At 35.6% G+C, this 60948-nt stretch overlaps 9 protein-coding genes, 1 long non-coding RNA gene, 1 other non-coding gene and 1 pseudogene across 15 annotated transcripts in view; 9 read left to right on the forward strand and 3 right to left on the reverse strand.

Annotated features, from left to right (window-relative positions):
* The window catches only part of LOC148924223 (protein DESIGUAL 2-like), a 1937-nt gene extending 667 nt beyond the window's left edge, over window positions 1-1270 (forward strand). Inside the window, exon 3 of the mRNA XM_089059523.1 lies at window positions 1-1270. This exon is cut by the window's left edge and continues 79 nt beyond it. Coding sequence (XP_088915649.1) covers window positions 1-165 — 165 coding nt within the window. The 3' untranslated portion in view covers window positions 166-1270.
* Window positions 744-2023, reverse strand: LOC125189984 (oxygen-evolving enhancer protein 3-2, chloroplastic-like). The gene is made up of 3 exons (XM_089059522.1): window positions 1700-2023; window positions 1062-1357; window positions 744-980 (listed from the first exon to the last, which is right to left on the reverse strand). The coding sequence occupies exons 1-3, from the start codon at window positions 1977-1979 to the stop codon at window positions 882-884; spliced, it is 675 nt and encodes a 224-aa protein (XP_088915648.1). The 5' UTR covers window positions 1980-2023; the 3' UTR covers window positions 744-881.
* Window positions 2024-4856: 2833 nt separating this feature from the next.
* TRNAH-GUG (transfer RNA histidin (anticodon GUG)) lies at window positions 4857-4928 on the forward strand. Its single transcript has one exon. It is a non-coding gene; the product is annotated as a tRNA-His (tRNA).
* Window positions 4929-8543: 3615 nt separating this feature from the next.
* On the forward strand, window positions 8544-11992 carry LOC125190751 (uncharacterized). Of its 2 annotated transcripts, none has more exons than XM_048088137.2 (6): window positions 8544-8726; window positions 8830-8963; window positions 9081-9281; window positions 9571-9670; window positions 11201-11408; window positions 11476-11992. In XM_048088137.2, the coding sequence occupies exons 2-6, from the start codon at window positions 8943-8945 to the stop codon at window positions 11561-11563; spliced, it is 618 nt and encodes a 205-aa protein (XP_047944094.1). In that variant the 5' UTR covers window positions 8544-8726; window positions 8830-8942; the 3' UTR covers window positions 11564-11992. The 2 variants fall into 2 exon arrangements, with proteins under 2 accessions (XP_047944094.1, XP_047944095.1); XM_048088138.2 differs by having other exon boundaries at window positions 8546-8726; window positions 9084-9281.
* A 6460-nt stretch (window positions 11993-18452) lies between these two features.
* Window positions 18453-20665, reverse strand: LOC125186067 (gibberellin 2-beta-dioxygenase 8-like). Its single transcript, XM_048082383.2, has 4 exons — window positions 20421-20665; window positions 19532-19992; window positions 19138-19459; window positions 18453-18890 (listed from the first exon to the last, which is right to left on the reverse strand). Exons 1-4 carry the CDS (start codon window positions 20526-20528, stop codon window positions 18648-18650), a joined length of 1134 nt encoding a protein of 377 aa, XP_047938340.1. The 5' UTR covers window positions 20529-20665; the 3' UTR covers window positions 18453-18647.
* Window positions 20666-27922: 7257 nt separating this feature from the next.
* On the forward strand, window positions 27923-30809 carry LOC125187290 (chaperone protein dnaJ 50-like). 3 transcript variants are annotated; one of them, XM_048083850.2, is made up of 7 exons: window positions 27925-28271; window positions 29028-29078; window positions 29221-29258; window positions 29416-29528; window positions 29767-29884; window positions 30091-30178; window positions 30474-30809. In XM_048083850.2, the coding sequence occupies exons 4-7, from the start codon at window positions 29425-29427 to the stop codon at window positions 30575-30577; spliced, it is 414 nt and encodes a 137-aa protein (XP_047939807.1). In that variant the 5' UTR covers window positions 27925-28271; window positions 29028-29078; window positions 29221-29258; window positions 29416-29424; the 3' UTR covers window positions 30578-30809. The 3 variants fall into 3 exon arrangements, with proteins under 3 accessions (XP_047939806.1, XP_047939807.1, XP_088915096.1); XM_048083849.2 differs by lacking the exon at window positions 29221-29258 and having other exon boundaries at window positions 27923-28271; window positions 29028-29047; XM_089058970.1 differs by having other exon boundaries at window positions 27925-29078.
* A 286-nt stretch (window positions 30810-31095) lies between these two features.
* Window positions 31096-37127, forward strand: TDP1 (tyrosyl-DNA phosphodiesterase-like protein). Its single transcript, XM_048082826.2, has 16 exons — window positions 31096-31254; window positions 31344-31526; window positions 31730-32011; window positions 32089-32253; window positions 32430-32490; window positions 33008-33084; window positions 33161-33418; window positions 34129-34218; window positions 34882-35016; window positions 35161-35310; window positions 35810-35913; window positions 36037-36090; window positions 36199-36289; window positions 36483-36560; window positions 36642-36789; window positions 36862-37127. The coding sequence occupies exons 1-16, from the start codon at window positions 31237-31239 to the stop codon at window positions 36957-36959; spliced, it is 1992 nt and encodes a 663-aa protein (XP_047938783.1). The 5' UTR covers window positions 31096-31236; the 3' UTR covers window positions 36960-37127.
* Window positions 37128-40011: 2884 nt separating this feature from the next.
* LOC125190915 (protein translation factor SUI1 homolog 2-like) lies at window positions 40012-42272 on the forward strand. Of its 2 annotated transcripts, none has more exons than XM_048088336.2 (5): window positions 40012-40214; window positions 41208-41284; window positions 41379-41584; window positions 41658-41711; window positions 41803-42272. In XM_048088336.2, exons 2-5 carry the CDS (start codon window positions 41248-41250, stop codon window positions 41845-41847), a joined length of 342 nt encoding a protein of 113 aa, XP_047944293.1. In that variant the 5' UTR covers window positions 40012-40214; window positions 41208-41247; the 3' UTR covers window positions 41848-42272. The 2 variants fall into 2 exon arrangements, with proteins under 2 accessions (XP_047944293.1, XP_047944294.1); XM_048088337.2 differs by lacking the exon at window positions 40012-40214 and adding an exon at window positions 40904-41019.
* A 1861-nt stretch (window positions 42273-44133) lies between these two features.
* LOC125188752 (thiamine thiazole synthase 2, chloroplastic-like) lies at window positions 44134-45465 on the forward strand. The gene is made up of 2 exons (XM_048085790.2): window positions 44134-45097; window positions 45190-45465. Exons 1-2 carry the CDS (start codon window positions 44213-44215, stop codon window positions 45340-45342), a joined length of 1038 nt encoding a protein of 345 aa, XP_047941747.1. The 5' UTR covers window positions 44134-44212; the 3' UTR covers window positions 45343-45465.
* Window positions 45466-48273: 2808 nt separating this feature from the next.
* LOC125186978 (uncharacterized) lies at window positions 48274-49898 on the forward strand. Its single transcript, XR_007170545.2, has 2 exons — window positions 48274-48437; window positions 48995-49898. It is a non-coding gene; the product is annotated as an uncharacterized LOC125186978 (long non-coding RNA).
* A 776-nt stretch (window positions 49899-50674) lies between these two features.
* Window positions 50675-51784, forward strand: LOC125189983 (putative dolichyl-diphosphooligosaccharide--protein glycosyltransferase subunit 3B pseudogene; annotated as a pseudogene).
* A 639-nt stretch (window positions 51785-52423) lies between these two features.
* On the reverse strand, window positions 52424-53075 carry LOC125186681 (non-specific lipid-transfer protein 1-like). The gene is made up of 2 exons (XM_048083096.2): window positions 52679-53075; window positions 52424-52581 (listed from the first exon to the last, which is right to left on the reverse strand). The coding sequence occupies exons 1-2, from the start codon at window positions 53017-53019 to the stop codon at window positions 52575-52577; spliced, it is 348 nt and encodes a 115-aa protein (XP_047939053.1). The 5' UTR covers window positions 53020-53075; the 3' UTR covers window positions 52424-52574.
* Between the last annotated feature and the right edge of the window lie 7873 nt (window positions 53076-60948).

The following is a 60948-nucleotide window of genomic DNA, read 5'->3' on the forward strand; positions in this document are numbered from 1 at the left end:
AGCCATCAACGGCAGCTGTCGATTGGAGGGATCTTGTGTTTTATTCATGGACTGTTTGTGGTTGCCTATTATGTATCTGCAGCTGCTGTTCTTCATGATGAACGGAATCCGCATCAACAACACAAACCAGATCAGCAACAGCAACAGCAACCACTTCCTGCCTGATTTTCACATCTTCCACATTCCTTGCTCGGCCATAATGTTTTCCACTAGTCTAGTTGAATTTTCGACTTGTCAATCTTTCGATTGTTTCTCAAAGTGCACCTCAGCTCTCTTATAATTTATGACTCTTTGTTTTTCTATCAGAATATGCCATTTGTTGATCTTACATATCTATTCTTTATATGTATATATATAGGCCGATCATGAATAGTTTACAAGGTATGCAGCCGGATACGATGTCAGTGGTGGCAAAGGAAAGAAATGTACATATAACAATATCTCATATCGCTGTAAAAAGAGAATTGAAATCACTATATAAGTCTAATGATTCACTCCTACCGATTGGTTTTAAGATGGAAACCAATAGATTTCTATCAGTTCGTTTGAACTTTTTATCAGTTAACTTGCACTTACTCTGTTTCAATTTGGTTATTCAAATGAGATTTTCACACTGACAAGGATTATCAATTTGGTTATTCAATGTCATCACAGGAAACGTTTCTAATATAGTAAACATATCCATGATTGTTCGTTTGATGCAATTACTTGTTGGAAGTAGCTATATGTTTCATTTACCGGAATGTCAGAAACCAGATATATATTCAAATGGACAAGTATTTGATGGAAATAGAAAGAAAATGATGGAAAATTCATACAAGCAGCATCCCACTGACTAAAAACATGCATATGCTTACAACATATTACACCGCAGGTTAAATTTAACCAAGCTTTGCGAGGACGTCATTCAGTGTAGATACAGCGATGGCATAGTACTTCTCGGCCTCGGAGGAGCTCTTGATCTTTGCAGCATAGTCCAGCTGATAAACAAAAACATATAACGGTCATTAAATAGGAGTAATGATTAAAAGGCAAAGGAGATAAGATAAGCAAGAACTAACGTTGCTGATATCCTGGAAGAGCTTGCCAGTGAGCTCCTTGAGAGATTGCTTCTCTTCCTTGGACTTGGCAGCAATGATAGTGTTGAGGTCATAACGCAGGTACTCTGCCTTAGAACGAAGGTCGTTCTGCACGTATGGCCAAGCCTTCTTGTCGATCAACGACTTCACTCCAACGATTTCTTTCGCAGATTCCTTAGCTCTTGCTGCTGCCTCAACTGGCGGCAATGGCTGAAGGAAGAACCTGTTCTTCAATGGCAAATCAAAATCTCTTGCTTGGTCCGAGTTCAATGTTCCAGCTGCCACAACACTTCATTCTCTCAGTTTCTAACCATTATTGATTAATCTTCATACTTTTAACTAATTTTCAATACTTATGGGGGCCTAGACTTAAAACATTTCTAGCATGCGGAAAAAGAAGTAAAATTAGTACTCCGCTGTTCCATGTTAATAGAGATATTTTACTATTTTGTGAAGTTCAAAGGCATTTCTATTTTTGGCAAAAAAAATCATCTCTCTTGCTTTATTCATTGTCCATTTAATACATCATTCTTAATCTCTGTGTCGAAAAGAAATGTCTCAATTAGGAATGGCGGGAGTAATAACGATGAAATTGAACAAGAAGTGGGATGGATACTTACGCAGGCCACCGGAGGGAGGTGGTGGTGGGCCGATCTTGATGGGCTTGGCGGCTTCGGCTAGCACGGCTTGAACGAAGGAGCCGGAGACAATCCCAGTGGCAACGAGACCCAACATGGCGCGGCGGCTAGTCTCGGTTTCGGCTTGCTGAGCGCGGATGCTGAATCCGGTTCTGGCGGCGGCGGCGGTCCTGGTGGTGGTGCGGTTGGATTGAAGGCTGCCTTCGAGGACCGCCTGGGAAGAGCCGCGTAAGCCAGCCATTGAAGCCATAGCTTGAGCCATAATTCGTCAAACTCAAAACTGTATTTTCAAGTGTGTTAAATTAAAGGAAATGTAGGATCTGTGATTGTGAGCGTGTGATGAGGAAGCGCCTTATCTGAGTCTGGATATGCTATCAGCCAATCAATGTGCAATATCGTGACATGTATGATAGCGTTCTCTTCTACCCACTACAATTGTGACACGTACACCTCAATGATTTTTGTCACCAATTTTTCCACTCCCTCCATCCATTGAAGATGACCCACTTTCCTTTTTAGTTTGTCCCAACTAAGATGATTCATTACTTAAAATAGAAACACATTTATCTCTACTTTATTCCCTCTCTCTTACTTTACTCTCTCCTCTTAACACACAAAATACAATTGCATAAAATCCCGTGCCGCCCAAGGAAGGGGTCATCTTCCTTGGGACGGAGGGAGTATTATTTTTTTTAATTGAAATCTTGAATCCCGCGTAGAGTAGAATTATGCTGTTATTATGGAGTAGTAATATAGTTTCGTTTTGCTCATGACACCCTAATTTACCGGGATTAAATATTAGCTGGATTATAAAAAGCAATTGTTAAATTCTTTAAATTTTATCCACATCGACTTGGTGATGGTGATGATCCAATCTAATGTGGATAACCCTCCCCGAGACCTTTTAAGGAGTAAGTGGCTCATTTCTAATATGGTATCGGAGCGGGCCCAAGTCGATGATGGATTATATCTCTTTATCTCTTCTCTTGCCTATCCACGTGATGAAAGTCCGATGTGTCATTCTGGCCCACACGTGCCATTCACTCATGGAAACAACTGGATCGGCTTACTACTAGCAATATCATATCTCTTGATTGTTCCACTACTTGTTGAAATTTAATATACTACGGTGGTGTTTGGTTTGAAATTTAATATACTGCGGTGGTGTATGGTTTGCAAGATTAAATAATAGCAAGATACTCCCTCTGTCTCATTAGAAATGAAACGTTTTCCTTTTTAGGTTGTCCCAATAAAAATGAAACGTTTCCTAAAATAGAAACAACACTCTCTCTACTTTTTCATCTCTCTTACTTTACTCTCTCTTCATTAACTCACAAAACACCACTGCATAAAATCCTGTGCCGAAAAGCAAATGTTGCATATTTATTGGGACGGAGGGAGTATAATCTAGGATAAGCCAGTACTCAATCTCACACTAAAAAAATATGTTTGGTTTGGAATGTAAATTTTAATACTCCTTAAAACATGTTTAGTTTGAAATATTATATAGTGCCAAGATAATATATATTTAATATGATACCGTTCTAATACTTCTCCCAATTATTGAATCTAATATTTTAGATTTCTGTATGAATTTACTCCAAATAAACAAAAATATGTTAAATTCCATTTTCAAATAATGATATGGGACGTTATTATTTTAATGTTTCACTATTAAATTATCAAAACTTCAAAAACAAATTTTTATGATTCTATCAAATCCATAATCATTCTTATGCTTCAATAATAACATGAAGTCTTATTATAATTGTCATTTTTTGTAAAATTAGGCATAATGCATAATATATTAATATATGATAAAAATACACATTTTAATAAAATAATACTCTTTCCGTTCCATAGTAATAGAGTCATTTTACTGGTATGTTCCATAGTAATAGAGTCATTTCATTTTTTAGTAAAAGTCAACATATTTTTCCGCACATATTTTACTCTCTCTTACTTTTTTCTCTCTTCATTTCTCTATCTTTTTCATTTTCCACTTTATTCTCACTTTACTTAATTCACCTAACACAATTTTTCTTAATCTCTGTGCTGAAAAGAAACGTCTTCATTACTATGGAACGGAAGAAGTATAAGAAAATTATGAACATACCGATTTACAAATATTATAGGAAATAGGTTTAATAATCACATTCCACCTATTGACAAAATTAAATAAAAAATTACAAATCAATAACTACTTTGTACAAACTATAGACAAAATTAAATAAAAAATTGCAAATCGATACCTACACACTGCACAAACTATTGACAAAATTAAATAAAAAAATTAATTTTAAATAACACAAAATGAAAATTGGAAAAAATAACAAATAAAAATGAAATCGAAGAAAGACAATTGGCACATCTTTTTTTTTTAGTCTCTCCCTCCCTCCCTCCCAAATCTGATCGTCTTTTTACTCTCTCTTCCCAAATCAGATTCTCTCTTCTCAAACTCAGCCAGTCTTGTAAAATGGAGGATATTGATAATAAATTGCTGAATTAGTAAGGGTAAAGATGGAAAGTTAAGTAATTATACATGCTGATTAATTTAGTCAGTGAGGGTAAGCCCAAATAACTAATCCTATGACTATTCATCATGGACTTAATCCATATTGAGTCACAGATATAACATGACCGGAATATGTGATTAATCTAATTTTGAGATTTAGTTTTGGGCAATTGAACTGGGGCTATTAGTACTCCCTTAATCCTATTAAATATGCAATATTTGTTTTTTGGTATGAGATTTTATGTAGTGTTGTTTTGTGAGTTAATAAAGAGAGAGTAAAGTAAGAGAGAGGAAAAAGTACAGAGAACGTTGTTTCTATTTTAATAAACGTTTACAGAAAAGAAAAATGTTTCATTTCTAATGGGACAGAGAGAGTATTTTTTAGTACTCCACTACTGCAATAGCAAGTGGCAAATTCATGCTACTCATTTCTATTTCAACACAACCACCATTTCTGCGCAATATTTCTATCGCTAAGGCATATCAATAGAATGTTGTCTGTCTCTCTAAATACAAAGTAGAATTCATGTGGTTCGGGAGTATCATCTAAAATGTTATACCTAAGTATGAACTGCGGAAATACATATTATGTTAATAAAATATTTGCTATTTCAAAAGCATCAAGTGGCTGTAGTTTAGTGGTAAGAATTCCACGTTGTGGCCGTGGAGACCTGGGCTCGAATCCCAGCAGCCACAATTTAAGATTTTGCGTTTTAGGAGTATCATTTTGAGCCAATGATGGAAAACAGGATAAGTAAGGTAATAGACTAACATGGACATAATACGATCACATGACAGGATACTATAGATCAACTGATTACGCCCGTGTATATTGCGATATCATGCAAATCAAGTAGTAATTAATAAGAAAATAAAAAAATGTATTCATGTGCCTTTCAACCAATTTGCAAGCATTTAATTGTAGTTCAAATTTCATGAACTCATATGACATCCGAGGAAAACAGTGAATAAATGTTTTTTAACTTATGAAACGGAACACTATTCAAGATTTAAGACTCTTAGAAGCAAAGCAACTAGTTGGCTAGAATAATGAAGCACCTATCTAATTTGTGGAAAGAGCAAGTCGTCCATGGACCACCATACACAAAGGAAATGATGTATCCACCTAGCCTAAATAGATATATACACTAATAATACACACAATTCCTTAATTAGGTTTACTTCGGTCTAAACATTTTATTTACCCCAAATTTGGACTCGACACCACATCGTATACGACACACACAACACAGTGTGTAATGCTTATATTTAAAAAGAAAAGAAAAGAAATTTGTGGATGCGGTGCGGACGTCGCAAATCATTGTCAACTCTAATTAATTATAAAAGAGGCTATTCAATTTCTATTGTACAATATTTATTCCTTCCTCTGTCCAGCTTTAGCAGTACCATTAACTTTTCTGCCCTTTTTTTTGTAAAAATGATAAAAAATAGTTAAAGAGGAGAAATGATAAATTAAGAGAGAGAATAATATACAGAAGAGTCTTATCTAAATTATTGTCTCTCTTACTTTACCATTTCTCCAATTTAACTATTTTTTTTATCATTTTTACAAAAAGTGGTCAGAAAAGTCAATGGGACTGTTAAAGCGGGACGGAGGAAGTAATTTATAGTAACTAGAATTTATTAGCACGAGATAAGAATTTGTAATGGGGATTAATCATGTTGGACGTGCCATCCGGCGTCTGCACGCAAGTTCGATCGGTGCTTAAAGATAAATTATCTAGATGTCGTCTAAATATTTATTTAAATTAATTACTAAAAAAAATATTAATATTGCACTTTTATATTCAGAGACCTAAATCACAATACACTTAGGTGGCGTTCGATTGTCATGACTAATAATTATGAGACTATCCATCTAGGATTAAGTTGTGGGATTATTTTAGTTGGAGGTGGGAGGCTATGACTAATTATCATAGACTATCCATCTAGGATTAAGTTGAAGGAGTTAATCTTATGAACCAAACATGATACATATTTAATCATGAGATTTAGTCTTGTCAACCGAACACCCCTTTAGTATAAAAATAAATAGTTTGAAACTGTTTTAATGTAAAATTAATAAACTAATATTGAAATTTATAAAACAATTCAAGTGGCACAATCAATAGTGGATCCTCATAATTAATACTGTAATAATGTAGAATTTTCCAAAAAAAAGTAAATTAATTTTAATGAAGAGAATAAAATGATAAACTGTGAGCATTTTTGGGACCACGGAGGATAGTACTCTACTAATCAATGGTTTAACTTCCATCACGGGCTAATTATCGATGTTGTGAAGTTGGACGTCTATTTGATGCATAAAAGGGTTTTGGATTTTCAATAACGTACTAATTTTTTCAACAAAAATTGATTTATTCTTCAAACGCTTCTTATCTCAGCTCCTCCTTCAATCGCGCTGACGTGTTGAAATTTGGTGATTCGGTGGAGAAGTACTTTAGTTAAACTTAATTCTACGATTTCTACCCCTTGTGGGGGTTTATATTTTTGCTTTTTTTGAAATGAAAAAAATCTAACTTATTAAAATGCTAAATAGAAGTTAATTACTGCTTCCTCCGTTTGCGAATAGGAGCTTCATTTTTTTCTGGCATGTGTTTTAAGAAAATGTTAAAAAAAGTGGGAGATAAAAATAATTAATGGAATATGAATCTCACACATATATATTAGTACTAGTTTTAAATAAGATAAAAAAAATTAGTGGAATATGAATCTCACACATATATATTAGTACTAGTTTTAAATAAAATGTGAGTATAATGAGTTAGTGGAATATGAGATCAATATAATATTTATATAGTAAAAGTGAACCTAAACTCTTATTCGCGAAAAGAGGGAGTAATATTCAACCCATGAGAAAATACCCGAAGATCATGTGCTTAACTAAAAATATATTTCGAACTTCTTGTTTGAATATAACCTTATTTTCCTGTCACGAAACAAAGGATCTTTCATTATATTATATTTTTATTTATTTAATTTATAAAATAGTCCCGTGTATTCTGCATATTCACTAAGGAATCCCTGGTAAAATAAATAATAAATTAATATTTTATAGTTTTTCTTTCGAAATTTATTTATTGAAAACAAATTCACCAACTTTGAATTTTTTTTATTTTTTTTGAAAAATCAAACCTAATGTGGAAGATTATAAATTATATGGCAAAATGGCGAGCACCAGGCAATGCTCGTCTTCTTTTCTTTGTAAAGTGCGAAGTTTTGGCAGGATTTCTCTTGCAAAAAATGAACAGCGACTAGTGTACTCGCAAAATGTCGATGACAAGACTGTTCTTACCTCTCTTTAGGAAGCTCATATGTGTTGACAAATCTTTGGCACCAAAGATTGGAACCATTTTTTTGCGAGTTGAATCCTGACTCGTTGATAGTTAGCACCTACAAGGGGTAGAAAATCGTAGAATTAAGTTTAGCACCTCCAAAGTGGTCGTCAATTTACAACTTCACAAGCACATGTAATTGTAGATGGGAAGGCACATCTTGTGCTGGAGACCCGATTCTCGTTAAATTGGATTTGTTTAGTGACGTAATAAGGTTCAAATCAAAATATCAGGTCAACGCCATTCTTCTAGATCTAATTAGTTAGTGGTAAGTGATCACAGGATTCATGAGAAATATTTTTAACTATACTTTGTTGATAAGAAATGATATATAGCATATTATTTCTTTAATAATGTTGTGTGTAGTTACATACATGGATAATATTTAATGTAGTAGGTACTACAAATACTGAATGACTATATAAATGGAGCAAATGAGCAATGCTCGATTATATTAAATCCTCGTGATCATTTACTTACTAAGTTTTTATTTTGTGAATCTAGATGTTTAGGCTTTTAACGTGGAGACATTTTGGTAAAAAAAAAAAACTCACGTTATTATATATTAGTATTATACTTGCATATGGTATATACTCCATTATATTCAGCCCAATAAAATCAAATTATATTCTCCATTATCCAAACTTGAAACCAGTTAAAATGAGCAGAAATATGATTTCCATGTATAATTATATTATGTTTCCATTTTGTATAAAATTATAGCCATATACCGTATTAATATATCCTTTCACCATAAACAACAATATCATATCAATTAAAACATCCATATATATCCAAAAGTATCACTTCCCCAAAATTCTGTATTTACTCGTCACGATTCATTCTCTAACATTTGGCATTTGGTAAAAGTAATTAAAAAGACGAGTCTCAAATTTATCAATAGAATTCCTCAATAATAACCGGTAACATGAATAGCGTCACTAAATCGCCCACGCCTTCCTCCCCCAATAAAAACGGAAAAGTAGCATGAATTCATTGCCTAACCTTTTCTCCCTTGTTAAATTAATCACCCCCATTTTCTTCTCTTCTTCTTCTGCAATCATCTCTGCATTATTACAAATAACAAAACAAGAAACACTCTTACATTCTTGAATACGAATCAACAAAAGCTGCTCAGGTGTGAACATGTTAAACTGCTGTGTTTCTTTCTTATTTTGAGTGAAGAATAAATACTGTTTTTGTTTCTCACCATTCACGAGAGTTGTCTTGCTGCAAGACAGAGCAAAAATTTGACTAAAGAGGTGTCTGTCTCTGTTGGTGGTGAGTTGAAATCATTTCCTGATTAGTACGCAACGTCCTTTGATTAACTTTTCCAATTCGGTGGCCATAGAAAATGACTGAAATTCCAAAGCTGGTAAACGCTTTTTTCTTATTTTTATTTACAGTCTCATTCAACTTGCGAGTTCCGCCGAATTTCATTTCATTTCATTCTATAAATTTGACAAATTTAATTTTATTGGTTTGTTTTTAGCAGGATATGGGGTCTGATCTTCTTGTTACAAACTGCCTCGCCGGAGAATTCGGAGAGAATCAGATAATCTCCGTCGCTGATCACGTGAATGGCCTGCACCACTCCACCACCAAATCTGATAGCTTCGTGGTAGATATGGAAAGGTTTTCTCATCTCATAGAAAAAGAAAAAATTGCCAATTCTGCAAATTCAAGAATCACAGTAAGTTCCTCCTTATTTGTATTAAAAAACAAAGTTCCAACCTTTTTTATATTTTTGTCGCATCCCATCGCAAATTTTCAAATTCAGAGGAGTTAAGTTTGGATGAGAGGTTTATTCCAAAAAGTCGTGCTTTATTATACTCAAAATCGTCGTGTTTTCTCCTTTTCAGCCCAAAGTAGTTGCCTTTTCCCTAAACTCTCTCGTTTACGGCATTTTACAAGCAATTTGTAATTTAATAAATCAAATTATTTTTTTCTTTCTAATATTATCATGCTTGTTGTACAAAAAGTTGCAGAGAAACCTTTCAAGGAAAGGATCGATGAGACCCGCAGAGAGGAAAGTGAGTAGCAACGAGAGAGATGTTAGTATGATTGCAACTTCACCAAGAGGTACTTAAATTTAATCATTAAAAATAAAATTTCTCTTTTCCCTCTCCTTTCTTTACTTCGCCAACAAGATATTTTAGTTGAGAATGGGATATTTAGAGTGCCAAACACAAGCAAAATTAGGCCACAATTTAGAGTCAACTACCGGTGTATTGGATGATTGCTTGGGGCAGCATAACATAGATACTAATCACAAATTAATTAATGCTTAATTAACCCGTGATCGTGCTAGATTATGCGCCAGTTATATGTCATAAACAAACCGAATCAATTAGGCCTTAAACAATCTCGGAAAATAGCTGTATCGTTGCTGTCGCGATCGCGGTCTGGTTTGTCTATATACAATGAGCTTTTAGTAGTTGATTAATTTTATTTAAGTACTAGGATTAGTTGCAATTAGACAGCCTCCCCTACACCTACAGCAGGGCTAGTGTTAAATCTATTTTGAATACAGCTTCTCTTATTTTAATACTATGAAATGCGGAAATTCACTTCATTTAATACTCCATATACTATGTGATAAAGGTGTAGTTACATCTCTAGAAGTCTTCTGCTCCAGCTGTAAACGAAATGGAACATATTTTACATCTCCGTGATCTCCGTAACTGAAATGAGCTCATAAGAATTATTTTCGTTATAGATGATAATATAAAATACTATTCCCTTTGTCCGTCATTTATAGTCTCATTTTGACTCAGTAGTAAAGAAAAATGGAAAATTGAGTTAGTGGAATGTGGACACTGTAGTGAGTTAGTTGAATAGTGACTCTACATACCTAAATTAAAAAAAAAAAAGCAATGAGACTTTAAATCATGGACATCCCAAAATGTCAAAATGAGACTGTAAATCGAGGACAACTCTGTGTTTGTGTAATGTGATTTCATAATTTTCGCTATGGATGCGAATTATACGATTAAATTATTGTTTGACACTTTTCCCGATGTATTTATTTGTTAGATATTCATTCCGTTTGCCACGGGTTTTAACTCTGGCACATATTTTAAGAAATTATTTTACTTTATAAAGAAAATAAGAAAAAAAATTAGTGGAATATAACGTTTTTATGCTAAAAATGGAAAAAGATAAATGTATTTTAATGACCCACAATCCGAAATTGCAAAACTTGTCAGGTTTTGGCAAACAAATGGAGTACATTTTTTCAAACTTTCCACCATACACATTAATTCCATTGTGCTAGAGATGCCGCCACCGAGAGCACTGGTTACGGTTCCAACGTAACTAGCCCGTCAACACATTTTCGTCCAGTTTCTAGTTCAAATCGACAATATTTAGCCAATTTTGACTGTTTTTTATAAGTTATTTTTCGATTTTTCATACAATGTTTTATAGCCGATAAGTCGGTTTAAATTGGATTGCCAAGACAGCTATAGGCTGAACCGACAATCCCGGTTTAACCATGCATACATCCCTACATGATGGGGCATCGCACGCCTTAGAGTGTGGGCATATTAGTAGGTGTCATGCTTGTCGAGTAGACATATTCTATAACCTTTCTTGCTTCTAAAACTCCAGCTACTCTCACGCTTGAAAAGCAAGCCGTAGTGGTGGCGGGGCCCCACGACCACTCCCTTACTACTACGCCCCAGCTCCATCATCAGATCACCATCACCAACGGATGCATAACCGCAGCTGCTGAAACTACCAAGAGATTCGGCTTCCGCCGCTCATCTCAAACTTGGACCATCAATCCTAGAAGAATACTTTTCTTCTTCGCAACCATGTAAGTTCTTAATTTCCTCTTCATTTTTATTTATTAATATCCTAATGATATGCAAATTGTGTTGCAGATCATGCATGGGAACCATTCTACTTATCTATTTCACCTTATCAATGGGCAAACTCAACGGCGATGGCATCGACAACTCTCTTAATTAAATAACCTTGTACATGTGGGTTGTGATGCAGAACAAAAAGAAGAAAGAAAGAATTACTACAACTTTTTGCAGAAAGGGACGACAGTAATCAAATTCAGAGGATTTCATCACCTTTTTTGTGAGAGTTACCAACCAAATATATATAAAGTGTGGGCAACAACAAGACAGGGATGGAGGAATGCATAGAAAAACATATGATGTGTATACCCTTTTTATGTTAGTTTAGCATATTTTTGAACAAATGTAGTGGAGCAGAACAAAAAAAAATTGCCTTCTTTGTAACTTTTTTCCCTTTCTTCTCATCTCTCCACCTCTTTCGTTAGTGCGATTTTATGTAACAACCAGTGGAGTGTTAGACACGACACTTTATGCAAGTAGTACAATATAATCACAATAGCTGTTCATTATGATTTTGCTCACAGATACATAATGATCTTTCAAACTCCTCTCTGTTTTTATTTGTTTTTTTGAAAAAAAAATGAAACATAAAAGGTGTTCACTAAAGATAACACTAGGCAAAGAGTGATGCACAATTTAGGTTGCTGGTATGAGTATCAGATTCCTAAAATCAAGAGAAGCCTGACCTGCTTCACTACATGACAAGATTCCAAATTCACCAAAACATTGGATTAAAGGCGAGCATTCGGCCATTCGTCAAACGATCATATTAGTAACAAATAGAGAAATATAGACAAACTAACAATTATTTTGGAGAACAATTAATCACTTTCCCCCTCATTCTCTTTGGTTAAGGTCTTAAGGAGGGTTGGATTGCCAGAGATGGTATATGGGGCGGTAAAATATAAGTGGAAAACTAAGTTGACTAACAAACAATGTACATTAAGGTCATTTTTTAAGGTCAGATATGTTGATCGATAGTAAATTAAACAATCCTCTATTTTTATAGAGATTGGAAAAGTAGCATTATGTTAATAAGCTGCTACGTATAAGATGAATAATTATTGGATCAATTTTTAAGTTACCAAATGCATTTGCAACTTGCAAGGTCTTTTAAGAAGACTAATAGGTTAATGGCATGGGCCATTACTGATATGTTTTTTTTTTTAGTTATTGGGCTTGCCTATTAATGGTTTGGTTGCTTGCAAAATACCGGCCCAATTATTATGATAGACTCAAGCTCATATTCCACAAAAATATGGAAGCCCAATTAGTAGGATAGACTCAAGCTCAAGCTCATGAAATCAATTTGGAAATGTTGAAGGAATATGAATATAGGCAAATAATTAAATTAGATGAAATAATTATTGTTGAGGAATTTAGAAGTATTTGTTAATGTAATGAGGTATGTGCTAGTTAAATTTTTGATGTTGAAAAGATATAATTAAATTAGATAAATACTTAGATGATATATACTCCATGTTTACAGCATACATCTTAATATTTCAATTTCGAGTCCGATTATAAATCAACTAAGAATTTATGTTGCTTGTGAGAAAGAATTTTTCATAAAATAATAATGATATCATTTTTTTGAAAATAGTTACTACTATCTCCGTCCCTCATAGGCTCATAATGATATCATTAGTGGTTAAATTTTGTTGCTATACACGGAATTGAGACTCTTGATGAATAGTTTAGAATGTTGGACAAAATCTGCTAACGGATGACTATTCGCAAAAATATTTGTTACAAATATTAGTTGTATTATTAGGTCATAGCTTGATATTAATATAGAAACAAATGAAGCAAAGAATATAAAGCAAAAGAAATAATCATAATAAATATGTTGAGAGGGAAGGCGAGAGAGAAAATACTAAGTTCTTTCAACTATATTACAATAAAGTTTAGTCCTTTAGAGATGTATGAGAATATTTTTAAAGAATAGAAACCGAGTATTATGGTAAAACTGAAGGACTTTGGTCTAATTTTATTTTCTCACTCTAAGTTAGTCAATTTTCATTTCAAATTTTTACCATTTGCAAACACTACTTTCTCATTTATAATAGTCATTCAAATTGCAAAATTTATTAAATTCCAGTTAATTTCATGATGTTTTAAAAACATAATACTACTGTAAATTTAAGACGGTTTAATTTTTTCTCAATTATTACACCAGTATACAAAAACGATCAGGTGGCGAAGCGGCACCAACCAATCCGGACGGCACTGGCGGATCCAGGTGGGGTCACGCAGGGTCGGCCGACCCCACCGGAGGTCCACGGTCCACCGAACACTGCCGGAAAACATCATGTTCGACCTTTGACCTGGTGCAGTTCCGTCTTCGACCCTACAACAGCTTCAACTCTTCCCGAAGCCTTCCGCCGTTGCCAAAAAATAAGAGGAGAAAGGAACAATACTAATAAGAATAGAGGAAGAGATAAGGGGAGGGATTGCAGTAATTTGATGTTGGAAGGATGAAAAAGATGATTGAAATATTTGGGCCTATCTTATTCTTATATGTTGGGACACGAAAATGTCTGTAGTTAGTATTAACTTAATAGGTTGGCTCATTTTGTGGATTAACTAAGCATAATTATTTTTATAATTTTCGTTTCATCAACTACAATTTCATTATATTTTTTGTTTACTCATTTTATGGAACTATTATTAAAATATTTGGTACTGAGAATTTTAATGGCTATTGTATATACAAATATTCAGTGACTACTTAAAATATAATACTTTTTAAATAGTTATTTATATACTTCTTATACTCACTCAATCGATCATAAGCGAGCCATTTCTTTTAGGCATATGATTTAATGAATTAATTTTTAAAGAGTTAAATTGGAGATAGTAAAGTATGAGATAGAGAAAAGTAGATGAGTGTAAAGAATAAAGTACTCCCTCCGTCCCACATTTGTAATAACATTTAGTTATGACACGAGTTTTAAGGAATTAGTGGAGTGTGTAATTAATGAAGTGAGAGGTGGAGTGTGTAATAAATGAAATGAGATGGTGGAGTGAGATGATGGAGTGTGTAATAAATGAAATGAGTTGGTTGAAGGTGGGTCCCTCTTTGACTTTTTGGTTTTTTATTTTTATTTTGATTTATTTTAATGTAGATAATGACATTTGAGTGTAATTTTATTAAATTGGAGATAGTAAAGTATGAGATAGAGAAAAGTAGATGAGTGTAAAGAATAAAGTACTCCCTCCGTCCCACATTTGTAATAACATTTAGTTATGACACGAGTTTTAAGGAATTAGTGGAGTGTGTAATTAATGAAGTGAGAGGTGGAGTGTGTAATAAATGAAATGAGATGGTGGAGTGAGATGATGGAGTGTGTAATAAATGAAATGAGTTGGTTGAAGGTGGGTCCCTCTTTGACTTTTTGGTTTTTTATTTTTATTTTGATTTATTTTAATGTAGATAATGACATTTGGGTGTAATTTTATTGAATAATGGGGTAAAATTTTGTGTGCAAATATTGTAAATTCTAAATGTTACTTCAAATGTGGGACAGACTTTTATGGCAAAATGTTACTACAAATCTGGGACGGAGGGAGTATTTGACAAAACAAAGTAAGAGGGAAGATTTTTTGCTTTAAGGGAATGACTCACTTATGGTGGGACATCCCAAAAATGAATGTAACGTAACTCATTTATAACGTAGGGAGTATTTATTATTATTATATTCGACTTCACGGATTCCATGTTCTGGATCCGCCATGGCCGGACGGGTGGACCTCTCTGATCCGATAGGATTCTTTGGATAAATTTTGACTATTTTGCAAAACGACCATGATGCATAGTCTTACTCGATCAGATAGGACTCTCTAGAATAAATAATTGCTTAGTGCTTGGTTCTTTGCCAATAAAGCTCTTTTTATATGTTATATGTATACATTCTCAATAAATTTATTAAATTAACCAATTGATAGGTATTTAATTAAAAACATATAATTCAAATTATTAAGCTCGACAAATTTGCAAAACAATCAATTAATAAAACAATACTCCTACTACTTACAAACCTACGAGGCTCTATCAATTTTCACAGGCATGATTTTGCATTATTTTTTCCTCTTCTTGGCTTTAACATCATCTATGCTTAGAATCTTCACATTTACACACTGCACCTTACATATAGAAAATTGGACATTCAATTAAGAGTTAAGGACAAAAATGGTCGACAAAAATGGTCTCTAACATATGACTATTTTATGAATTTGGTCCATAACATTACCTTTTTGATTATTTGGTCTCCCACATATTAACTCTGACCCAAATTGGTCCCAAATTGACGGGACCGTCAATAATAGACGGAGCAGCGGCACCGCCGCCGGCTGAAAACCGCCGTTGCTGTCATAGGGCCGCCGCGGCCGCCGCCGCGCCGACTTCGTAAAACAAGTTTCTAGGTTAGAAACTTGTTTCATCCGCCCCCAAATCAGAGCTCCTCAAGGAGGTGAAGTCCACAACCGTCGTCCTCCCTCTGTCATCGCCGCTCCGACGCCACGCCGGCGGTACTCCGATGGTTCAGGCCTCCGTCGGCTGAGGTGCATCTCCAATTCGAAGAGATCTTCCCCCAAATCGACCAAATCGGAAATCCCCAAATTTCAAACTCTTCATATCCGCTGACTTCGCCACCGGTCACCACCAAAGGTCGTTGCTCACCCTCACCGGACATCACCGTCGCTTAGCCGCTGCCGCTGCTCCGTCTATCATTGAAGGTCCCATCAATTTGGGACCAATTCGGGTCAGAGTTAATATGTGGGGGACCAAATAATCAAAAAGGTAATGTTAGGGACCAAATTCGTAAAACACCCATATGTTAGGAATCATATTTGGCCTTAAGAGCATTAGCAATGGAGGGCCGATGGGAAGGCCTTCCCCATCGGCCTCCATCGCCCCACCATAGTGGAAAAGGGGCCGCCGTGCGCCCCCTCTCTCTCTCCCCCATATGGCCGATATATCGGCCCTAGCCGATGAGAAGGGCCCTCCGATCGGCCCTCCATTGTGTAGGAAGGGCCGCCGGTCGGCCCTTTGATCTTATTTTTTTTTAATTTTTTGTGCTGAAAAAGAATGAGAGAGAGGAAGAAACAAGGAGGAAGAAGAAGAAGAAAGCGGTGGAAACATGGAGGAAGAAGAAGAAGAAGAAAGCGGCGGTTGTGTGAGGAGGATTAACCCTAATAATTTATATTTAAACTATAAATTTGTGGGCCAATAAATTTGTTAAATAGATAGACTATAAATGAATGGGCCAATAATTTTATTAAATGAATGGACTATATTTGGGATGGGCTAATTTAGGTTTTCATTTAGTTAATTAATAAGTTGTCGATATGAGATAAATTAAAATTTATTTCATGTACTATAATATTTTTACATTTTAATTTAATTAAGTTAATAATATATTAAATATATAAGTGCTAAAAAATTAAAACAAAATAAATGATGATATAGAAATGAGAAGGCCTATGAGAGGATCCTTTCATTATGGGAAGATAGGCCCTCTCAAAAATTGATGATGTGGAAATAATAAAAAAAGAAGGACCTATGGAGGGCCTTCTCTAACTCTTCAATTAATTCAAACACGTTTACACGCTGTATCTTCTTTTTGAGTTATTTCAAAACAACCACGTGTCAGTTTCTTTTTGCTTCACAAGGGGAGAGCGCCTCAATAAGACAAAAGTCGTGGTGAAATTTGTAGTAGTACTTCTTTTAACGCTACATTCAATTTGGACTAATCTTTAATAGTAAAAAATTCACAATGATATCTATTTTGGGTATTTTTATAACTTTTAAATTTTACAATCAAAATAATTTTGTGTATTTAAATGTCAACACCTCATTTGTTTATTAAGTAGGAGTACCTTGTTTTATTTATTTGTGTATTTATGTACGAATCAAAGTCTAGCTAGCAAATATCTCTCTTTTTTTTTTTAATTAAAAAGGATATCCACCGGCAGGCCCAATGACTATTACCCATATTTTTTAAAAATTGTTCTCCACAATACTTCATAACATCACCAGTATTGGAATTGAATATTGATCTATTATCTTTAAGAATTTAAAATTAACCGCAGCAAATTAATATTTTTTTCTTGAAAGAATCTTTTTTTACATGTGATATTCTTCGTGATTTTTTTTGTACAATAGGTCAAATATATTTCGTCTCGCTGTTACAATAATTTCTCAAATCTTATAATTTCAATGAGACATGAATTGAACAAGATTAACTAAAATGATAAAAATTATTAGAAACCTTATATAGAAAATCCTAAAATTTAAAAGCCTCTAAATAGTAGTACTCCGGCTGTTCTTTGTTAATTGTTTCATTTTTAATTTGAAGTTCCAAGATAACTAAGTCATTTCTATTTTTGACAAAAAATAATACTCTTTCCTTATTTTATTTCTTTTTCAATTTACTTTATTTTATCTTTTATGCTTCCATTTAACACACTAAAGAGTGGGTACAAATTAATTGTACTCAATTTTATTTTATTTTTACTACTATTATCATGCATTAGTATTTATGAATTCTAGGATTTTATGTATCCCTCTACAAATCCAGCCCTTATTCTTCTTTGATGGTTTTCCCTTTTTGGTTCCTTTTTTTTGGCATTTACATAGCCCATTCTTTTGTTTGAGAAAGAAAATACCTTAGCAAATAAAGAGAAATAGAGTAGGAAGATAATCAAGAATCAAGATACCAAGTGAGACACAGCTAGGCAAAAATCAAGAATCAAGAGTCATAGCCACTCGTCGTTATATTCGTGTGTTATGTTCACTCCTCCGAATTCAAATGCTAAATCTGCCAATGTTAATCTAGCTTAGTCCTAAAAGTGAATGGTCCTCAATGTTACTAGTTCCGTTTCTGAAAAAGAAAATGATTTTAGTTTATGCCTATTGATGAAAATTTTGAGGCCACAGTGGCGGTTTCGGGACCTAAATTAGGGCACAAAATGATTACTAAGGAGCAACATTAGTATATAATTAAGTACCTGTACTTGGTTTAAATAGATATATCACAGTCACTACATCCAAAACGAATGGCCCGAACCCTCATTTAGAGGTTCAACAAACCTTAATATCCGATATTTTGTTAATTAATCTAATTAACTATTTAATGATCAGCCGCATATATGTTTATTACTAATTATATATGCATAATCTGTAATTAATGAGTGGGTAAGAGGAACCTCGGAAGCCCTATTTTCTGGCCAACGTTCTTAACATCCAACTCGATCTGCTTCTTGTATTCTCCGAAGCTAAAAGTCCGGTAAGCAGCTCCTCCAACTCCGCCACTCTCAATAACCGTCTCGGTTGGCGGACATAAGAAATAAGCCGTGGAGAATCTCTCCTTCACCGGATTCGCTACTACGCGATGCTCCACGCTCTTGTACAAGTTGTTGCTCCATGCCTAATCAAATCCACCAACATATTTAAATAAAACTGATCATATTACTCTCTATATCCCCAAAAAATAGTCCAGTTTTGTCATTGTTTTTCCTTTCAATTTTAATAGATCTCATTTTCCATTAACAATACTTCAATTATTTTTTTTATTTTTTTTCTCTTTCTTCTAATTTACCAATTTCGCTTTAAAATTACATTCACAAATTCTCTTTTCCACGAATATGTTATACTCTATGTTTAAACCGTAGTACCTGAAACAGATCCCCGATGTTAATGATGAGGGCATCTGGATTGGGTCTAACGGCAATCCATTTTCCGTCTTTAACGAGCTGCAGCCCTCCGACGTTGTCTTGGTGTAGTACAGTGAGGAAGGAAGTGTCGGTGTGCGGCATCAAGCCCATCATGTGACTGTAGTTTGGGCAAGGCGGGTATCTGTTCAACCGGAGGTAGCAGCTCTCCGGGAGGCACGCTTCTCGGAAAAGATCCGTCTCACGTCCCATTTCCTCCGCCAGTACCTCCGCCAACTCTCTCGCCACTTCACAAATCGCAAACACAAATTCCTCCATGCTTGACCTATATACCAAGAAAAATTAGGTTTGCCCTTATCCAATTGATCACGTTTGTTGAAAAGATAGAAAGAAAAACCTGAGGCGGATAGTGTTGTGGGAGCAGTGCGAATCCAGTATATCGCTCAACCGGACATGAAAGGCCTCGGACCAGGAGAGCTGCTTGAGAGAAGTAGGCAAAGGCGTGCCCCATCGATAAGTTCCATCGGATAATTTTAGATCTTTGTAGGCTTTCTTCTCTTGGAACGGCTTTCTCATCAGCTTCACTTGCTCGCTTCTCATATTCTCCAGCACGTCGCGAGAAGCTCCGTGGTTGATGACCTGGAAGAAACCCCATTCCTGGGAAGCTCGAGCAATGAGCCTCTTGCATTCCTGTCTCTCCGCCTCTCCCACGCCTAATTGCTGCATATCGATTAAGGGAAGCTCGCACTCCTCCACAGTCGATAAACTTTTTTGCACATTTTTGGGCGCCTTCTCCAGTAGATGCTTGTAGGCTATCTCGAAAGGTGGATCAGCTGATTCGCTCATTCTCATATCCGCCTGAAATTCCTTGATTATAGATATTAATGATTCTAACAGTTTAGTTAAAAGCTCGAATTGGGGATAAGATTATACTATTCGCGGCTTAGTTGATCCCCTCCAACCAATAGGTCGAGCAACAACCGAAGCAGTGTATAGCCAAGGAACAAATTATCCCCTCAATTTTATCACAATTTCATATTTATTTTAATAATTACCAATGTCCCCTTCTATAAAATTCCGTAGCTCCACCCTAGAGGTCGGGGATTTGAGACATCATGTGTGTGTGGGAATGTAACTGAAAAAAACTGGAATTGCAGAGTTCATGAAGGACTTTAATTTCGGCATAATGTTGGTTTCAGGTGATAATTAGCTAGCGTTATACTCATGTGAAAGAGTAGATAAACAAGTTTAAACTACAAATGTGTAATTAAATAATGGTTCCTTACTTGTTTAGGGAAGCAATCTGAGTTGCAAAGAGGCACCAAAGCAGTGGCTGAACAAGTAGCCTTGAGAAGGCTTGTCAGGGGCTCTTGCACTAGAATTTGGCTCTCCATTTTCTAGGGCGCCAAATATATGTATATGATGAGAAACATGAAAACAACAAAAGTCAATTTTGGACAACAAACACTTTCGATGTACTCTCACCCTTATCAACTTGACATGGGGATTTATTTCCATCACCAACGACTTAAATATATCTATCTATAAGCTGAATAAGAAAATTAATGATGGTCTACTGTTGGGAGGATATATAGCAAGTTGTCAAGGAAAACTTGGGAAAACTAGGGAAAACTAGTCATAACTTTTATAGGAGAGGCTGAGAGCCAACAAAAAATAAAAATTAAATAAAGAATAAGAATGAGGAGGACAGAGAATCTATGTTAATGAGAGGAACACGCGGCTCATAACATAATCACTAATTTAGTTAACTAGCATTTTCAATTTATAAGTATCAAACACAACTAGCTAGTAGAATGGGGGTCCCAAAATCTTCTTAAAAGATCTTAGGATACACCAACTTCATATTTTGAAGCACAATTATTTATCAAGTCGATATATGGAGAAAAACATTAGCTAAATTAACAAGGTTGCGACTTATATTTAGAACACAAATTAGCTTGTATATTTGCACATTGTAGTCATACGCTTGAGATATTTAGAGAAAGTCCAATGATTCTTTTCACATGATAATCATATAACATAGTTTCTTTTTGGTTAGTTTTTTTTGGATAGAGATTTTTGGCGTAACTACTGGAATCTACGGTCAATATGCGGACGATAATTAGCAGCGGTTGAAAAAGATAAATCAATTGAAAATATAGAGGATAGGATGTCACTTTCATAGAGAAATATCTGAAAACTTGTGTTAAGAATGAGTGACCACCTACGATCAACCAATGGGTGAAGGTGTTTCTTAATTCATTAATGCTGGAAAGTCAATTGTCCATTCATTCTTGGAAAAAATAAAAAAATATACTTCCTCCGTCCCGCCATATACGAGACATTTTTTTTCCATGAGATTTAAGAAACTGATGTTTAGATAGTAAATGGAGAGAATAAAATAAAATAACATAATTATGTTGGTAATATATTTTATCAAAAAAGATTATGGCTTGTTTTAGGTAGAACGTCCAAACAAAATACAAGATGCTTATAGTGGGACAAAGGGAATAATAAGAAGATAACATAAGTCACCAAGACAATAATTTAACGTAAAAACCTCCAAATTTTGAAAACCCGCAACCTACTACCGAAAATATCAATACAGACACAGTTCTTCAATTACACTATTACCAACCTTTAAAACTCTTCTTCCACTAAATAACTAAAGTTAATCACAAAACTATAGAATAGTGATTGGTGTAATAGTAAATTGCATAAGAAACTCCTTTTCACTTTGATCACAAAATAAATACTCTTATGAGACAATTAGAGTTTAAACATTTATTTCCTCTTTCCCAAGATATAAGCTAATTCAAATGACTTTTAGCATAACCCTAATTGATATATGTCATGTCAACAGTTGATCAATCCCTAACTCTGTAGCTAATAGAGTCCCCAGCAGAGTGATGCATAATATCCAAGCTGCAGTTGAAGTTTCTTTAATTTGGATAATGAGAAAAGTGTAATTCCAGCATGTAATTGGGAGAAGGGACATAAAGAGAGTCGGACCCAACGGTAATAACCGGCATATATAGTATCTGAATCCATGTCGGCACGGACACGGACACGTGACTATATGTAAGAAAATAGTCTTCGTCACATGCTTAAACCTCAAATCCCACGTGAGGTAATGCACCACATCCAAAATTTCAAAGAGGTGTAGCACGAGACCCTTCGAGGGACTTCATGTGCTTCAACTACATGTGTCAGTTGTGACCCCCTCCTCCCTTTCCCATTTCAACCTCTCATATCCCTTTATACTCTTTCTTATATATTATCATTATATTTTACCACCATTTATAATGTATTCGTACCTGTCTCACTTCTATTATTCACATGTTGGCCCAACTCATGACGTATCATATCTAGCTCATTCAACTTAACCTAACGTAAATTCTAGTACCTCCCGTCCCCCAAATTTTGACACACTTTGATCCGACACGGGCTTTAAGAAATGTAATGGAAAGTGAGTTGAAAAAGTTGGTGGGATGTGGGTCCTACTTTTAAAGTATTAGTTTTATAATAAAATGTGAGTAGTAATGAGTTAGTGGAATATATGATTCATTACCAAAAATGATAAAAGTGAAGTGTGTCAAAATTTTTGGAACAGACCAAAATAGTAAACTGTGTCAAAATTTGGGGGACGGAGGCAGTAGATATCATCAAAATTACATTAGAATTATTGACAGATTATCGTACTGTCACAATTGTAATACAAAAGTGATAAAGACATGTGCTCACACTAACCTATCAAATGATAAATCATTGGCCAGGTAACTCATCCAGGTGTCAGATTTATATTTTGCCCTAATATTCTAAATAATGGGGGCATAAATGAAATATGAATTCAGATCTTTTTTCCCGCATCAACTCCTAATTTAATTTTATTGGAGGAAATTGTTTTTTGAAATTATTGTTGTGAGTATTTCACAATAATGAATCAATGTATACTAAGCGACATGTAGACTTTAGGCTTACACGTTCCCAATTTGAGGAGCATTATTGATTATTTCATGCCCTACTGATCCACTTCCCAATTTCAAGAAATTTCAGAATATGAGATTAAATTCGCTTAACTATCAAAACCTGAGACCGAGGGATGCAAATTTTTCCGAATAAGATAATTTTGCATTATTTTTTCTTTTTATCATTTCCCTCACAAAATATATATACTATTAATTATATACTTCATTAACATGAGAATCGAATGTTTTTCCACGATCAATTTTATAATTTATTTTTTTCATGAATTCAGCAATCATATCTTATAGTTAAAAATAAAAATAATAATTGGAAAAGATGGAATCTCTTTTAATTATTTTAAAAAATATTTTTCTTATCTTTTTCTCTTTTTAAAAAAGTCTATATGTTTATGTTTTTAATTATTTAATGAAAATTTGGTCAGTTCAAATATTTTGTAATGGAAATAATTTAGAAAAAGCAATTGTTTATTTTCTTATAAAGTCAAAATCATCAAACATTATTTTCGGTAAAGATAAATAAGGGAATTGCAAATTTTTTGGCGCCAAGACATTCCATCGACTTCCTAATTAATTAAAGAGGCAATTTCTTATTTTTTTCGCCATTTGGTTTATTTCACAATCCCTCTATTCTGGTTAAAATGATTTCTTTTTTTTCGCCGCTTGTTTCGAAAAATAATAGTAATAAATAGTTAAAATGAAGAGAAATCAAAGTAAGAGAAAGAATAATGTAGAATAGACTCTCCTCTATGTTATTCTTTTTTATTTTACTTTCTCTCCACTTTAACTATTACTCCATCCGTCCACGAAAATTCGTCCCGGTTTGACCGGGCACGGGTTTTAAGAAATGTAATAGAAAGTGAGTTGAAAAAGTTAGTGGATTGTGGGTCCTACTTTTATATATTAGTTTTATAATAAAATGTGAGTAGGAATGAGTTAGTGGAATATGAGGTCCAATACCAAAAATGGTAAAAGCGAAATGGAACAAATTTTGGGGGACGGATGGAAATGGAAAAATGAGACAAATTTTGGTGGACGGGGGGAGTAGTATTTATTATAATTTTTCCAAAATAGATGCAAAAAAGAAATGGTTCATCTCAACTGGGACGGAGGGCCGGGAGTGTACTCATATTATCACTTTTAAATTTCGTTTTGAGTTATCTCCAACCATTTACACCAAACTCAAACCCATTTTTGGATATACGTCAACATCAAAAATAATTTTATTCTAATCATTTACGCCAAACTTGAATCATACACCAAATTTTTAGTGTTTACGCCATATTTAGTGTAAATCCTTAGAAAATCCCAAAAATGAATTTGAGTTTGGTGTATGGTTGGAGATGATTTTTACACCAAAAATGAGTTTTGGTGTATGGTTGGAGATGGTCTAAGATATTATTTGTGAACTCATATTATCACTTTAGAATTATTAGTGCATGGGCCAGTTTTATTTTGGTAAATGCAGATAGACCATAGCTCATGCTTGTACTCTCTTCGTGGCTCAAACTCTACTGTCTAATCTATGCTCATCTTTGTACTTTTCCATTGTGGCCCAAGCTCTTCTAATCAATGGGAAGCTTCTCTTAATGTAATCCACAACATTATCTGAAATAATTGGCCCAACATGAAAAGTATCCATCCAGTACTCCCTACTTATCTTAATAGGCTAATTGGCACTAAGACTAGTAATAGGAACAGTTCTAAATAGGAAGCAACGTCATGATTGGCTACAACTATTTTTAGGATTAAGTCTCTAAGAGCACTCCCAATGGAGTTCCCTTATTTCTCCCTTATTTCTCCCTAACTCCTGCCACATCAGCGCCACATCAGCATCACATTTTATCCCCAGTTTTTAGCCAACCCCTACAATGGTTTCTCCCTTATTTCTCCCTTATTTCTCCCTAACTCAACATTTCATTTTTACATCATCACTAATTTAATTGTTTTATTTTTATATATAATAAAGCTAGCTTATTTAATTTATAAAGATAAATCAAATAAATAGTAATAAAGTTCGTTGTATTAAACACGGGTACACATTACAACGAAGAAAATTAAAAAAAAAAAAAGTACACGAATGGAAATAAAAAATCAAAAAAAAAATTCAAAGAAAAAAAAATTCAAGGGCGGTGGGCGCGGTTTCTATTTGCCCACAATTCTTCGATGATATCGTGTTGTAGTGCTTGATGGGCCTCCTTCTGGTGTATGTCCATGAACGCCTGGAACCGTTCATGTTCGTTGTGCGGTACACCCTGGCGGGCGGACTCGGTTGAGACACCGTGACTCGATGATGCAACACTTGGGTCGTTGGTGACGTCGAGGACGCCTTCGTGTTCATCTTCGATGATCATGTTATGCATGATGATGCACGCATACATGATATCGGCAATATCCCCCTGGTAGAAAAAGCGCGTCGGACCCTTTACCAGTGCAAATCGCGATTGGAGCACCCCAAATGCCCTCTCCACATCCTTGCGCGCAGACTCTTGCGCTCGGGCAAAATACCTTCTTCTATCTCCGAGTGGGCATCTGATCGTCTTCAGAAACACGGGCCATTGCGGATAGATGCCGTCAGCCAGGTAGTACCCCATGTTATGCACATTGCCATTGGCCGTGAATTCGATGGAGGGGCCTAATCCGTTGATCCGCTCGTTGAAAAGGGGCGAGGAATTGAGAACATTTAGGTCGTTGTTCGACCCGGCTATACCAAAATAAGCATGCCAAATCCAAAGCCGTTGGTCGGCAACGGCTTCAAGAATGATGGTGGGATGCGTACCTTTGTAGCCGGTAGTAAACTGGCCTCGCCACGCGGTTGGGCAGTTCTTCCACTGCCAGTGCATACAGTCGATGCTGCCGAGCATCCCCGGAAAGCCGTGGGTCCTCCAGTGCCAATCCAGTAGGAACTGGCAGTCAGCTGCGTCCGGCGAGCGAAGGTAGTGCTCCCCAAATATCTCTCGCACGCCCTGACAGAAATTCTTCAGGCACTCGTTGCCAGTCGTCTCGCCGCATTGCAGATACTCATCGAACATGTCGGCGGACCCTCCATATGCCAACTGCCGGATGGCAACAGTGCATTTCTGTAGGGGCGATAGTCCGGGCTTCCCTGCTGCGTCTCGCTGGAGCCGGAACTCGGGGTAACGCGCGGACAACGCATTAACAATGCGCAGGAAGAGGGAGCGGCGCATTCTGAACCGGCGACGAAATACATCTGCCGGATAACGTGGTTCCTCCGCGAAATAATCGGCGAACAGCCGATCGTGCGCACCAGTGTGGTTGCGAGGGATGTATCGGCGCCGCCGGCGGATTGGCCGTTGGGGGGGTGGCTGCTGCATTCGAGCGATCTCGCTTTGTATGCAGCGGGAGATATAGTTGTTGATTGGGTTGTTGGCGAAACCCGCTACATCCCATCCGGTGGGAGCGGGAGGTACCTCTTCTTCGGAAGAAGAATGTGATATTTCCTCGTCGGACTGAGCACGAGACGATGAATCAGAACTCATTTAATAAAGATGGAGAGAAAAAAGATTGAAAATTTGTGTGAATGAAGTTTGTGGGTGATGAATGGAGGAAGAGGATGAAATATTTATAGGGGTGGGATAAAATAGCCGTTCGGCCAAAAAAAAAAAAAAAAATTTTAAAAATCGCCGATTATCGCCGAGCGTCGCCCACAGTGGCCGGCGATCGCTCGGCGATAATCCGGCGATAAATCGCCACTCGGCGAAGCAACGGTAACATTATCGCCGAATTATCGCCGACTTCGCCACAATGGCCGGCGATAATTCGGCGATAATCGGCGATTTATCGCCGAGAATTCGCCACCTCCATTGGGAGTGCTCTAAATATACGAATTAAGATAAGAATCAGTTTTTTTTAGAAATTTAAATTTTTGTGGCAAACAACCACAGACTACAAATTTAACCTACTGTCTTATACTCCGTCTGTCCCATTAGAAATGCAACATTTTCCTTTTTGAGTTGTCCCACTAAAAATAAAACGTTTTCTAAAATGGAAACATCACTCTCTCTACTTTTTCCTCTCTCTTACTTTACTCTCTCTTCATTAACTCACAAAACAACACTACATAAAATCCCGTGCCGAAAACCAAATGTTTCATATTTATTGGGACGGAGGGAGTATGTACTTGCAACTTGCCATTCTTCTATTAGTTTCCAATTTCATAAAATTATTTAAATTGAGATATTTAAAATTCAAATATTTTATAAATTAGTACTCCCTCTGTTCCATAGTAATGGAGACGTTTCTTTTCGGCACAGAGATTAAAAAAAATTGTGTTAGGTGAGTTAAGTAAATGGAGAGTAAATTGAAAAATGAAAAGGGTAGAGAGATGAAGAGAGAAAAAAGTAAGAGAGAGTAAAGTAGGTGTGAAAAAATGTGTTGACTTTTACTAAAAAGAGAAATGACTCTATTACTATAGAACGTACCAAAATGACAAAATGACTCTATTACTATGGAACGGATGGAGTAGATGATAGTATATGGTTGGAGTTAGCAATGAAAATACTAACACTTATCATCCACAATAGACATAGACTAGCAATAGCTTAGTCAAAAACTGCTCTTGCCACATCATTATGCCCTTCCCACAGTCCACGTCCTAGCTCTAGGGCTGGCCCAACGAAATAGCGGACTAGCTGCACGCTGGCGCTAGGGCGTCGATTAGCGTCGGCTAATCCACTATTGTGGATCCTCTTATGGAAAACTATTGTGGTGCGAGATTAGCCGAGACTTGAGAGAGAAGGCACAGTTATTTACGAAGGAGGATATAATAGTACTTTTAACACTTTGTAGCGCCCGCGAGAAAAATACGACTAACAAACTCCCAATTCTGGGCGCAGACCCTAGTCAATACGGCGGCTAATGGAGCCATTAACTTCTAACCGCTGGAGCCTTCTCACATTGATCTTCCTGCTCTTCCTCCTCATTCAACCATCTCTTTCCATCTACTGTGACGAAGACGATTGCTACGGAAGATACGCAATCACTTCTCTCTCCATTTTCGCTTATTTTATGGATTTTGTTAAAAAAAAAAAAATTATCCCGTTTACATTGTAATTAAAGGGTCACTCAAAGCGCCAATGCCTCCGAGATCAAGAAAGCTTACTACAAGCTCTCTCTTAAACAATAAGTTTTCTGGTGATGATTTATTTTCTGGCTTGACTCGTTAAATTTGTTAATTGATTGATGTTTATTACAGTACCTGATCACACAGTCAGTGATTTGGCAATCTTGGTTTTATATACACTTCTTTCTGCCTTGTAATTCACAATACCTTATGTGACCCACTCCCCTGCTACCCCGCATTTGGTTTTTTCTGTAAGTAACATTCCAGATTCTATTTCATAGTCAGAGCTTTGACTTCTATGGGTGTGTTCTCTTTGATAGGAAAAGGTGAAATCATATATTTTCACCATATTCCACTATTTTCACATGTTATATAGGGTGTATAATTTCCCCAACGAAAGATGGAATTAACATTCATGCCACCCCTTTTCTTTAATTTCACTAAAATTCCTGATTATATTATCATGTGATACTAAAATGGTGACTGCTAAAATGTGATAAAATTTTCTTATTCCTCCTTTCCTTATGATAAAGTTAGAGCTAATGAACTAAAGAGAATGCCCATATGTATGTCATCATGTAAAATTACCAGGGAAAAGAAATTTTGGTTGGAAGCATCAATATTTGGTATTACTGCTTTTCCCCTTTCTCTTTGATACTCCTTGAATGCTCAAAGTGCATTGATAATCAACATACTTGATGATGAAACTATTGTCATTAATGCAATCCTCTGCCAGAAATTGGCTTGTTTCTCTTCTATACATTCATAATACTGTTTTAATTTGAATTTGTATTTGTATTTATAATGCTTCTTTACTCCTTGTTTAGGTATTCTACAATACGGCAAGGTACTACAATGCTTACTACGGTCATAAGACAGTAAGTTACTCTTAATGATGTATTCTATTTTGTTTAGTCCCGTTGTTACAGATTGATCCTAGTATTTGAATTTTGAACTTATTTTTTTGAAATTCTTCTATCGAGCATATTGGATGTTAACTATTTCTTTTGATTCTCTCAGGATTTCAGTATCTTAACCAATGGACAGGGTATAACCAGGTAACAGAAGTTTCTATATGTCATGCAAAATGAAATCAGTGGGATAAAGTTTACTGGAAGAAATGTTTCACTTTGTAGTGCCTATCTTAAAGCTTAAAGCATTATCTGCTGAAATTATTGCTTCAGTCTCTGCTGCTGATAAATTATTTTGTTTTAGGCCATTGACATGGTGAAGAAGACTCCAGCTTATAAAAATAAGCTAAAAGCTATGGAACTTGAACGCACTGGGGGAGTAACAAACAAGAAGAAGGGTAACAAGCAGCTGAACAAGTATGACCTGCCTTATATTTTCTTGTGACTGTTGATTATTTGATAGTTGTGCTTTCAGTAGATCTCTCTGTCCTATCATCTATGATATTTCTTTTTTTGTATCATAAGTGAACGCTTATCCTATATTTCCTCTGGTGGCTATATCTATAGCCTTTGTTGCTAATAATGTGGAAAATATCTTGTCAAAACAAATTTTCCAGAAGCCATCCAAGTTGAAGTGAGTATACTTTCTTTGTAGGCAATTGGTGGAGGATCTGAGCAAGGAACTTGAGCTGCAGATAAAAGGAGCTGAAAAGCCTTCTCTTTGGGAGCTTCTTGATGTTCGTGTCATTTTACTGCCTTACACTATGGGAAAGGTTATTTTTTACAGTTGCATTTCCTTATATACCTTATATTGAGAAACATTATCATTTCTGTCAAATCTGTTTATTTTAATCATATTTGTCCTCTACTAGATTCGGCCTACATCACAACTAGAAAAATATTACTCCTGCTAATTATATATGATTCATTTTGTATACAACTGTTGTTATGGTATGGGCATTGGTTGTGGCGGTACCAGGTGAAACAAAAACCATATTCTTGGGAAGATGCCTCCTATCTTACTAGAAGATCTCTTGGGGTACCTTTTGACTCGTGGAGAGACATAGGTAATGATACTTTGTCTGCCAATAATCTTCCTCTTGCTTTATTCCCTGTCGATATTGTTTATCTGCCTATGTTGAGTTCTTTATATTGCTCCACCTTTCTGCAAATTTGTTCTTGAATCTGATGTAAATTTGTGAGATACCATATTTGTAACCTAGACATGGTTATGGTTTCTGTTTGGCATTCTGCATACCAAACAAATAGTACTAACATATTGACTAGTATTGAGCTCTAACCAGTAATGAGTTGAAGCGATTATTCTAATACTCTGCTAACTTGAGTTTGGGGGTGTATCAGGTGAATCAACGAAGGACGACCTTGTCCAAAGACGTCTGTGGGTAAAAGCCAACTTGGATAGCTACCGCGCCGAGATGAGGAAAGAATCAAAGCGCCGAAGATAGGAGATAACCCCGAGAGTCTTAAGATACAACTGCAGCATTTGGTTGCCTTGGTTCTATTTTACTTCCGAGAGAATTTTGGTGGAATTTTGATAGTCAATGTAGCAATAACTTAATCACTTATATTATTTACACAGCACTGGGCCTGGGCAGGATCCCTCCAACCCCAACCAGCTACTCAATACACGAACAACACAACATATTACAGGAATGGATGCAATAATTATTATAGTTACTGAACTGTTGGCAATAATTAGAATTTTATTAATTTGTCTTGTAGTATGTCCGATGTCTTAATTCGCTTTTTTAATCGTGGCGTAGCTAAGTTGATCAATTTTGTAAGGAACTAACCCAACCGACTTATAGAACTACCATCATAAATCATAAATCGTGTCTTAATTCGCTTTTTTAATCATAATCCAGACTGATAATTAGATTGCCAATATACACTTAAACTCAGTCTACTCATTAAATTATTAGTAAAATGAAAACAATAAAGCCTAATTAATAAACATAATGATTTCAATATTGGTTTCTCGAATTATAGTTTTGCGTTACTGATTCGAAAAGAATACAGTCGTCGTACATAAATCTCTTCCCCAATTCCACAACCTCCTTCTTCTGTACGCTCTTGATCAATAACCTTAAGCACAGAATCAACAATGGCCGCTGCTCCACTGGTACACGATTGTGTTTAATCGATTCTCGAGCTTTATTTTGAGATTATCGGTTGATAATTTATAAGTATTTTTTCCTTTGGTTTGGCAAGGGCGGCTTCTTGGTGCCTTTAAATGGCAATTCGAAGGAAGAGAAGTGTTCAATTTCAAAAATTGTACTTTCACATGACACCACTTACATAGGCCGCGACATCACTCCGGTTGCCGATAAGCGTCTCAGCCGGAGACATATTGCGGTTACCATCTCTGCTGATGGCTCTGCTGATATTCTCGTCGTACGTTTCTCTCTCTCTCTATTTGTAAATATATTAAAAAAAATTGATGCCTCCACTGCTGGTACTTGAATCTTTAACCTTCTGCACACTCTCATTTCCCCCTTTCATCAAGTTTTCTTTGCTGTATTTATTTAGGCTCCGCGCTACATGCATGATCTGTTAATTATTTTCTTCTGAATAGTATTAATTATTGAATAATGTAGGAAGGATCGAACCCGGTTGTCATACAATCCAAAGGTCAAAGAAATAAGCTTTTGACTGGAGCAAAATGGAAAATTCGAAATGGTGATGTTATAGAGCTAATACCTGGGCATTACCTTTTTAAGTATGTAGCGGCTGATAATACTACGGAGGGAAGGAACCCAACTACTACTAGAGACAAAAGGCCTTTAGGTGAAGAAAGTAGTAAGGGCAAACAGCTTGCTCAAAGTAGGAAAAGGGTGCACAGAGTTCCTGAGGAAGAAGCACTAGCTGAAAATTCACATGTACTGTCTTTGTTTTTATGGTCTGCTTACCTGCATTTGAAACTGTTATTTTCAACTATTCTGGTCCTGGTGTGCAGGATGTTCTGCAGCGTGCTAATCAAGAGCCCAACACTTTGATTGAGGGAATTAGGAATTTTCGAATTTCTAAGAATAAGCTACCTTTAACTTTTAGGCTATTGCAAGTGCAACAATTGCCAGAATGGGCAAACACTAATGCTGTTTCTATCAATGATGTGATTAAGGTAAAGTTCTACAAGCTTTAGACCACAGTAGTCTAGATGTCTCTTGTTAGAAGCTTAGAATGTGATCCTGCAATAGTGTGTACATTTGGTAACCCTTGATCCAGGAAGCTTTGATTAGGGGACCATTCTGTTTCCTTCACCATCTTAATGATGCTGTTTTTTGTTTTGTTCTGAAGGGGAACGTGCTTATGGCTGTCTTGTCAAATTATATGGTTGACATTGATTGGCTACTCTCAGGTGGGTGTTTATTGCTAAACCCTAAACCCTAATAGTGTGTACATTTGGTAACCCTTGCTGTCTGATTGTTAATACTTCATTTTCCCTATGCAAGCTCTACAAATGTGCCATCTCTATATTTTTGTTATCTAAGTAATCTATGATTTAACAGAAGCTAGTGGTAAGAGACATTCTGCAACAAGTAAAAGAAAATCCATTTGTCATTTATGAGCTTAATAATAGTATCTTGAGCTTGTTGGTTTGTTTGTTAGCTTATCCTGCATTCCTGTTAATAAGACTGTGATTGAAGCGAATACAATTCATGATTGGTGGATTTAATGCCATTTATCATGTTCATCGACTTCAGTTGTGGATTATTCTAGCAAAATGATGTGGATCCATTCCACTAGGTTTGCTGACCATGGGATAGCTGTCGCATTTTATTTAAGGATACATGCCGATGCCCTTTTTTCTTTATTGAGATTGTGTTATAGCTTCCGTGTATTGTATGCTGATTAGCTCATTTACATTTATGAAGAATGTCCGATGCTTAAAAGAGTCCACCATGTACTTGTCATCCATGGGGAAGGTGATGGTACGCTTGCACATATGAAGGTTGACTTGTCTATTGTATAAGTTTTGATGGAGTGGTGTTGTATTTGATTCAACTTCTTTTCTCTATTCTTCTTAGAGAAAGAAGCCTCCTAACTGGATTCTCCACAAGCCTCCGTTGCCCATTTCATATGGAACACACCATTCAAAAGCAATGCTTCTTGTCTATCCTCGAGGAGTACGCGTTATTGTGCATACTGCAAACTTGATATATGTTGACTGGAACAACAAAACTCAGGGATTGTGGATGCAAGATTTTCCATGGAAAGATCAAAACAATGCTAGTAAGGGATGTGCATTTGAAAATGACCTGGTTGAATATCTGAGTACATTAAAGGTATTGCTCTCTATATTGGGTGTTCAGTAGCTCCTTCCATACAATAAGTATTGGATAATGATTGTGCAAAATCTGATTCTAATCTTCAACCTATTCCTGAGATGATAATAATGCTCCAAAAACCTTCAAATTTTCCATTTGGAGTTTTTCATTGAGCATTCATCTCAAATGACTACTTTGTGTGATGGAAAATGGAATCTAATTTTGTAATCTGTCTTCGTGTACAAGCTGTACTATAAGAATATTTTATTGCTTGCCCATGTTCTAAGTTCCTAGCATAAGCCTCCCATGATTAAGGGATATATCCAGTTTTAAGTGTTGCTGCTGACTGCTGTTGTCAGGTTGGTGTTGTTTTTCAAAATATATTCAACCTTAAATAACCAACAGTTGTTGGAGTATGTTGGTTGAGAGGCTGGAAAAAATAATTATGAGGGACAAGAATGTGTGCGCCTTAAGATAAAGCACAAATCCAACTCTTTTTATTTACTTGAAAAGCCAATTTGGAAGTGATACAGTACTGCCTTTGCTTTGATTCTTTAATCCATCCTATAATGGAGGATTGAATTATCTTTACCTGCCTTTGACTAAGTCCAAATATTCGGACAGACATGCTCTGCTTTTGGATTCTGTGGACATGCCTAATTTTGTTTTCAATAACTTGTACCCCTATTAATTATGCGAGTTCAATTTTATTGTTTGTGTTTTTGCAGTGGCCCGAATTCAATGCTAATTTACCGAGTGCCGGCAGCTTCAGTATAAACCCCTCTTTCTTCAGAAAATTTGATTATAGCTCCGCTGCGGTAATTGTGATTTTCAATAATTTGAGGTTACAACAGTGTCTGAGGATTGTTGTGAGGGTTGTGTTTTGGGTCCTTTAAAAGATTATCTTATTCGATTGATGATTTAATCTATTTGATAAACTTTTTGACAGCCTCGTGCTTAGATCTCTTTTGCTTTCCAGTTGCAGTCGTGATGCTCAATATTTGCCTTCTTGTATGCCACACTATGCTTTTGCTTTGATGTATTGGTGCTCTTGATTGCATATCTATTATCTCTGACTCTAGAGTGACACATGCGTTCGTTTTAGGTGACTACTCACTTTTCGTCTAGTATATTTCAGAGTGTTTCATATTGTTTGATAATGACACATAGAATCATTATTTTTTGTTTTGGGCCACAAAATTTCTGAGATGTATTTTCAGTCTTTACTAAATGAACAGACAAGATGAACACAAAAGTATCCGAAGATCATCATTAATACCTGATAGTCGAGTTCGAGTATTATTATTATTATTGCTATTTTCTTCGTAAGAAACTTGTGTACTGTTATTCCTTTAAGCAGGATTATAGATATTTTCCGGATTGTCCAAACTGTAGCTCTATCATGCAAACTTAGACGTTTTTCATTTTGAAGCTGTACAGCATGTCAACAATGAGATTCTAAGATTAATTTTATCTGCCAGGTTAGGCTCATTGCATCTGTCCCCGGGTATCACTCTGGCTCCCATTTAAGTAAATGGGGACATATGAAACTAAGAACTGTTCTCCAGGAGTGTACATTTGAGAATCAGTTTGAGAAATCTAATCTTATCTACCAGGTAATAATTATTCATCTTGCATCTCATTGTCAACACTTCTAATACATTGACTTGTACGTTATTATTCAATAATGGAGAAAGTGTGCATGCATCTACTCCACTTCTAACATTTTATGCTGTTATGTTATTACCTGCTTGTTGTAGTTTTCTTCACTAGGTTCGTTGGATGAGAAATGGATGACAGAGCTAGCATTTTCAATGTCGGCAGGAATGAAAGAAGACAAAAAACCATTGGGTCTGGGGAAACCCTTAATAATATGGCCATCCGTTGAAGATGTCAGATGTTCGTTGGAGGTAATGTGAGAAATGCAATACACTTTCCAGGTTTAGAAGTTTTGAAGAATGAACTGAGTAAAACCTTTATGCAATGCAATTTCAGAATGATGGTTAATTATAGGGAGTTCGTGAATGCAACTAAGTTCCTAGGTAATGAAGATACAGGATAAAATCAAACAAAATGAGTCTCCCTTCCGTACTCTATCTCAAGATCAATCTGAGATAGTGTAATAAGTTTTGGTATTGCATGATATATCAGCGAGTTGATGACGTTCTTCAATTCTTTTACTTAATGTTCAGGTCTGCTATTTTTTAATTTCTAGGATCCTTGGCATGTAACTGGTAGAAATTACAGCACTACCACCCATTCTCTTAGATCTAGTTGATAAATGGATTTTCTTATAGTGTAACTTATCCCTGGTGTAAATAAGATTCATAGTTCACTTGGTGGTAAAACTTCATTGCTTTTTCACTTATGTTACTAGTAACAGTGTCTATGTATTTCTTGATTCTCAAGGGTTATGCAGCTGGAAATGCCATTCCAAGCCCTTTAAAGAACGTAGAAAAAAAGTTCCTGCAGAAGTATTGGGCAAGGTGGAAGTCAAGCCACGCAGGTCGCTGGTATGAATTAATATTGAACTGTATAGCAGTATCCCCTGTGCAAAGTTAGTCGATGGATGTTGTAATTCAGTTTCTGTTTGTGCATCGTATTGGTACAAATACTCACATTCTTAACTGTTCCAGTCGGGCAATGCCTCATATAAAGACGTTCATGCGTTATAGTGGGCAAAACATCGCGTAAGAGTCCACGCACGCCAGACTCCATTCTAATTAGTGCATGCTTTTTCTCTATCCTTCATAACTGGCTTTTGGCTATTGAAGATGTAATTCTGTTTTCTGGAACAGATGGCTACTGCTCACTTCATCAAACCTCAGCAAAGCTGCTTGGGGAGCTCTTCAAAAAAACAATTCTCAACTGATGATCCGTTCATATGAGGTAATCAAATTTCTTATGGATGACTATAATTTTTTGAAGTTATTTAAAATGGTAAAAATATGAGGTTCCCAAATATTCTAACTATTACTTAAAATTGCTAATTGTATTTGTAGTCTGCATCTATCAGTTTTGAATAATTAATTTCTATTTCACTTGCTCAAAATTAACCTTGTTATTCTGTTTGCCATCGTAGCTAGGGGTGCTGTTTTTACCTTTCGCCAGGAAATGTGAATACAGCTTCTCTTGTACAGATGATGGACTTCCTCCGAAGGTATAATTTATTAGGGTTATTATATAGTAACATGCTCTGCTAAAACTAGGTGGCTGAAGAAGCTCCATTTTCGGCTTTCAGGATGAATTGGCATCTTCACTAAGTTTGGAAATGAAACCAACAAAACTAGTCTCCCTAGTTTGGAAAGGAGAGGAGAATGAAGAATGTGGTGAAGTTATTCGATTGCCTGTTCCTTACGAACTTCCTCCAAGGCCATACTCATCTGGAGGTTAGTACAGCCTGTCAGAGCTATTTCATTTTGACGGGAGAGAGTGATATCTAAACCGCCTTTCTATTGCAGATACACCATGGTCCTGGGACCGTCGGTATACAGAGAAGGATGTGTATGGTCAAGTTTGGCCCAGGCAGGTAGAGCTGTATACCTCTCAAGCTCTCTGATATATATGCTCTTCTTTGTTGACATGATTCTCTAGAACAGTCCGTCGACATTGTTAGGTTATGGTTAGTGTATAATGTTCAAATTCTTTGATCAAATTTCACCATCTTCTTTGCGTCGGTTGTCGACTGTAGTCTCAGTTATTGAAATCAAGAGAAAAAATTAGCTCAGAGGTTATCGCTATATTACTAATTTGGCGGGGGAAGAGGGGATTGTCTGATGTCAATTTTTTTCTCAGAGGCAGAGCTATCTTCAACCATTATGCTAAATCCAAATCCATTTTAGTATAGACATCATGTTAAATGCTCCTTCCGTCCACGAAAAATAGAGCACATTTGCCATTTTTAGTTGTTCATGAAAAATAGAGCACATTTAATAACGGAAAGTTTTCAACAACTTCTTTCTTACTCCCTCCGTCCCGCTCAAGATGACACGTTTTCCTTTTTAGTTTGTCTCAACTAAGATGATACATTTCCTTTTTTGGTAACTTTCTCTCTCCAATTAATACACTCAACCATTTTTTTCTCACTCCTATTAAAATATCCATCTTTCTTTATCTCTCTACTTTAATACTCACATTCACCTTCTCTCTCTCCAATTAAACACTTTAACCAATAACTCCTAAAATCTCATGCCGGCTAAGCAATGTGTCATCTTAGCCGGGACGGAGGGAGTACTAATAATATGGTCCCCACCGACCCTACTTCTTTCTTACTTTTTCTCCTTTTCTCTTATTAATAATATGAACCGCACATTCCACTAATACTACGTCTCTCTTACTTTACTAATTCCACATTAAAACCCGTGTCATTCATAATGTGTCCCTTTTTTCGTAGACGGGAGTAAAAATTTTACTCTTACTATTTAACCTAAACTCAGATTTATTTATATCAAATCCAAATCCAAATCCATTTTAGTATAAATGTATATGTATATGTTAAATAATGATTTCACTTTTATTATTTATCCTAAACTCAAATTAAAAAAAATAATTCCCTTATATTTTTACTCAAAAAAATTTAAAAAGTGATTTGGTAGTACTATATTTTACTCAAGAATCAAAAATCTCAAAGTTCATTTATTTATTTCAAAAAATTAGGTAAAAAATTCAAAAATATGTATATGTATTCGTACACTAATAACTTATCATATTGTCTTGCCATATTTGTCATATAAATGGTGGGGAATGAATCCTCTGCTCTGTTTAAAAACACAGCAGGCCCTTTGGTGCATAAAACGCAGCAGGAAACTAATGAAATGACGCTTCAAACGTTTTCCCTACTTTTTAATACTAAATGATATGTTAGTATTTTAATTTCATCACCGAGAATTTGGGGGGATTTAATCCTAGAAAGAAGTAACCATTCAGTTATAATTTATTTATTTATTCACTAGGGAAACACTTCTTCAAATTATTTTGTTTCTATGTCATATGATATGATATGTATATTTTATTATAAAATACTCTCTTTGTCCATAGGAGATCTATTTGGTTTGAGCATGAATTTAAAAAAGTGTAAAAAAAAAAAAAGAGTATGGATCCTACTTATATCACGTGAGTAAAATAAGTTGGTGGAATGTGTGACATACTCACTATTAATGGTTAAAGTGAAATAACACTCTTATTAAGGGATTGGATGGAAATGGAAAAATAGAACTCTTATTGTGGAATGGAGGAAGTACTTTTCTATTTAAATTAAAACTCAATAGTGGTGTACTAGTTCCTCCATCCCAACTAAGTTAAGTCGTATTTCTTTCTGGAGGTCCGGTCATTTATTTTTTGATTAAAAACAAAATATCCAATCACTTTTATTTTATTCATGCCTCCTACTTTTCAATATAATTTTTTAATTTTCGTGCAAAAAAATTTTGACTCAACATAAATGGGACGGAGAGAGTAGTATAGAGATAACTTAAAATACTTGAAATATAAACACAATTTATTCATTTAATACTAAAAGTAATTTTTAGTATAGCAGTAGTGATTTTCAATTTAATAAAGTTACAACTAATTAAATGGTTACTTCTTTCTGGGATTAAATCCCCTCAAATTCTCGGTGATGATAATAAAATACTAACATACTATCATTTAGTATTAAAAAGTAGGGAAAACGTTTGAAGCAACGTTTCATTAGTTTTCTGCTGCGTTTTATACACCGTAGGGCATGCTGTGTTTTTAAACATAGCAGAGGATCCCTTCCCTGGATGGTGCTCCTTCCATCCCATTTTAGCAATTTCAGTTGATCATTTTCACTCATATTTTATTATACAATTAATATATAAAAGTAAGACTTATATTTTATTATCTTTTTTTATATTAATTTTTCTTTATATTTCTTAAACTATGTGGTGAACTCAAATGAAACTTCTAAAATGGACGGAGAGAATAATATCTTAGGTGTAGTTCCTGTCAGTTTTAAATCAATACCTGGATCCTATACTGCTTGGTTCTTTCTTTTGACGGTTAGTTGGTGAGGAATCAACTGTATTGATTTGTTACACAATATCATTTCTTTGGAAATAATTAATGAATCCAGATTCCAGAGCATAACATCTTTTATGGATGGTGAGTGTTGTTATGATATCATTAATATATTTATTACAGATATATAATTGGAGGACTAAATAATGCATATCAGGAGGAACAAGCTACGTGCCCCGTAAAAATGGTTACATTATGTTTTGCTAACAATGCTTGCCTCAAAAATTCACGTTCCATAATATTAATAAACTTCCCTAAAAGAAAGGACAACCGATCAGTGAAGTGATTTTTTTCTTCTTCTAAATATTGACCCCAAAGACCCAAACTTCAAATAACCATTTAACTTAAATCAAAAAAATATTACATTAAAAAAAATATACTGTATTAAGTATTTAAACAAGTATCTTGCTAAAAAAAAAAAAAAAATCAATCGTCTGAAACAATCCTCTTTAGTTTTGTGACTTTGAATTTGATAATATGGAAACAAAGCTCATATTATTATTCATGTAAATAAAATATTAAATAAAATAAGAAAAACTGTAATCCAACAAAACCGAAAAAGAAAGAGAGGGAGGATTGTTGAGGGCGTGAGTGGCAGATGTGCGTTCCGTTCTCTTTAAATATGATTATATGAGAATACGTATAATCATATATATGTAGAAAGAGAGAGGAGAAAGATTGCCATTTCCCCTTGTATATCTCTCGCCCTCTCTCTCTCTCTCTCGATATTTTTTGCTTCCGATTTTCTATACCAAAACATTTCCCTATCTCAAAGGTAATTCTGTCCATCTCTTTATGTGTTTTGTTGATTCGCATGCCATATTTCCTCAAGTTGCGATTTTTTTTAATTTCTTGTCTCAAGCACGTCTAATTAAATTGCAGCATCAATGCGTATTATCTTTACGCCCTTTTCCTTAAACAAGATGCTTTGTTTATTTGTTTGCATATATTATGATTGTTTCTTGGAGTGAATCATGAGGATTGTTGAGGGGATTTCAATTTTCTGTTGATTGGTAATGTCGCATCATGTAACATAGGTGCTTGTGCATGTTATCTTTATCACATATATGTGCAAAATATGAATAAGATTATCTTGTAGAACTACGTGAAATAGGCACTTTTGATAAGGCCTCTTCAAGATAAGTATTGTTTCTGAAGCTATTGAAAATGTGTGGTTATATACTTGCATTCTTGATTATTCATGGACTTGATGACTCATTTTAATAATGTTGATTACTTGAAATATTTCACTTTTAGCATGAACATGCCAATATGAAGAACTAATGGAACAAAAGTTGAACTGGGGTTATTACTCTATCACTTTGGAAGGTTGTTTGTGGTCCTTATGTTAGCCGGAGGTAGAAGTTTCAGATTAATGAATGACAATTTTTTCTTCATTAAATCTCTTAGCTCAAATTTGTTATGTCTCAATTTTTACTGCAGTTCATGTCTTGCTTCTTCTGTTCATTTGTTATGGCAGAGGACCTTTCAATGTTCCAACAATTCAAGATATAATAGAGCTTTGCATTTTGCCAAAAGGAAATGACAGTCTTTACGGCTAATTTTGTAAAAATCACAAGGTCTTTCTCAAAATTTCAAGTGATCCTAGTAAGAAATGCCTAGATTGTACAGCCTGATATAAAGATACCTTTTGTTTAATTATGTATAAATGTTGGTATTATTTTTGAATAAATCATCAAGAACTATTGGCTGGTCCTCATCTATACCAGTTGTTATTTAACAATGTTATAATCTTTTATTGTTACAGTGTTGGTTGGTCTCTGTGAACTCTCCGACAGCTAAATTTCATGTCTGATTTTGAAGTCCAAATCCCTGGCTCCTTTGGTAAATCAATTATTTGTACGCATTCATATTCGTTCCACCCTGTTCGAGTTTTCTATTCATTGCCCTGATTCGTCCACTTGTCTGGTAACTACAGATCCTTTTGCTGAGGCAAAAGCCGAGAACTCGGGTGCAGGATCAAAAGAATATGTGCATATTCGCGTCCAGCAGCGGAATGGTAGGAAAAGCCTGACAACTGTCCAGGGTTTGAAGAAGGAGTTCAGCTATAACAAAATTCTCAAAGATCTGAAGAAGGAATTTTGCTGCAATGGTACAGTGGTACAGGACCCTGAGCTAGGACAGGTGAGAGTATTCCATTTCTTCGTGCTTTTTGTGCTGTAATTCCTCATCCATTGTGTGTGTGGGGGGGTTACAGGTTATACAACTCCAAGGTGATCAGAGGAAGAATGTCTCGACGTTCCTTGTTCAGGTACCTTCTAATTTGTTTCTCAAAATAACAATTGGCCTATAGTTTTATCATAATGTGTGAAGATGTATATGTTTGTCCATGTTTATCTCAGGCAAGCATTGTGAAAAAAGAGCAAATCAAGATTCATGGTTTTTGAGAAGTTGCAGCAGAAGCAGCAGCAGCCACCACTGAGACTGAACTCCCTATGTTTGCTGCTGCTTAGTCTGCTTTAACTAACAGCCTTTGTCTAATCATAAACTGATAGTTATTTCTTCTTATTTTTTCTGGTGTGTGTGTGTGTCTGGATGTTGTATATTGCCACTCTGCTATTGTATAGAGAGGTTACTGTGCTCTCCATGCAAATTCTGCAGCCTCAGAACATGCTACTACCACTCTGTCTTCTTCATACAGCAAGATTATGGTTTCACCTTTATGTATCCCATGCCTCCCCATTTTACTTTTTAGAGTTCAGCTGATTCACCAATTTTGTGTTAGTCTGTCTGTAATATCAATAATATTTTTGGTGTGGCCCAAATGTAAAGTCCATTATCTTCTTCCAATACTGAACCTTCTTACTACTAATATAGATTTTGGACATCTTGAATTCTATGGATTATCACATATTCTTCATCTATCTATTCTGTGCAATAAACAATATGGCTTGGCAATAAATTATCTTAAACAACAAATCTATGTGACCAAATTTTGTACAACCAAAAACTAATTTATTTGACAAAAAATAGATTTATTTATGCATTTAATTAAAATATTTGGATGCATATACTCCCTCCGTCCCAAGATAAGTGACCTATTTCTTTTGGGCACGGAATTTAAGGAATGGTATTTAAATAAGTTAAAGTGGAGAGAGTAAAGTATGAGAGAGAGAAGTAGAGGAGAGAAGAGAGAATAAAGTAGGTGGAGAATAAAGTAAGAGAGATGATTTTTGCTAAAAATGGAAATAGGTCATTTATAGTGAGACACTCCAAAAAGGAATACGAGTCACTTATCTTGGGACGGAGGGAGTATAATACATGGAAGGTGCATAATATTATGGTCATTTATTTATGATTTTTGTATAATTTTTTTTTATTTTTTTGGAACCATAAATATAATTAGTGCATACTTTAATTCAACTTTTAAAAATAATAGAAAGAAAATTCAAATATAAATATAGAAAATGAGGTTAAAGGCTAATAAATCTTTTTAACTTGTCCACTTGCTATATTTATAATTTTAATATATAATTAATATATCAAATTATTAATATAATCTTATTTTGATTGTACAAAATTTGGTTGTTTATAGTTACAAAATTATTAAATGCCGACTTAGATGCTAGGAAGGGGTGTGATATCTACTCATCAAGTGAGTAATCAAAGGATTTGTGCATAGCCCGACAACTCAATGATGAGAGCTATATAATTACGAAATAAGTACTGAGTATGTATTTTATGAGGCTCTTTTTATGTAAGGCCAAATATATTTTATGTGGTACAACATTTTACTTTTATTTTCTGTGGGTATAATGCTGCAGATTCTTTGATTAGTTATTATTGAATACCAGATTATAAGTGATATGAATATTTGATTTTTGTCTATATTTTGCTCTTGTAGAAGTAGCCGTAAATACTCCATTTGTTCCATTAAAAATGAAACGTTTCCTAAAATAGAAACATCTCTATCTCTACTTTTTCATCTCTCAAATTTACTTCTCTCTTCATTAACTTACAAAACAACACTACATAAAAACCTGTATCAATTTTCAAATGTTGCATATTTAATGGGACGGAGGGAATAATTATTAAGAAAAAAAATAGGAGTGCAAGAGTTAATTTGTTTTGAAAGCATGCTGGGGTATTGATCTGACAGCAGTGACTGAAATCTGAATAGCTAAAGTTAGTTATAAATTTCGTATCAAATGGATTGATAAAATGGTTTCCGCAGTTTGACATCCACATGACCACATTATATAGTACATACCATGATGAATGCAAATATTACGAGTTAGGGCGAGTGTTAATCGATATGGATTGACCTGAATTAAATTGGTTTACAGCTTATATTTTGACATTAATCGAAACAGAAAATGTGATATTTAAGATATGTAAATATTACAGTCCTGACTTGGTATTTTGTAGCCTAATTTGTAGTCTATCTATTTCTATGAATGAATATACGGTTGGAACTTGTTCACAAGCCTGGCTAGCCAGAAATCCATTGCCCCATTTTGGTGTACCGTTAGATTATTTTGTACAAAATAATTCAAAAACTTGTGATATTTTATGAAAAAGGAGATTTTACGAAAAGGTTGACGATTCTGCATCGTTCAAATATTATCACTTAAAATTAAAATCAACCCCACATCACGAGATCTTTTCTCCTCCGATATTTTCATCATCAGCCCTCATTTCCACCATATATAATCACACACTCCCCTCATAACAATCATCAACACTCAACAACAATCACTACTACTCCTCACTCTCTCCTCTCTCATCTCTCAAATCAAATACTCATAATCAATGGCAGCCATGGCCACCACCCTCACCTCCTCCCTCTCTAAAACCCAATTATTCGACAGCAAGTCCTCCTTCCATGGCTCCGCCGTGCCAACACGCGCCGCCGCCGTCCAGCCCCTGAAATCCGCGTCCGTGACCATGTCCGCCGCCTACAACCTGGACAGCTTCAAATTCCAGCCCATCAAGGAGTCCGTCGTCTCCCGGGAGATGACCAGGCGCTACATGACCGACATGATCACCTACGCCGACACCGACGTCGTCATCGTCGGCGCGGGCTCGGCCGGCCTCTCCTGCGCGTACGAGCTCAGCAAGAACCCCAACATCAACATCGCCATCATCGAGCAGTCCGTCAGCCCCGGCGGCGGCGCGTGGCTCGGCGGCCAGCTCTTCTCCGCCATGGTCGTCCGCAAGCCCGCCCACCACTTCCTCGACGAGCTCGAGATCGAGTACGACGAGACGGACGACTACGTGGTGATCAAGCACGCCGCCCTCTTTACCTCCACCATCATGAGCAAGCTCCTGGCCCGCCCCAACGTGAAGCTCTTCAACGCCGTCGCCGCCGAGGACCTCATCGTCAAGAACGAGAGGGTCGCCGGCGTCGTCACGAACTGGGCTCTCGTTTCCATGAACCACGACACACAGTCGTGCATGGACCCCAATGTCATCGAGGCCAAAATCGTGGTCAGCTCCTGCGGCCACGACGGCCCATTCGGCGCCACCGGAGTCAAGCGCTTGAGGAGCATCGGAATGATCGACAGCGTCCCCGGGATGAAGGCCCTCGACATGAACACCGCGGAGGATGCCATTGTCAGGCTCACCAGGGAGGTCGTTCCGGGAATGATCATCACCGGCATGGAAGTCGCCGAGATCGACGGAGCCCCGAGAATGGTAATTAGCCCTAACCGGATTAATTAATTCAGTGTTCAACTTTTTCAATTGAGATGGTTCTGATTTGGGGGTTTTCAATTGTGTCTACACAGGGGCCGACTTTCGGTGCGATGATGATTTCGGGTCAGAAGGCGGCGCACTTGGCGTTGAGGGCGCTGGGGCTGCCCAATGCTTTGGACGGAGCGGTGGCTGCTCAGCCGGAATTGGTCCTGGCCTCGGCTGAGTCTGATGTGGTAGATGCTTGATTATGTGGTTGTTTTTTCATAAATAAACTGAGGCACAGCAAACGAATGTAATGGCCTTCTTTTGAGTTGGGTTTCTATGTTCATTATCTTTCTTCTCGAGTTATCTACTTTGATTTTGCTCAACCTCTTTTCTTTGCCTCTGTTGGATGATTTATTTTCTATTTGCCGAATCAAACCTGTTACATTATTTAACAACTTAAAGATAATAAATTCATAACGAAAGAAACAGAAGCAACGTTATGAAGTTATTTTATCAACAGATTTCTATGAAATGGGGGAAATCTTTACTAGTGAAGTAAAAGATTTAGGATGAAAACGAAACAACTTTAAAGTTTTATATTGATTATAATATCTAATTCTTGCCAAAATGAATATCCCTAGAAAGAAATGAAAATTCAGTGGAATGTGTAATTGTATTTTTGTGGATAAACCATGATACCGTCAATCTTCTGTTTGTAAAATTAAGATGAACCTTTGTTGAGTACTACTACTACATTTTACGAACTTATTGTATTTCTGTTCTTCCAGAAGAAATATGTAAATCTGGTTAATCCCCTGCATTTTTGCTCGTGTAAAAAAATTTCGAAGAAAAAAAGGGTTTTCTTTTTTACTACTATTAATTAGAGAAAGATGCTTTATTCCCAGCCTGGGCGATGAAACCAGCATATAGATAGACTAGTGAAAATTTTGTATTGATAATCAACTGTATTTATATGACCTGTCTGTGATGTTGAAGTACAAAAGTCTAAACTTTTTCGAATAAAGAGTTAATTGGATTTATACGAGTTGTCTTGTACTAATGCATCCTCAACCTTCTGCTAGAATCCGAATGATATATCGTCTTTAGATCCATTCATTTATTGAATTAGGTGTGGCTATGCACTTAAGCCAACTGCATGAAAATATCTATGCTAGGTTGACAAGTGGTCTTAGAGTACAAGAATGCTTGACAAGTGTGGTATGAGTAGACAAAATATTGACACGTCACACGTCCATTGCAATACACACGGTCTAGACCTGCCCAAGGTTTATCGAGCCGGCGGTTAAAACCGAAACCGTAACCGACGGTTACTGTTCCGAACCGAAACTGTGAGAATTTATCCGAACCGAAACCGTCGATTTTTGAACCGTGATTCGGTTCAAGTTCAAAAATTTTCAAACCGAAACTGTGCCGGAACTGGCGGTTCCGAGGAGTTCCAAACTGGAACCGCAAAAACCGCCGGAAAATCGTTGAATCAAGCCGGAACCGCAAAATAACCGGCGGTTCAAAACCGTGAAAAACCGTAAAAAAAACGCCGAAAAACCGTCAATTTGGAACCGAAATCGGAACTGCGAAACACCCTCGCGGTTCGGTTCCGGTTCAATAATTTTTAAAACCGGAACCGGCGGTTCCGAACCGTAACTGCCGGTTCCTGAACCTTGGGCACCTCTACACATGGCCCATAAAAGTTGAGACAAAACTTTTGGACACGGAGGTTAAGAATTTATATTAAATAAAGAGTAAATGCCAAAATTGGTCCTGAACATATATCCATTTTATGATTTTGGTCCTAAACTTTATCTTTTGGTTTTTTTCATCCCGAACATTTTCAATTGGAACACAATTGGTCCTCCGTTAGCTATTCCGTTAGTTTTTAACGGTCAGCTGTTTTAATCCTAATGTTGACCAAATTAAGCTACTCCCTCCGTCCCACAAAGATTATCTCATTTTTTCATTTCGGTCCGTCCTACAAAGTTTGTCCCATTTCACTTTTTACCATTTTTTTAGTTCCACTAACTCATTATTATTTATATTTTATTATAAAACTAATATATAAATGTAGGACCCGCATTTCACAAACTTTTTCAACTCATTTTTCATTACATTTCTTAAAATCCATGTCCAGTCAAAATGGGACCATCTTTGTGGGACGGAAGAAGTACGTTACTCTGCGGCGGTCGGACCCGTAGAAGAATAAGAACCACTCAATGTGATGTGAGATGGTTAATGTATTTGAATCAAACTAGGAAAAGTAAACAAAATAAACAATTTTAAACTTGCATTAAATGATAATGATATTTTAATATAAACTCACAAATTATATATGTAAAATATTATTCATCTAGTAATGATAATTTAGTTATTAGTATATCTTTACTTAATTCATTTGAACTAAGCGACGAAGCAAACAATATATATTAGTATTTAGAATTGCGGCTATAGTCCACCAGCAAACTTGAGCATTGCGGTTTAGAATTGTGGGATTTGAGTACTTTCATTCCCCCGTCTGGCTTCATACTCTGTTTCTTTTGTAGCCTCCAAGTAAACAAACATACGAAATCCCAAATATGTTTAAATACATGTGAAAACCTGGAGTTCCATTTGGAGAGCCCAAATCATTCATCCCAATCCCAATTAGTCTCGCAGCATTGTGATGTTTCGTGGCTCATATCTTAGGCTCATTATCAAAGCCCATTCACCCATTACTCACTTACTTGGATTGGGCCACACCAAACGAGATGCCCTGACCCGGAGATAAGACTCGTGTCTTTCCATATTCGAGTTGCGGTATTGAACATGGCTCATTCTTTATACTTTCGTTTCTTTGAATCTCACAATTTAATTTTGTATAGATAATCGTATGATAATGGATTATAGTCACCTCTTAAATTAAAATAATCACATAGCTTAAATTTAGATAAATAATCCTATCATAGTAATTGAAAACACCAAGGCTCTATTTGGTACCGCAGAATTGAGGCCATGGAATTGGAATTGGAGCCTTCAATTCTAATTTCACTGTTTGGCAATACAAAAATATGTAGATTTGGAATTGAATTCCAATTCTACAAATTCCAATTCCACCATTTCAATTCTATCCATTCACAAAAGAATTTTAATTCAATTCCATGAAGAAACAGGTCAAATCGGATCTTTACGGGTCAAAAATAAAAAATAAAAACGGGTCGTATAAAAAAGAAGAAAATTAGATCATTTCTCCTCTCCCTCTGCCACAACCGCTTTCTCTCTCCCTGTTCTTTGTGCCCTAGCCGCTTTCTCTCTCTGCAACTGCAATGCACCCCAGCTTCATGTCTTATGATCGATTGATAATCAGGTAACAATCCAAAGTTCTTCGCATTTTTCCATTTAAATTTCATCTTTCACTCTATAAATCGATGTCTTTTTTTTTCAATGCTGTAATTATTTATTGTATGCGTGCTGTGATGGTCGTTAGCGATTGCAGTATTAACATTTAAGTTGTTCCATATTTTTGCTGATAAAAATTGATCGATTTGTTGTAAACACATTCAATGCATTTCACATTTTTCACCTTATTTTTGTGCCAAATACAGTTTATAAGTTATAATTGAGCATATAGGTTCATGCTTTGAGAACTATTTCTTAAACTGTATTAGATGATTGGAATTCAGTCACATTTCAAGCAGAGAATAGATAGTTGGTGTCGTTGACGTGATTTTTATGTAATTATTGCATTTAAATAAAGTGGGAAAGAAACAAAACATAAGGCAATTTATGAGAGCTACTCTTTTATTTCCAATTTTTTTTATTTTAATCATGCAATTATGGAGTAGCTTTTAATTCGTGGGTATGAGGAACTTTTGCCTCGTTTGTCTATGTTGTTCGTATCATTGCCTCGTTTCGGAAGGAAAGCTGGGAGGCCAAGATTCAAGGGTTCCGGGATTTGGTGGTCTCAGAGAGTGAGGTGGTGGAGATATTCAGGAAGTCGCTGTTGGTGATCTGCACTTTGTTGGATAAGTGCAGGGAGATCAAGAGGCTTCTCCACTGGGAGGTTTAGATGGGTGATCTGATCAGTGATCCTTCGACCCTTCGACCCTCATGGGACCATTCGATTAACGGACAGAGTTTGGGGTATTGTGATGCGAATGTGCATAATGATGTTAGCACTTCTAGTAACCTTGGTTCCGTGAGGGCTGATTTGGGTTGGAACCCAAGTGCAATGCTGTGAGGGGGTACGTTAATGCCGCCTGTTTCTGGTATGCTGCCTAACTTTCTGGCTGATTCTGGTTTCATCGAGAGGGCAGCGAGACTTTCGTGCTTCAGAAGGGGGAATATTGGTGAAATAATGAACCCATTTGATGTTCCTAATCCGTTGAATCTGTTCTTGTGGGACATGGGCATGGTTCACTAGCAAAGACATGAAATGAACATGGCCAAGTTGTCCAAAGAGGGAGGTCTGTTTCTGGGGAGACGGGGGCTGAAGGGAGCCCTTTCAAGAATGAGAAGAGGAGCTAGAGTTTGCATGATGAGGCTAAAAAGGTAGGTGAGGTGTCGGGTAATTACTCTGATGAGGCTAAGTGTAGCGATCTTGGCCCTGAAGAGGAGGTGGTCTGCCTGACGGGGGAATCTCCTAGTGAAGGGCTTGGCTCTAAGAAGAGGAGGAGAAAAGGGGGTAGGTTTTGATCTTGTTTTGTTGTTTATGGAGTATTTTATTTGCATATTGCAACAAAAATGTGTGCAGCTTAGTCTTTTGTAATTAGATTCAGTTGTGTTTGCATTTACTATTCAAATAAGTGATTAAAAATATTTTTTTTTATTATGTTCTTTAGATGCAAATGTATTTTTTATAATTATGTTATTAGTTATAATATATATAATTAACATGATCATAGTTTTCTACGTATAATGCTGCTCTTGTATTTAAATTATATAAGCACACACACTACGTATATGTAACTCGGAGTATATTGTATGTTGATAATATAAATTAATTATCGTTGATTAATTATTTTAATTATGATAACAGTACTAGTTTTATGATATGTTAATAAAAAAAATTGAATTTTGAAGCATGAGAAAAAAGAAGAAATGTGATGATTATTCAAAAATAATTAATTTAAAAAAATTAGAATTTTAAATTGAATTCTAATTCAATTCCTAATACTTTATTTTGAGTTATCAAACAAAGGATTTAGAATTATAATACAATTCCATATCAATTCTTTAATTATACCAAACATGGATTTGGTATTAAATTAGAATTCAATTCCTTCCAATTCAATTCCATAGAATTCCAATTCTGATTCAATTCCAATTCCAATTCCAATTCCGTGAACCAAAGAGACCCAATTAAATTTCAATTGCAATTAAATACTAGTATGAAATTTCTGTTTTTAGTTTACAATTTCTAATTCAATCTAAAGCATTAACAATTTAACATCCCAAAGTAAATGGTAAAACGTCAAGATATTGAACAAAAGTTTACGTGAAATACGGCAATTCCATTGGTAACAAACAGAGGAGAAAAGATCAAGGTAAGAATTATGTTCTGGAATTAATTTCGTCAAGAACTAAATCAGCAGTCTACAACTGATGGCTGCCTCCACAAACGACGTCGTGTTTCTCCTCGTATGCCTCCTACATCTCTCCACAGCCACAGCCACAGCGCGCGTTCAGTCCTCAAATCCATTCACCGCCGCGCTCTCCGCGCTCCAGTCATCCTCCTCGAACGGCGTCATCCGCATGAACGACACCATCCTCCGCCGCATCCACTCCCTCCCCACCCCCCGCCCCTTCCACTTCCTCGTCTTCTTCGACTCCAACAAGCTCCACTCGAAATCCGAGCTCGCCCTCCCCTCTCTCAAATCCGAATTCTCCCTCGTCTCCTCCTCCTTCCTCACCAACAACAACAATTCCCGATCTCAACTCTTCTTCTTCCACGTCGAATTGGACGAATCACACGCCACATTCACCCTCTTCGACGTCATCGCCATCCCCCACATCCGCATCATCCCCGCCTCCGCCACCGATCTCAAATCCGATTCAATCAAACTCAACCCCTCCTATTTATCAACCTTGCTCGATTCTTTACCCGAGGTAATCCTATCCGAAACCGCCATCTCGGTGGGGCCGATCCACCACCCCCCTCTGATATCCAAAACACAGATGACACTAGCGATGGCCGCCGCAGTAATCCTGTCTCCGTATGCGGTGAAGAAGTTGGCCTCGGGGGAAAGCGTGGTGCACGAGAAGAGCACGTGGATGGCGGGGGCGGTGTTCGTCTACTTTTGCAGCGTATCGGGGACGATGTTTAATATAATCCGGAAGGTGCCGATGTTCACCGTGGACAGGAGGAAGGAGGGTGGGGAGACGATGAAGTTCTTCTACCGGGGGGCGGGGGCGCAGCTGGGGGCGGAGGGCTTCACCGTGGGTTTCCTGTACACGGTGGTGGGGCTGCTGCTGGCGTTCGTGTGCCACGTGGTTGTTCGAGTGAGGGATGCCAGGTGGCAGAGGGTGTCGATGATCATGGCTTTGCTGGTCTCCTTCTTGGCAGTGAGGCAAGTCATTTCTTTCAATAGCTGGAAGACTGGGTATAACATTCATGCCTACTGGTGACCCTCCACTTCCCAATATTGATTTGATATTGTATGCCTGTTGAAGTTGAGTTTAATGTTTCCATGCAAGTTTCAAATGTTTGTTTCTTCCTCCTATATCATATACAGGCTTCAATCTTTTGTGTTTTAGAAACTAATTAATTCCAATTTTCACGTGATAGAATAAAATAAAAGTAATTAGATGTTTTGTTTCTTGATAAAAAAAGGGGAAATGACTCAAACTTAGTTGAGACGTCACAAAAATGAATACAACTCAATCTAGTTGGGATGGGGAGTGTTATATTTTTCATTTCGTATTTAAAATCAAATGTATAAGTGTAAACAAACAGATATACTCCCTCCGTACTCATTATGTGGACATTTAATGACTTTTCAATTGAAAAATAGTTTTATTTTAGTTTCAATCTCTTTATTCTGCATTTGTTCATGCGGGCTTAGCTAGAAATCCAACGGAAGATGTTCTTTCAAATTTTGACCTTATATTATTAATAATAACTACTTCCAAAAGATTTAGCTCCCACAAATTTTGACCTTTTATTATTAACAAATACTACTTCCAAAAGATTAAGCTCCCTCAAAACATTTACTTATTAAATTAAATGTTATGGATTAAGTACTAACCATAAACTAATGGATTCACCAATGTTAACTAATCGTTTGCGAAACAAAGTTGCACGGACTAAAGACATATGTACAACAAAATAAAATCGGACAAATTTGTGCAAAATGATAACAACAAATTATTTAATAATCCACATAAACTCTTTGTTTGATAGATGGTGCAGATTTAATGGTAAAACATCTGTGACTGTAGTAATTTGGCCTAATTCAATTCTATGAAACTGGCACGGACTGCTTCTTCTCATTCCAGGAACAGATCATAGGCTGCAAAGAAAAACAAGAAATTGTAGAAGTTAGTAAGAGGCCAAGCTAAAATTCACTAGCTTATATCCTTTAATATGAAATATACACGAATTATTACCGAGAACAGTCGGTATTAGGGTCAAGAGGCACGGGAACATGTATATGGCATTGGTCAGGGAGAGACTTAGCTCGATCAGCAATAACATGCAAGGCGGCTGCGGCTTGCGTGAGGCAGGTACACATGTCTTTGATGTCAGCTCTGCTATGGACCAAGCTGTTGAGCTTGCTAGCCGCCTGACAACACGGCACCGTCAGCTTAGCCGAGGGATTCACCAGATAATCTTGGCAGGGAATCAACATTGTGACGGCTTGTGGGCAGGACACTGCATTTGCATGGCTTGCCACCGATGCCACAAGAAGTAATCCCAAAATCCACACTGTTGATGATTGTCCCACCATCTTAAGAATTTCCTCTCTAATGTATAGATGACTTATGACTATGTATATATCTCTCTTTGTCTATTTTTTCTGATTGAAATGAGTGTTAACTAGTGTTGAATTTATAGTGATTGTAAAAACCCTCAAATAGTCAACTTTAAAATTAGGTGAATGGTTACAATCCTAACTTTACTATATTGATGGTTGGAATAAATTCAACACAAAAATTATATGGCCTCACAATGAAAAGAGACATTTTATCAAATAGGTTTCCACAAGTGCCATGTATATGCATTTTAATTATGTTTACCGTTTTAATATATTTTATTAATAAATTTTGAGATACAATTTTTCCAATACACTCTTTATCAAAAATCATTAAGTCATATGTTTTCAATTTTTTTATTCACAAAAATTAGTATGTCTATCATTTTTTATACAAGCTAAAGAACATAAATCCAAATTAAAAACTTTAATTTGAAAAGAAAAAAATCAAATATAAGATTTTAATTATAAAAAATGAACTAAGTTAAACACTCGATTTGATGAGAAGAAATGAAAGTTGACTTTGCTCTTAAAGTTTGTCTTCAGTATGAATAAATGGTTAGTGCTCTTTATTTAAAGCACACCAATATAAGAGAGGGATCAAACAAAAGTTTTGCTTTAGAAGTTTGTCTACATTATGAATGAAACATTAGAGATCTTTGCTTAAAATATGAGAGGAATCAAAACAAAAGTTTTACTTTGAAAGAAAAAAAAGTGTGAGCTTTGATTATATTTTTCTAAGGAACTAGTGAGTGTCAAATAGTGTAAATTATTGTGAACTGCCACTACCGTGATCAAAACTAACTTGCTTTTCAAATAAAAATTACCAAATCCAGGATTCTTTAATTAAAATTATTTATCATATTTAAGATATTTTTGGCAAATTAACTAGTCAAGCTTGCTACTAGTTCGACTTAATGTCATACTCTTATCTCAAAAGTTTTAAGAGATTTTAAGCCTTTATATACAATATTGACATAAATTCTAACCAACTACGTTTCGTAAAATAAAGTCTTGATATATAATTTGTCAAATACACTCATTGCCCAAAACAATAGTTATATTTTTTCAATTTTTTTAATTCGTAAAAATAGAGGGTTTATCATTTTTTTGTACATAACCAAATGTTGAGAATGTCTCAAATGTAAGTATTAGTGATTAGAGAAATCCAAATAAAAAATATCAACTTGAAAAGATGAAAATTAAATTGAAGGATTTTATTTTAAAAATTGAACTAATTAAGTTGAACATTCTATTTGAAGAGCAAAATCCAAAGTTGACTTTGCTCTTAAAGTTTGTCTTCATTATAAATAAATGATTAATGTTCTTTATTTATTGCACACCAAAACAAAATTTTTGCTTTAAAAAATTGTCTTAATAATAAATAAAAGATTACAGCTCTTCATATAAAACAAGAGAGGAATTAAAATAAAAATTTTGCCTTTAAGAAATCGGACCAACATTCCACTAATTTTTCTAACCGCTTTTACTAACATATTCAAAAAAATTCTTTAAACCTACACTGGTCAAATATAAGTAGCTATTAGTGATTAATGAAGAGAAATTCAAATTAAAACTTCAATTTGAAAAGAAGAAAATCAAATTGAAGACTTTAATTTTAAAAAATGAACTAAGTTGAACACACAATTTGATGAGAAGAAATTGACTATGCTTTTAAAGTCTGTCTTCATTATAAATAAATGATTAGTGTTCTTTATTTAAAGCACACATATACAAGAGAGGGAACAAAACAAAAGTATTGCATCGAAAATTTGTCTTAATCATAAATAAAATCATAAATAAAAGAGTAGATTTTTTTATTTAAAATAAGAGAGAATCAAAACAAAAGTTTTGCTTTGAAAGAAAAAGTAAGTGAAGGCTCTATAAGGGTCTAACTGTACTTTTAGGAGTTATTAGCTACGATTGACAACTTTAATGCAAGTAATCCATATTGTTTATACAACTGGAGTAATTAGGTGACTTGCTCTAGTAACCCGAAAGTCATTGTTTAAGTTATTAGCCCTAATTTCCTTGTTTCATATGTTCTCAATCAAATCAATTTCTCCTTTTAATTGCCTTTTCTATTCATTTGATTTGTTACTTGCTTAATTAATGTAGTGGTGTTTTCATCACAAAATCTTGTTTGTCCAAATAATATATGAGGCTTATTACTTGATATGGTCAGTTTGTGAAACTATTCCCTACGTTCGATTAATAGGGGTGAACATTCGGGTTTCGGTTAGGTTTTTTGTCCAAACCGAACCAAAAACAAAAAACAGAATTTAGTTCAAAACCCAAACCGAACCGAACCCGAAAAACCGAAATCGAACTTCAAAAACCGAACTAGAGTGAAAAAACCGAAATTATATGAAAAAACCGAAAAGCCGAAAAAAAAAACATGTATATATTAATATATATAATATATTTTATTTTATATAATAGAATATATATCTATAAAATATAAGATTAGTAGAATATATATAATACTGATGCACTATTTATTAGCACTAAAAATACCTGCGAGCATACAAGGTAAATCTAGTATAGCTAAAGGTCAGTACCGGGATATCGAACACAGAGAATAAGATTGCAACTGACTACCATATACAAAGCGTCATATACTGTCTAAAGACACATGATTTTTGGGTTTTGGATTAATTAAACTAGACAGAAAATAAATAAACAAATACCAAAAAACATAAAAACAATGGTACAAAGCAGGCGTAAGAAAGTAGAATTTTAGGATTCAAAACACAATTGGCTTCCTTGAATTACGGTCTCTATAGTTACTAAGTCGGTCACTTAACTAGATTAAACCCCCTCCCGAGGTGAGAAATCCGTAGATTAGGTGTAATAATTGAAGTCCCCTTCTAATTCTTAGACTTAACTCCTAAAAGATCGTTAAAACCAATGACCCCACGTGAAACCTCAACTCTCCCGAGTTCTATTGAATTAAAGTGTGAATTATCCCTTTTCCAAGTCAACTATTTCTTCTCCCGAGTACTCTAATCAACTCTAACATGTATTCAAAAGGTAGCTAATCAATTGAATATAATAAGCACAAGGATAAATCAAATAACTACAAGAGCTAACAAGGAAAATCAATTGAATATCCTCACCAAAAAATCCACAAAAGATGTTCTACTCATAGACAAGTAAAAACTACAAATAAAGTACGAGACATGGAAGAAATTGATAAAACACAAGGTTGAATCTTCAATCTTCAGTCTTCTCTTGCCTGGATCTACAGAGCTCCGCTCCAATGGAAGATGGATGATTATATGTGTGGATTGTGGGATGGAAGAAGGTAGAGAGGGAGAAGGATTGGAGGCTCTGAGATGAAGATTAAAATTAGGTTTAGAGGTATTTATAGGCTGGAAAAAGGTTAATTTTCGTGGCCTTCAAGATATGGGAGAGATTTGGCTTCACAATATAATAATTTATTTTCTTCCGTGAATTTCCGCCTAAATTCCCGTCAGCTTTGACTGCACTGCGCAATGTTCGTAGAATAGCCATAACTTTCTCCACAGAACCCCGATTGAGACGTGCAAGACATCCACGCGATGCTCTTTCAAAGACGAAGAGAATGGTATGAACTAAGTACTGATTGGACTTCAAAATCGCTGGCAGAATGGGCTCGAACAGAGGCTGCTGCACCTTGGCCTTTTTGCACCTTTTTTTTCCTATCATTTATCAACAAACACATCAAAAAATACCAAATGTATTAACATATGCAATTTAATAACATAATTTGCATGATTGACATTTAATTAAAACGAGTCAAATCTAGCCCTTAAAAACATGCAAAATCCGTGTTTGTCAACTCCCCCAAACTTAATTATTTGTTTGTCCTCAAACAAAACAAGAGAAAAACAAATTAAGAAACACGGGTGCTAAGAACTAGACTTCATAGTTGCCTCAAAAATTGTAACAAGAAATAAAGAGTTTGACTATAATACAAATCAAATCAAGCAAATCTTATTAGTGCATTTTCATTACTAGCTCGTTGATCACCTTGAAGTACACGCGCTCACAGTGTTTAGAAGTGTGTTTATCGCTCACTCTCAAAGTGTTTATTGGAAAAAGTGTATGCTCTCAGATCATGCAACATGCAAAGTTTACCATAGGCTTGGTCGAAGTCTGATCCCTCCTCTACTTGATGTGATTAAAATCAAAAATCCGGATGGTCTTTATTTTAGGTTATAATGTAGGCTCTTTGGTAAGGTGGGAAAATATGGCTAAAAAGTGACTAAACCCAAACATAGCAAAAGTGATCAATTTCTACTAGACTACTACATCAAATATAGCACCCCACCGACAATTCGAATCTCAGTAAATTCTAGACTTTGTCTAAATTTCTTCCCACTTCCCAAATTCCTTTGATTTTTTCTTTTCTTTTCATTTTTTTTTGATACATCCTTTCTTTTTTTTCTTTTTTTTATACACAACCAAATATCTCATTCAAACCACAAATCTCAATGTACTTTTAACATTTAAACACACTACTTTTTTTTTTCTACCTTATCTCTCCAACTCTTTTCACAGAATATAAACTAAAATTCACCAAGAGTGTATGGATATTCCCCTTTATTTAGCTTCCAAAGAAAAAGGCTTTAATGGCTCAAAGTGGCTAGCTAGGAAAAATATTTTGAGTAAGGTCATAAACTTGGATATATAAAGTAGCTAAGAAGGATGGCCTAACGTCCTCTTTTATCATTTAAACACTATGTAGACTTAGGCAGACTAGGAGCAAGTTCTAGAAACAAGTACATGACTGCAGATAAATCACACAAGAAAGAAATTTATAGCTCAAGTCTCACAAGGTATTAGCATGATTCAAGGTAAACAAACAATTCATTAATTGTGCACCTTTTCACAAAACTTTCAAATCAATGTATCAAGTCAACTCAACCAACACATAAAAGAAACTTTTTATCATAGGCAATTCGGTCTGATGTCCCTAAACATGAGTATTTCTAAGTTTTCTATGTTATGCTCATGACAAGATTCACCTCGGGTTTACTAAAATAAAAATAAAAAACTAACAAAAACAACTAAACTCACGGTCCACCACTTCATCCTCCCCCCCCCCCCCCCCCAAAACTTATTCAAAACTACGTTAAGAATAAGTTTGAAAAGTCGGTAGGGACGTGAGTAAACTAAAAAAACAAAATAAACTAAAACAACAAAAGAAAAGCGAAAAAATTGATACCAATGTTGGGTTGCCTCCCAACAAGCGCTTGGTTAACGTCTTTAGCTTGACGTTCTTTGAAGCTCATAAATTATCCCCATTCTCGGGACTTTCTTTGGGATGCCTTTTGTACCTATAATTTCGCAATGTGAGCATAGAGTGAAGAAAATTGTAGTAGAGTACAATGCATAATATGTGGCAATCCCCCAAACTTTAATCATATCATGGCATAAATGTGCAAATCAAATTATCTACCTTAACATTATCATTTTTCATCCCCTCATTATCTTCTCCATCCCCCAATTAATTGCGAGAATTTTCAACAATAAACCATGATCAAGCAAAACAACTAAATATACACAATTCATGCAAGATAAAATAGTCTCACAATACTATAAACATGAGCTATGTGTATCAACAATCAAGTCAAAGGGGTATTCAAATTTTCGTCCACCAAGATCAAACATACTCAAGCACACCCAACAATTATTTCTTACAAAATTCCAATGCTCACAAATTCACCATGAATAAATCCCAATTAAATCATCACCCATCAAACTCATATCCAAACTCTCAATATATATATCAACAACAAGGCCATTCATGAAAAAAATTCAAGATCAAAGCTCATAAATTAAACGAGAACATACCTTGTGTAGATTGACAGTTGAGCACACGAATAATTGGTAGAAGTCAAGGACTTTGATTACGTGACGTGAATTTGAAGTGTGGGTTCAAGTTTTTTTATATATATATATATATAAATAAAAACTAAAAAAAATTATATATATAAACATTTACGTACTGTACATTACTAATAGGGACAAACTAATAACTAAAAGAAAAAAAGAAGTATATAAAAAAAAATTAATAAAACGTACGGAAAGAAAGAAAAAAAACTAACTAGCAGATCCATAATCTAATAAAAAAACACATGTATATTTGTACCTCATCCAAGCTCGACGGAGCTTATTGGAGCATAGAATAATCCATTGTTGTGCTCTGTCCGATCCTCAGTGCTCTCCTTAGATTGCAGCCCTCGCAAAACAAATAAAAAAAAATTAAAAATAAACTATACAAAATATTACACTCTAAATTAGTATTAACAACTGTTTTACAATATCAGCTTAAAGCAATAATATTCCCCGGCAACGGCGCCAAAAACTTGATGCACTATTTATTAGCACTAAAAGTACCTGCAAGCATACAAGCTAGATCTAGTATAGCTAAAGGTCAGTACCGGGATATCGAACACAGGGAATAAGATTGCAACTGACTACCATATACAAAGCGTCATATACTGTCTAGAGACACATGATTTTTGGGTTTTTGATTAATTAAACTAGACAGAAAATAAATAAACAAATACCAAAAAACATAAAAACAATGGTACAAAGCAGGCGTAAGAAAGTAGAATTTTAGGATTCAAAACACAATTGGCTTCCTTGAATTACGGTCTCTAAAGTTACTAAGTCGGTCACTTAACTAGATTAAACCCCCTCCCGAGGTGAGAAATCCGTAGATTAGGTGTAATAATTGAAGTCCCCTTCTAATTCTTAGACTTAACTCCTAAAAGATCGTTAAAACCAATGATCCCACGTGAAACCTCAACTCTCCCGAGTTCTATTGAATTAAAGTGTGAATTATCCCTTTTCCAAGTCAACTATTTCTTCTCACGAGTACTCTAATCAACTCTAACATGTATTCAAAAGGTAGCTAATCAATTGAATATAATAAGCACAAGGATAAATCAAATAACTGCAAGAGCTAACAAGGAAAATCAATTGAATATCCTCACCAAAAAATCCACAAAAGATGTTCTACTCATAGATAAGTAAAAACTACAAATAAAGTACGAGACATGGAAGAAATTGATAAAACCCAAGGTTGAATCTTCAATCTTCAGTCTTCTCTTGCCTGGATCTACAGAGCTCCGCTCCAATGGAAGATGGATGATTATATGTGTGGATTGTGGGATGGAAGAAGGTAGAGAGAGAGAAGGATTGGAGGCTCTGAGATGAAGATTAAAATTAGGTTTAGAGGTATTTATAGGCTGTAAAAAGGTTAATTTTCGTGGCCTTCAAGATATGGGAGAGATTTGGCTTCACAATATAATAATTTTTTTTCTTCCGTGAATTTCCGCCTAAATTCCCGTCAGCTTTGACTGCACTGCGCAATGTTCGTAGAATAGCCATAACTTTCTCCACAGAACTCCGATTGAGACGTGCAAGACATCCACGCGATGCTCTTTCAAAGACGAAGAGAATGGTATGAACTAAGTACTGATTGGACTTCAAAATCGCTGGCAGAATGGGCTCGAACAGAGGCTGCTGCACCTTGGCCTTTTTGCACCTTTTTTTTCCTATCATTTATCAACAAACACATCAAAAAATACCAAATGTATTAACATATGCAATTTAATAACATAATTTGCATGATTGACATTTAATTAAAACGAGTCAAATCTAGCCCTTAAAAACATGCAAAATCCGTGTTTGTCAACTCCCCCAAACTTAATTATTTGTTTGTCCTCAAACAAAACAAGAGAAAAACAAATTAAGAAACACGGATGCTAAGAACTAGACTTCATAGTTGCCTCAAAAATTGTAACAAGAAATAAAGAGTTTGACTATAATACAAATCAAATCAAGCAAATCTTATTAGTGCATTTTCATTACTAGCTCGTTGATCACCTTGAAGTACACGCGCTCACA

The sequence above is a fragment of the Salvia hispanica genome, chromosome 5, assembly GCF_029641045.1.
Source record: "Salvia hispanica isolate PSC_SH4W2 chromosome 5, Shi_PSC_v1, whole genome shotgun sequence".
Lineage (NCBI taxonomy): Eukaryota > Viridiplantae > Streptophyta > Magnoliopsida > Lamiales > Lamiaceae > Salvia > Salvia hispanica.

What these genes read in the sequence shown, in the direction of transcription:
- LOC125189984 (XM_089059522.1), bottom strand. Translation starts at nt 1,979, where the DNA reads ATGGCTCAAGCTATGGCTTCAATGGCTGGCTTACGCGGCTCTTCCCAG. An exon ending in ACCTCCCTCCGGTGGCCTGC is followed by an intron (nt 1,358 to 1,699) that starts GTAAGTATCCAT and finishes GTGTTGTGGCAG; the next exon opens with CTGGAACATTGAACTCGGAC. An exon ending in TCTTCCAGGATATCAGCAAC is followed by an intron (nt 981 to 1,061) that starts GTTAGTTCTTGC and finishes TTTGTTTATCAG; the next exon opens with CTGGACTATGCTGCAAAGAT.
- LOC125190751 (XM_048088137.2), top strand. Translation starts at nt 8,943, where the DNA reads ATGACTGAAATTCCAAAGCTG. An exon ending in TGACTGAAATTCCAAAGCTG is followed by an intron (nt 8,964 to 9,080) that starts GTAAACGCTTTT and finishes GTTTGTTTTTAG; the next exon opens with CAGGATATGGGGTCTGATCT. An exon ending in CTGCAAATTCAAGAATCACA is followed by an intron (nt 9,282 to 9,570) that starts GTAAGTTCCTCC and finishes TTGTACAAAAAG; the next exon opens with TTGCAGAGAAACCTTTCAAG.
- LOC125186067 (XM_048082383.2), bottom strand. Translation starts at nt 20,528, where the DNA reads ATGGAGAGCCAAATTCTAGTGCAAGAGCCCCTGACAAGCCTTCTCAAG. An exon ending in CAGATTGCTTCCCTAAACAA is followed by an intron (nt 19,993 to 20,420) that starts GTAAGGAACCAT and finishes AAGGAATTTCAG; the next exon opens with GCGGATATGAGAATGAGCGA. An exon ending in ACATCGGGGATCTGTTTCAG is followed by an intron (nt 18,891 to 19,137) that starts GTACTACGGTTT and finishes GGATTTGATTAG; the next exon opens with GCATGGAGCAACAACTTGTA.
- LOC125187290 (XM_048083849.2), top strand. Translation starts at nt 28,214, where the DNA reads ATGCCTCCGAGATCAAGAAAGCTTACTACAAGCTCTCTCTTAAACAAT. An exon ending in GTATTCTACAATACGGCAAG is followed by an intron (nt 29,048 to 29,415) that starts GTACTACAATGC and finishes ATTTTGTTTTAG; the next exon opens with GCCATTGACATGGTGAAGAA. An exon ending in TGCCTTACACTATGGGAAAG is followed by an intron (nt 29,885 to 30,090) that starts GTTATTTTTTAC and finishes TGGCGGTACCAG; the next exon opens with GTGAAACAAAAACCATATTC.
- TDP1 (XM_048082826.2), top strand. An exon ending in TTGATTATAGCTCCGCTGCG is followed by an intron (nt 34,219 to 34,881) that starts GTAATTGTGATT and finishes TTTATCTGCCAG; the next exon opens with GTTAGGCTCATTGCATCTGT. An exon ending in TATAGTGGGCAAAACATCGC is followed by an intron (nt 36,091 to 36,198) that starts GTAAGAGTCCAC and finishes TTTCTGGAACAG; the next exon opens with ATGGCTACTGCTCACTTCAT.
- LOC125190915 (XM_048088336.2), top strand. Translation starts at nt 41,248, where the DNA reads ATGTCTGATTTTGAAGTCCAAATCCCTGGCTCCTTTG. An exon ending in CCAAATCCCTGGCTCCTTTG is followed by an intron (nt 41,285 to 41,378) that starts GTAAATCAATTA and finishes TGGTAACTACAG; the next exon opens with ATCCTTTTGCTGAGGCAAAA. An exon ending in TCTCGACGTTCCTTGTTCAG is followed by an intron (nt 41,712 to 41,802) that starts GTACCTTCTAAT and finishes TGTTTATCTCAG; the next exon opens with GCAAGCATTGTGAAAAAAGA.
- LOC125188752 (XM_048085790.2), top strand. Translation starts at nt 44,213, where the DNA reads ATGGCAGCCATGGCCACCACCCTCACCTCCTCCCTCTCTAAAACCCAA. An exon ending in TCGACGGAGCCCCGAGAATG is followed by an intron (nt 45,098 to 45,189) that starts GTAATTAGCCCT and finishes GTGTCTACACAG; the next exon opens with GGGCCGACTTTCGGTGCGAT.
- LOC125186681 (XM_048083096.2), bottom strand. Translation starts at nt 53,019, where the DNA reads ATGGTGGGACAATCATCAACAGTGTGGATTTTGGGATTACTTCTTGTG.